This window comes from Amia ocellicauda, chromosome 1, assembly GCF_036373705.1.
Source record: "Amia ocellicauda isolate fAmiCal2 chromosome 1, fAmiCal2.hap1, whole genome shotgun sequence".
Classification (NCBI taxonomy): Eukaryota; Metazoa; Chordata; class Actinopteri; order Amiiformes; family Amiidae; genus Amia; species Amia ocellicauda.
Window position 1 is genome coordinate 26765893 of NC_089850.1, and position 64729 is coordinate 26830621.

The 64729-nt window shown below is 36.6% G+C and overlaps 1 protein-coding gene across 1 annotated transcript; it reads left to right on the forward strand.

Annotated features, from left to right (window-relative positions):
- The first annotated feature begins 12076 nt into the window (after positions 1-12076).
- sgk1 (serum/glucocorticoid regulated kinase 1) lies at positions 12077-58096 on the forward strand. Its single transcript, XM_066700160.1, has 14 exons — positions 12077-12261; positions 17388-17603; positions 32429-32644; positions 42918-42984; positions 53576-53651; positions 54056-54131; positions 54225-54413; positions 54524-54655; positions 54959-55071; positions 55442-55565; positions 55722-55817; positions 56022-56177; positions 56310-56399; positions 56787-58096. Exons 1-14 carry the CDS (start codon positions 12187-12189, stop codon positions 56952-56954), a joined length of 1794 nt encoding a protein of 597 aa, XP_066556257.1. The 5' UTR covers positions 12077-12186; the 3' UTR covers positions 56955-58096.
- Positions 58097-64729: the final 6633 nt, after the last annotated feature.

Sequence of the window (64729 nt, forward strand, 5' to 3'; positions counted from 1 at the left end):
CTGTTAACAAATTTCATGATATCTTTTATGTGCAGCATTACACAAACAAATACTTTTCTCAACTACTTTCGCTGTAGTTGTTGTTGTTGTTGTTGTTGTTGAACAGAACTAAAACAAGTTAAACATGTTGAGTTACAAAGGAATGGGCTTCTTTACCTATGTGTGAATCACATGATAATTTGTCTATCTTCTAGTATTTAAAAATGTACATTTCCACAATTGTGATATCTATAGTTTACCTTTCTCTCTCACTCTCATTTTCTCTCTCTCTCTCTCTCTCTCTCTCTCTCTCTCTCTCTCTCTCTCTCTCTCTCATGCAATAATAGCAAATTAACAAATCTGTACATCAAAGCTCTGACCAAGAGTCTGACTAAGGCAAAAGCACGCTATATATACAGCCTTGTTTACTAAATGAAAACAGGTATCCTATGACAAACTTTGTGGGTAGTTCTTGGTGACAATCTAAACAAAACTCAAGGTATTGGATGTGTAGCCCAGATACCCATGCTAAGGGTCACATCAGTGATAATAATTGATATTGTACATATATTTTACCACAATGTACAATTCAATTGTGAAAAGCTTGGTCTGTTTCCTTAATGAATCATGATATGTATATACTGTATATATATGAGATATTTTTTACTGAACTTAACAATGTGTTAATATTTCAAACATCCTTTATTCGACTTTGATAACAATGACAGAGGTGGATCCAACTTTGTAGACTGACTGCTTCACTCAGTTTTCACAGAGAAAATATCCCCTTTGACCAACTTTCATAAGGGAAACAAAGCACCAGTATAATATTGCATAAAAATACATTATACTCAGATTCTTAACTAAACAAGTAAATACAAATGTTCGCATTGACATTGACAAGTGTTTGTTTTTCACCAGGCTGGTTCACGTGAACCGTTCTCTAAATCCACACCTTCCAGTGGGTCCAAGCACTCCATATAACCGAGTATGAGTGAGTTTGTGGAAGAAGTCAATCCAGTGGAACCAAATGCGTGTAGCTCATGTGACATGGTAGTCCTGCCGATGCTGAGTTTGTTTAATATCCCCAATTGTTGCCCCAAATTGAGTTTGATTTATCATGCATATATTTGGATGCAACTGTAGAGGTAAGAAAATGGGATAAGATAGGGATGCAAATAACAATCTAGTGTTTGCAAATGAGATCAGTTAAAATCAGGATGTAATTTGATCCAGTTACTCTCTTAAAATAATTAAAATAAATACCTAGTTTAAATTATTGAAAAGATCCAGCCTGAATTGTTAATACAATAAAAGCAATAAGCTTCTCTCAGGTCTTGAGGGGCATATTTGTTCATCTGAATCAAACTCTAGTCGAACACCTGCCAAAAGACCATCTTGGACAAATCTGAAGAAGATCATGAATTATTTTATCTGTGCCTGTAGGTATTTCTGTGAAAAGGAATGAAATATGTTATCACTTTTTCTTTGCTCCAGATCATGTGTTTCTCTTTTGGAAGCTTTCATAAAGATACTTATATTTTACTAATCCCATTGTCGGGCTGTGGAGCCTGTGGATTTGTCAGTTTACTTACTATCACATAAAATTGCTCATCAGACTCCCTTTGTTTGGCTTGGATGTATGATGAAGAAATGCATGTAAAGTGTTTCATTATATCTGGATCTCCTTTCATTGCACTATTGTTCTGGGGTGAATGGCCAGTGCTTCATTCACTCTTTGCTGAATATCTGTCTTTTTGGAAAGCCCCAGCTGTGCTCAAACATCCCATGAATCCATTACCCTCTTTTTAGCGAACTTGCCAATTTCTGTGTCTGCTCCCACCTGCTGTTCCTGGCAAAGAGATTATCTGTGTCAAATCAGCAATTCGTTTATAAGGTTTCGGTCTTTAACGCAGAGCCAGACACAGCATGGCACCCTGATGATGCCTTGATGCCTGTTTCTCAGCGGTTGCAGGATGGAGACTCCAGAGTGTGGTGTCAGCAGTCCGCATGGGTCAGGTCTCCGAGCCTGCCAAGCGTACTCTCTGCTGGTGGAGCCAGTCATACACACGGCACGGTTCGGTAATATCTGTGCAGATCAGGCAGTCCAGATTTGTTGAAGGGGTGCATGATCACATACACAATTATTATTCAGTGCATAATCTGAATTCAAGCCTTTTTTTCAAAAAGTTTCATGGCTTATTCCACAGTGCATCAGTGAACACAATGAAAAAAAACATGGTTATGAGTTGTTGTTTTTTTAATGCAAAATACAGTACATAGCAGTTTCTCTCTCTATAAATTGAGTTTCCCATATACAGTTAAGTCCATAAATATTTGGACAGTGACACAAAGACATCACCAGATGTTGGGTTTCATCCCTGGGGATGCTCTGCCAGGCCTGCACTGCAGCTGTCTTTAGTTCCTGCTTGTTCTTGGGGTGTTTTGCCTTAGAAATCAAAACAAACCAATCAGAGACATAGCAAAAACATTAGGTGTGAACACATCATCTATTTGGTACATTCTTAAAAAGAAAGAATGCACTGGTGAGCACAGGAACACCAAAAGGCCTGGAAGACCACGGAAAACAACTGTGGTGGATGACAGAAGAATTCTTTCCCTGGTGAAGAAAAACCCCTTCACAACAGTTGGCCAGATCAAGAGCACCTTCCAGGAGGTAGGCGAATCTGTGTCAAAGTCAACAATCAAGAGAAGACTTCACCAGAGTAAATACAGAGCGTTTACCACAAGATGGAAACAGGAAACAGGAAGACCAGATTAGAGCCAAAAAACATCTAAAGAACTCTGTACGGTTCTGGAACAACATCCTATGGACAGATGAGACAAAGATCAACTTGTACCCGAATGATGGGAAGAGAAGAGTATGGAGAAGGGAAGGAACTGCTCATGATCCGAAGCATACCACCTAATCTTTGAAGCATGTTATGGCATGGGCATGTATGGCTGCCAAGGGAACTGGTTCCCTTGTATTTAATGATGATGTGACTGTTGACTAAAGCAGCAGGATGAATTATGACTATATTATCTGCTCAGATTCAGCCAAATGCTTCAAAACTCATTGGACGGTGCTTCACAGTGCAGATGGACAATGACCCGAAGCATACTTAACAACACAATACTTTTTTAAGGTGAAGAAGTGGAATGTTCTGCAATGGCCAAGTCAATCACCTGACCGGAATCCAATTGAGCAGCATTTCACTTCCTGAAGGCAAAACTGAAGGCAAAAGCCCCAAGAACAAGCAGGAACTAAAGACAGCTGCAGTGCAGGCCTGGCAGAGCATCACCGGGGAAGAAACCCAGCATCTGGTGATGTCTATGGGTTCCAGACTTCAGGCAGTCATTGACTGCAAAGGATTTGCAACCAAGTATTGAAACTCACAATTTAATTCATGATTATGTCCAATTACTTATGTCCAACCTCTCCAAATCAGATCTCCTCTTTTTCCCCCACTCTTCCTCACCTTCTGCTGATCTCTCCATCTCGATCCCCTTGGAATCCACCACACTCTCTCCTTCTTCTTCCGCTAAGAACCCAAGAGTCACCTTCGATCCTGTGCTCTCCTACACCCAGCACATCACCACGCTGACACGCACCTGTAGATTATTCCTGAGCAACATATGCCGAATCCGTCCCTTCCTCACCGACTACTCGACTCAGCTGCTCGTCCAGTCGCTGGTCCTCTCCCGCCTGGACTACTGCAACTCCCTACTGGCCGGCCTGCCTGCAACTAGTACCTGCCGCTCCAGCTCATCCAGAACTCTGCAGCTCGTCTGGTGTCTCTCTGCAATGATTCGCACACGCTACTCCACTGCGCCGCTCCCTCCACTGGCTCCCGATACCGGCACGCATTCAGTTCAAGACACTGACCCTCAACTACTGCTGTCTCGAACACACTGCACCAAGTTACCTTCAGACACTCGTTTCTCCATACATCCCCTCCAGACCACTGCGCTCCTCCAGTGCCAGAACTCTGCCTCCTCTCCACTCCCCTTCCTCCAGAGCCGTTCCTTCTCATCCCTGGCCCCTAAGTGGTGGAACTACCTGCCCACTGAAGTCAAAACAGCAGAGTCCTTGACCTCCTTCTGGTGCTTAATCAAGACTCATCTTTTCAGACTGTACTTGTAATATTAATCCTTTTAATCCCCGTTAGATAGCACTTCACAGAGTTTCATCATGCTTCTTGCATTTTTGATTGTTTTCCTCTTTGCTCCCTTTCCCGTAGCCCTTGACTGTGACCCTACATCTTAACAGCACTTAGCTTTCACCGTCCAGGATGGTTGACCTCACTTACTGTACTTGCCTGTGTAAATTGGAAGTTATAAAATGTATTATATTTTGAATTGCTATGTTTAATGTAAATTGAATTTGTAATGCAATGTAATTTGATGCCTTGTACTTAACTGTATTTTTGCACTTTGTATTGCACTTATGTTGTAAGTCACCCTGGATAAGGGCGTCTGCCAAGAAATAATAATAATAATAATAATAATAATAATAATAATAATAATAATTACTTTTGAGCCCCTAAACTTGGGGGGACCACATATAAAAAATGGTGTAATTCCTACACCGCTCACCCAATTTGGATGTAACTACCCTCAAATAAATGATGAGTCTACACTTGATTGTTTCCTTTCAAATCCATTGTGGTGCCGTACAGAGCCAAAATGATGACAGTTGTGTCACTGTCCAAATATTTATGAACCTAACTGTATGTGCTATTCTGCATGTTTATGTAGTACCCATCATCATAAAGTCATTTAATTCAAGGCATTTTCCAACCAACTGCAGTAACTTGCAGTGTGTACTTGTATTGAGATTTTGACAAAACATACAACTGAACAAATGTAACAGTAAAATCTCTAGCCATAGACCCAGATGTAGGAGAGGTACAATACCTGTAAAACCAGAAAGATGAAGATCATTGGCTGTCTTTTCATATGATAGTGCTGGATTTGCTATCACAAAATCATTCAAACTAAAGATTAATGAAGCATTAGAGGTTAACGGATGGAAACTGGCTGTTAAACCCACAGAAAATAAGCAGGCTTTAAGAGAAACTAAATTATATATAACAACTTGAAACGTGAATACATTTCCCCTCGCATGATATCAGTTATTGTATGGTATTGTATTGGTATTTAAATTGAATTCAATTTCATTTTAACTGTTATTAACACTTCATACATTTGCACAGTTTTTCAGGAAAGAAAATACTTTAGTCTTTGTAGCTCCTTCTAAGCAAAAACTGTTTTTATGACAGGCTAATATGGAGTTTATAGTTGTTGGGTTTTTTCTTTTTTCAGTGTAAAATCAATAGGAACTCATTAAAAAAGAGTAATTAAAGCAATTACCTTACATGGAAGCAGGGTGGTTTTCAATCATGTATTTCAACAAAATTAATTTATATTGATGTAATTTGAGTATTCCCTGCGAGTAAATCATAAACCTCGTACTGGCATTTCTGACATAAATATGGAATTTGTAATCTGTAATGGAATATACTGATATTTGATTACATAAAATGTGTGGATTTTCTTTTCAAATCTGCTTATCATGTAGAATACACATATGTGTGTTTGTGTGTGTGTGTGTGATAATGATATATAAACAGCTGTCAGGCAGTAAATATGCTAAAGCTGGCACTTAACTATTTCTTTCTATGTTAAATAGATAAATTAACTGCATTTGAATAAAGCTTCTGGCATCAATGAAACTGTCTAGCTTGCATGATTGGAGACATGATTATTGTTATTAGGCTATAAGTATGCCAGTCCTGGCGGATATGATTAACCTGAAGAATTGAAAATATGACAATGACTCAATAGAGAACAATGAACAATTGTCTGCAGCAGTAGTTGCACCAAGAAATTTTAAATCATTTAGAAAAATTAAAATGATAAAATGTCACCCACAGTGAGGGTTTATTTGTAAAGAAAATAATAAGAACTAAGCACTTGTAATAAAAAAATAAAAAAATGAAGTATTATATACACGTCTGACTTCCTGTTGGTAGAGAAGCACTGTTTGCTGTTAAAGTCAAACTTATTTTGTATGGCCTTGCAAAAAAATGCATTAACATAATAATTACAAAATGGCATACTCTATGAATAATTTTGCTACTTCTGTCAGTCAGTTTATTACAATTTTATGGTCTTAATTAGTTATAAATCAGTGTGTTTCATGACCCTGGGAATGCTTCAGAGCTTGATGTTTTATATTTGAACTTGTTCCTCTGGGTCTCAGCTGTGATACACACAGCTGCTTAGTCAGCAATTGCCTGTTAAAAAGCCTCCTGTAGAACATTTGGCATGGGGCTCTGCTATTTCACATCATACTTGTCCAAGCATCTAAAAAGAAATCTAAGCAGATGTATTTAGCAAAATCATTCTAAAGCAAATGCCAGAATCTGTGAAACAAATGTGACAGATAATGCCTAACCCATGTTTGTTTTATTGCAGACTGAGACATGGAATCCATCTCAATTGCTTTTTTATTGGTTTGAATTTTAAGCAGGGAGACAGTGTTGTGTCAGAGTAGTTCATGCCTAACCAAAACAGTATTAGGATAAAGGATAAAGTGTTAGTGTTGCTTAAATTGTTCAGTAACACTTTACTATGTCTCCCTAGTTACAGTGTATTAACATAGTAGGTACTTAGTAACTATATCTTAGTTACTCAGAAGAACAGTGTAATTGTGCATTTGTTAATGTAATTAATGTGTTAAAATGATTAATGGTATATGTAAGTACAGATTTGTCTGTTAAGGATGCCTTTGGAGCTATATAGGGCATCATGGGCATAGGTTTATAGGAGGACGGGGGGACACGTTCCCCCCAGTGTTGAGAGAACCAATATTGACAGTGTCCCCCCGAGTTCTGAAATGAAACCTAAGCCCCTATCAGACATGGCCCACTTTTTACTCATTAAGTACATGTTAGCAAATGCTTAATACACTGTTCTTATGAGTAACTAAGATGTAGTTACTGAGTACCTACTATGTTAATACACAGTAATTAGGAAGACCTATTGTAAAGTGTTACCAATTATTCTCCTGTTTCCCAAAACCAACTAACTCATAGATTCAGCACAAATATACCAATCTGATGTCTTCTGCTGACTGTGTATATTATGTAAATGTATCATAAAGATTCAGGTTTGTTTTTATTTTTTTCATGAAGGCCCAGGAATGGGATATCTGTTCACTGTTCAGTTTTCAAGGTTTGAGATGGTATTTCTTCCGATCAACTGTAATTACTAAAGATGTTTCTAAAGATGTTGATTATTTGTTGTTTTTGTTTTACATCCTAGTTGACAATTAATTGATAAACCAATGAGTCATATATCACATACCTCATATGACCACTCAGTGGCATCAGATATTGGTCCTATACTGTTAACCTGTGTACGTTTAATCACACTTTCAAAGAAACTGGAATCTGAATACAAGGAGAAGTCTATGTTTTAAATGTGTATTACATATTGTGTGGCTGAATTACATCAATTTGATTCAAATCCATTTGCTGTGATAATTAATAATTTGAATTTACTCCTTTTAAGAACATAAACAAGTTTACATACAAGAGGAGGCCATTCGACCCATCGTGTTCGTTTGGTGTCGATTAATAACTAAATGATTTATTTTGTTTAATCTTTCAAGATTATCATTCTCAGCAATTGTCACAACTTTGTTTTAGGAAAGGACATTTAGCTCATATCAAAGAAAAAAAAAAAGCATGACGCAATTCTCAATACAAAGAAGAAAAGAGCCCTGCTATTACTTCTATATCCTCATGTCTGCAAAATACCGTGTGCATGCTCATGGGCTAGGTTACGCTGCTGAAATTGCATCACATGCTTGTCTGATTCCTCCTTACACCTGACAGACACTGTTTTGCAAATTCAGTGAATGCAATGATCCCTAAAATCTTTATATTTCTTTTTTGAGGGGCAGGATGTAAAATTCAGATATATAGGATATTTCTGAACAACACACACAGGCTATGCTTTTTGTTTTGTTTTTCACAGTTTTAATGCTTATAGATTAGTCTTATTTCCAGTGAAGGTGAAGAAAAATGGGTCACACTTGAAAATAATAGGCATACATTTCTAATGAGTCTATGTATGACTGCTACAGGACAACACAAGAGGAGCAGTTCTTATTATTGTAAAGTGTTACCGTAAACGGTTATCTGCCCCCAAAATGACATACCATGGCAGATTAAAAAAGCAGCACTAATTCCTGGAGAAATAACAAGTTGGGAAACATTCTTGTGAGTGCAGCTGACCTGCTGTTAGAGACAAAGATAAGTGTCTGGACCCTCCCTGTAGGGTCCTGAGCCACTCACTGTGACATCACCACACTCAATTTAATGGATTTTCCCTGTTTATTTCGTTCTGCTTTTGTACTATCATTAAAACACTGCCCTATAACTTACTGCCAAATCAGTGTCCCTCTGCTGTGCTTTGTTTTAACACAGACAGTTCAATAACGTGCAGTTACGATGGTTTTTGTAGCTCTTTTTTGTTTGTTTTGTAATTAATTAAACACTTTAGCAATACCAGAGTTCTTGGTCTAAATATTTGGTGTAATTATAATTTTACCATACTTCATACCCAATATTTGAATCAGAGAATCTTCATTTAAATAATGCCTTTTGCTAATGTAGTGAAGCAAACTAATTAAATACATTTCTGTATAATCTGTTCCATTACCTAATAAGCTTTTGACATTGACTTAGCTGTGTACTGGGCAGAAAGTGCATTTCAGGGGAAATTACTTATAGCATAAAGTGACAGAAATAAAAACAAGTTAGAAGTACAGAATGTAGAGGACTAAAGAAGAACGTTGGCTACCTTCTCATTAACAACATAGCAATAGTGAGGTTGGGCCTATACCCCTACTCATATTGCTTAAATGTGATTTAAATAGAGTCAGTAGCTCTATGTCATTATGATGGAAATCTTGTACATTTAATAGTGGTTTATCTGCGAAGTGGTTTGCTCTTGTAATGCTAAAGCTTTTGCTTCATTGCCTCTTTTACTGTACCTGTGTGGAATGTTTTAAGATGCTCCAAGGCATAACCATCGCCACCATTGCCACAGAAATTAAATTAAGTATTTATCTCTCTTAGAACAGGAATCCCATGCCATGTCTTTACTGAGGACTTCCCCTGTACACAGTATATATAAAAATAAAATATACTGTATATGACATAAAATACAGTGTAATATGTAGCATAAACAAGTTTAAAAAATAATCATATGTTGTGGGTTTATGTATTATAATTAAAGAGCATATATAGGGCACTAATAAGAGGGAGAACACTGCTAAATGATTCTAGGTCAAACCTAAAATATTAATTATATGAATATTTTAGAAGCTGTAGAAGCCACCTCTGACATAAACACAAACTGATAGAAAAAAGAATACCTATAATACACTAATGCAGAAGTTGAGGGGTTATGGCAAACCAAAGGACCATTTGTAGATGTCTCAAATTGCAAAGTAATTTTCTGAAATCTCAAAATGTTTTTCTGGATAAAATCTGTAAACATTTAATTACCTAGAGAAATATCAAATGAATAAACCGATATCTTAAAATGAATTAAATCTACATCCTATTGAATGACCTATTTTTATATATCTCATAAATAATGATTAAGATATCTCCCATTTTTGTCATGATATCTTAAAATAACTTGCCCTGCCCATTTTGATGTATCAAATTAATTTAGATCTGGAAACAGCTTCCTATCCAATTTAAGATATCGAGATAACTTCCTGCATTTTTTGCAACCTCCTGTCAGGGTGAATTGCCTATTTCTTTATGTGAATTCATACCTCTTCTAATTATCACCATCATCAATTCCAGGATATCATGAATTGATTTGAAGATATATCATTTTATTTTGCGATATCCTAAATAATTTTGAGATATCGTAAAAAATGACGTCAGAATATCTTCATAATATTGTCACAATTTCTCATTATTTCAAAATATCTTGAAGTATTTTAAGATATCTTCAATTTATTTAATAATAATCGTTTTTAGATGTCCTTTAATGATAATCTGGCCTACCATAGATGTATCCCACTGTGAGATGTGAAGATTGTGAAGCAGAGACACAGTAATCCTGAATGCCAAGAAGCTTCTATTTTTGTAAAGGGCTTTGGGCCATTGGCTGCCACACTGTTACTCTGACTTGGGCTCTGATTTTCTGGATGAAAGTTTACTGTGGAATTCTAGAGGGGAAAATATAACTAAGCTAAATATAAGGTTAATGCTAGAGGAGTGGTACCTTTTAGAGTTTCACACATGTAGTGTTCTGTATGAATGGTCAGGAGTTCCACATAAAAGCATTCAGATCCACATTATTTCAGACAGTACTCAGTGATTCACAGTCTAAGTCAAATGTAAGGTCATGCCATTTCTGCAATGCAAAACAATATGATGCAATGCTCCAGTTCAAATATTCCCAGTCAGAAGTGTGTGTGTGTGTTCACTTAAATAATAATAATAGTATTTTTTTAAACACTACTAATGAAAAAGAGGAGGGGAGATATACAATGGAAAAGGGGGTAAAGGGTGAAAAATAAACTCGTTTTGTAAATCATTCCCTTTATTTCTGACAGCTGTAGAATTCAGGAAGGTTCTGATGTCTGTTGTTATCCCAAAATAACTGTTGAAACAGAATCCAGTTAGTCGAGCAGCAATCTGCATCTAAGTTAAAGAGGGTGGCAATCATTATTGGGGATTGAATGTGGCCAGATTTCTTGTTTCATTTGAAATGCTGCCCAGGCAATTGACATCAGCTGCTTGTCCTGCTGCTTATAGTTATTGCTAACCATGTATTAGTAGTACATACTGCAAGCTCTTTTATTCCTTTGTCTCTTTTTCATTGTGTTTTAATGTTTAGACAAGTGTTTCTCACCTTTGTATTTAACATCAGGAAAGTTTTGTTTAAAACAGGGGACCAGAACTGTGGAGCTGGACAGCTGCAATCCAGCAGTTTTTTTAAAGTCATTGTGACCCATCAGCAGATAAACACCTGGGAAATGTGGTGACATTAGCTAGGAGGATACTCAGAAGAGTATGAGTTATTTTTTAACATGGCAGCATCAAAGGCAGGAATCATAATGATAATTACCTTTTTTGTTTGTATGTTTTTCATGATATTACAGATAATGTATGACCACATTAGGCTTGTCTTTTATCTCAAACACAAACCAAATAGATCTAATTTGTTACAAGCAGTAATATGGTCGCCCGGGAGAGGCAAAAAAGACACAGGGTCAACTTTGTGAGACTCTCCTTTCTGTTCCCACTTCAATGGGGTCACTACTTTGAATATTATTTGCCCGTCAGCCAATTTATTGATATTAACTGTAACTGCACAATATTTACTCAAAATTTACAAAGGGTCCTTCAATATGGAAATGTCCTGTGGATTTTCTCTCGGAAGAAAGCAATTTCTAACACACTGTAATGAATAAAAAGTTAAATTGTTAAGGAATACAGTATGGCTGTTGATGTGACAGGCAGATTTCTCCCCAGTCATCCGTCACTAGTGACAGTATGGGTTACACTCCTTTTGTCGTTTTATTCTAAGATGCATCTCCCCTTGGAGCTTAATTGAAATGCTCATGAGAGAGTACCAATCCAGGCGAGCATCGGTTGTGCAGATACTCCAGCTGTGAGGGAGAGAGAGAGAGAGAGCAAGACAGAGAGAGGAGGTAGAGAGACAGAGAGAGAGAGAGAGAAAGAGAGAGGGAGAGATGTGTAATGCAAAAGACAGCAAGCATCACACAGCAGAGCTTTCATTGATAAACTGGTAGTATCTGCAGAACGCTTAGCAGCCCTGCTCTGTACTACAGTACGTGCTTTCTAGCGAAGGGGCCGCAGCCATTCACATCCAGGGAGATTGAACCTGACACACTGGTAGGCTGTTCTCACCTCCAGAGACTCCAGAAAAGGCAAAGACAGAACCTGGGTTATCAACGTATGTCAAAGGGAATAATCTGCCAGAGAGATTGTATGTGATTCAGTGCACCTCATTCCTCCTTCATAAATTATTGGGAGAGAGCAGAGAGCAAAGCGCTTTAACAAAGCAGCCACACAGCATCCTCACAAAGCAGCAGCAACACTGGGCTCCACGGACCACAGCGGCTCTCCGGCCAGGGCAATGAAGATGGTCAGCAGTGACAAGAACGGATTTTCCTTCAAGAAATGCTCAGCTTTCCAGTTTGTGAAGAAGAAGGTCAGTATTTATGTTGTCGTTGTTGTCATGTAGCACAGCCTGCCCCAGTGTAATTAGGGACAGGGTGTTGCGTTGGAGGAAAGGATTTTGGCTCAGTTTGATCGGAACGTTAAGACTTTTAATCGACGTGTGCCCATCTGAAAGGAGATGAATGGTCTCTTCCTGCAAACAGCATCATTCTTTTCATTCATAAAAGTGGCTTTCTGAAGGGGATTATGTGACTTCTGCAATTCCAGGACTATGAAATAGTGCTTTCAGCTCACACAATGAGACTTCAGTGTTATAGGGAATCTAGTATGATAAGTTCTTCAGTGTTTTAGTGATAAATGTAGGTCACTCATTTCCAGGTTTGTTTACAGGTACTGGTATATAAAGCATTCATTATGGAGAAAAAGGCAATTGACAATACATTCACAGCTGATTGTAGTTGCACTCAATAATCACTCAATCAAAGTTTTTTTTTTCCTCAGCACTAGGAAACAATACTTTTTTTTTCAGCTCCTGGTACAAAACCTTATTTGTAAGTAACTGCAGCATCACTCGATATTTAGAACCTGTGATTTTTAAATTCATTGCACAATACACAGCTGACTGGTACATGCAAAATACATTTAACTAAATGGAATTAATACATAACACTTATTTAGGTTTCTTGACAATAAAAAGGCATGAAAGAGTACAGGTAACTTATCAAGAACAAAGGATTCTCCAGATGAGATTAATGAAACAAACACAGATTACACAAACATAGAAAATTGATAACAATACATCAGATTGACAGCAGGACTGCATGCAACTAAATGAACTGTCACATTGCTATGGATTTTTCAAGTGTCAAGTGATATCATACTCAACAAAAAGCACAGGGCAGAAATTAATGGGGCAGCTCGTGCAAGTTCGTGTTAGATACTCGTGGCATTCCATGATAGATTTATTTCTCTCTTATGAACAGAGATAATACCATTATTTGGAAGCTTTAAATAAAAAACAGTCCACATATTTGGGACATATTCTTCTCTTTCTTGTGGCAGAACAGGATAAAAAATACCCAAATGCAAGGCTTTCAAGGCAAAATGTAAATAAGAAGTAATTGTACTCATGTTTTTCTTCTCCTTATGTTTTTTGACTTTCCACTTCATTAAGTCCAAGTCCTATAAGGAAAGTTGTAAAAAACGAAATAAATACATACAATTTCACAAATACATCAATTCATACATAACCAGCACTGAGGCTGAAGAAAAGCTAGAAGAAAGATTTATAATCATGCAAAACATTCGATTTGGAAATGAGCAAAAACAGAAAAAATCACATAGATACTAATTACAAAGGAAACCCTCTGACTTTGTCTAACGGATTGCAGCATTTAACTGCATATTAGCATAGTCGCAAAATGTGATTATTAAACCACCAGTGTAGGCTCTGACAGAAGGAGAACACTTTTGTGATGCTTTCTGCTTTAATTAAGTGCCCGTTCATTCTGGAATTGCAACAAAGGGGAGAATTAACATGGAGGAAAACAATCACAGTGAATGTGAGCCTTCAACTGTTTACTTTGCAAGGCACTTGATAAAAGAACTGCAGACGCTATTTTCCTTTACACTATTTCCAGGGATAGGATTAAATATGGCATAGAACAGTTCTGAATGAAATGTTAGTTCCACCAAAGGGCCATGAATGATTATTTTTCAGCTGAGACTTGGCCAATATGCAGGGAGAAAAGGAGGTATAATACTTGAAACAAAAGATAATATGCAGGTTGCCCAGTAAAGGTCATAAAGAGATGAAGATAAAGTGGGGATAGGTGTATTAGTTTTACATCAGAAATCCCTACGAATCAGTTATTTCATGTTTTATAAATAAATATCATTTTCTCTATTCTCTTTTTTACCAAGCTGCCTTCTTGTTTAAAGGAAGATGTCTGAAGCAGCAAGCTACACAGCTCACATTCAATTCATTCTGTAGTTTTTCTAAAGGATATATTTCATGATTTCCACAAACTTGGTATCCTTAAAAATGTGGTATCTTAAAAATGTTGTATAATACCTATGACATATGTGTCTAGAGTCACACATGTACAATCCCAGTGAATTTACATGTAATTGTATCAATGGTGAATGAAACACGACTTACTTTTAAGCCTTTGCACCCCTGCTCACAAAACTCCACAAGACACCAGGGTCTTTGCACATAACTTTGAATATTTCGGTGTAGGAACATCGTAAACCGACAGGACTTGTCTTGTTAGATCGATGAGGCTTTGTGTGATTTATTGAGCCGTATTGCGGTAGCCATTCAATCGCAGAAAGCATAACCTTGTAAGCGTCAAGGACCGCAGGTCGAGAGCAGAAGTGTGCAGATTGTGTAACTCTGATTGGAAAGATAACATTCTCTCATTAAAAAGACACACAATACCTTTGAAGCAGCTCTATTAGCAGTTCACTTAAACAAGTGGAAGAGATTATTTCAAGAACCTGCCCGAGCAGAGGATATTGTCATCACAGAAGCGCCTACCTGAGGAGCTGATCCGGAGTTGGATTCTTCAGTACATAATTACTCATTTAATTATAATATTTGTTGATCGTGGAAATATCGACAGGATGTACTATCTTTATAGAAACGAGGCTTTGCATTCGGAGTTTAAAGAGTTAATTGAACACTTCTCACTAAATCATTACAAATACTAGGAGACATGAAAAACATTTCAATGTTCAAATTACAATTAACGGTTTAATAACCACCCCCAACCCCCTCGCTCTCTGTTTTAATTAAAATACATTTGATTCAATTGAGGTTACAAGATTGCTTTTTCATATTTTGACTTGTAGCCTTTATTTTACAATGCTTAGTTAGTCTGGGGGCCAAAGCAATTGTATCTTGTCAATTATGGTACCTCTGCATGGGCCACATGTTATATGATTGCCATTTGTCACACTCACATTGACAATGAATAGTACTTGCACAACTATACCATGTACCGATTAATTGAAAGTATAATTAAAATATTGAGAAGGTAAACATTATTTAGCATAATTTGTTGTAGAAAGGCTATAAAACCCAAACTTTATTTCTATTGGTTTATAAATTTAAGATTATGTTATGCTTTTCCATTATATATATTAGAGATAGACTAGAATAATAATGCTTACACTTCAATTGAACATTGTATTCCCAGAAGAATCACTTGAAAGAGATTAGGGTATATAATATACATCAGCACAGCCACTTATCCACAATAGAGCCTGGCTCTTCACATATATTCTAAAGGAACAGATAATCTGGAGTGTACATCACTTGCTCATAAATGAGTAATTAACTGAATATTGAACAATCAACCTTCTGATTCCCACTGCTGTCAGACAATTAAATAATTTTCCTACAAAATCTACCTTTCCTAGAATTAAATCACTACGCAATTTTGCGAGCTGTTAATTGCGTCCCAAATTTTCACAAAGCAATCGATGGAAGGTTACTTTAAATGAGATGTAATCCACAGCAGCTTTTGTTGTCTGCAGGGAGGTTCTGGGTCTGGTCCAATATTCAGAGAAAAAGAAAACATGTTCCAGGAAATATTGATCTGTCCTGCATTTTAGTAACAGGAGTGCAGCTCTCATAGCAATGTCACGGAGAAGTGTCCTTAATTTATAAAGGGTATGTGTAAGTCAGAAGAAGTCTCTGTTCTGTATTATTTTGATTAAGGCTGAACATACCAACTCCAGATGCTTTCTGGGTAATGGTTTGTTTTCTTCCCCCAAGCCCTGGCATGCTTGTAGGTTTAACAGTCATGGTGAGTCACTGAGCACTGAATCATGTATATTTTCAAAACAAGTTTTGGGGTAGATGGTTGCTAGGCCCTTTGGAAAAGTGGTAATGGAGAATAGGACAGCATCATACTTCCTGTGGCTGGCCACAGAATTTTTTGGAAAAAATGGTTATCGTAAAACAAAAAGGAAATCTGCTGCAGTTTCTGTAGCTAGCTGGCTTAAATATCTTCCATGAACATAGTTTGGAATGCTGTGTTTTTGTGTGTTTAATTTGATGGCTTGGGCATCTCTCTCTATTGCTCATTCCTTCATAAGTAGCAAAGTCCACACAGTATTGCAAAATCATATAATGTGTTGTGTCTGTTTCAAAAACAATTGATACAGAGTATCAACTCTCTAGACAAAGAGGTAAATGATCTTGCATTATTATATTCTAATAACATTCACTTTCTCTTCCCAGACCTTTCCCACTTCCCTGTTATAATTAATTCCACTTGCAGTCCCTTGCTGCAACATCCTTAGATGTTGGCTTAGAAAAGAGGTAGTTGTTAGCATAAAGGGTCATCACTAACTAATAAAAAGCAAAATCCACTAGCTGTGAGATTGAATGATTTTACAAGCAGCCTTGTATCTGCATCAGACTCAATTAACTGTTATTTTTTGTTCAGATGATGTGTCCTTGAAAACTAAATTGCAGATTTTCTCTCCACCTCATTAGTGGCATTTTTGTTTAATATTAGTATAAAGAGACCTTTTTTTTCCTATGGGAGGTAACTGCCAACCCAGCCTACTTATTAAAGCTGTCAACATGAAGTAGAAGCCAATGTATTTATTAAAGCCATAACTTTGACAAAGGAGAGGTGCAGCCAACAAAATAACTAGTGATTCACCTCTCTGTGCACATTGAACTCCACAGATTGACAGTTAAACGCAATGTTATACAGTATGTATATATGTTTAATGAGTGCAACTGAAAATTTTGATTTGATTCCCCAAGCTTTCATCAACATGAATATAAACAACCTAAGCTATTTCATGCAAAATATATTTAAATTGATATATATATATATATATATATATATATATATATATATATATATATATAATGCTGCAATGCCAATCAGTACTATTTTATACTTTATTATATTGTTTTCAAAGCAGGATATCTTATTGCTGGACCTTCCAGTACAAGCCTTTCAATCTTAGCAATGTCATGCCCATGCACCTATTTCACTAGATCTCCTGAGGGGATTTATTGCATTAGATGGCAACACATTCTCAAGTATTCTGACAACAAAAGATTTTGGTCAATGTTCTTTGTAACTGTGTCACTATATAATGCCAGGCTTGAAACCTACTCTCCAGGTGCGACGCTGGATTAGGAATCCCAAGGTGAACATGGAGAAGTGTCAAAGCAAAACTTTCCTGTATCCTAATTCCACCTCCCTGCACACGTCTCAGATGGACCAAGACCTCTGGTATAAACAGTTCCCTGCTTACAGTTGCTGCCATCTCAACCAAACAAAGGACTTAATGCAGGATGAACAGCCATGTGTTGTGGACAAAGGAAAAAGCTGCAAAGTAAGTAAACATAATGCCATTACCATCTTCCTTGCCCTTAGAAACATGTGCGGTTGTATTCTAAGCTTGCTGTGGCTTTACATACTGAGAACCATTTGTCTCAAACTGGCAGTTGCATAGAATACGTAATGGCCCTGAGGAAATATTCTGGGAAGATTAATATTTCAGTATATCTAATTAGGATTTGAGTGTTTCTGGTTTGTTTTTTCATCATTAAATTAAGGGAAAACATTTGGCAGTGAGATGTTGCTGCAGATTCTAACAGCATTGTTACGGCGCTACAGAGCTGCACTGTGGGACTACCTCATTAACTGATTTACATGAGATGTTTAACTCTAGCACTTCAGGTACGGCTTGTTCTCAAAAGGCTTAAAACAATGTGTATTTGAATTGAGACTGCTATGCATTTTTTTTATTAATCCATTGTTTTTTATTAATCCATTAATCCATTGCTTTTGTACAAAGTCTATATCTTTCTCACATGCATAAATGTATTAAGTGGAATGTGTCCTGGTCAATACCAGTAAGTAAAGAGGTTTGAATCTTACAAGTAGTCAATCAAAAGAAAAAACGAAATCATTACTAATCTCCTTCTATGTATCCCATTCTTTCAGTGTATATAAGGTTGCATAGTGTAAAAACGTAAAAACCCAATATGAGATAAAAGTATAGACTGGACTGAATTCTCAGAAGTCTGTCAGTTTATACTATGATCAAGCTACATCTTTCATTAATCCTTCAAACCAACTGCTGCTGACTCAGCAAGTGTTGATTTTATTAGAATAATGACCTCATTGGAAAATGAATTGAATAGTACTGTTTAGTGTGAAATGTACTTGTTCAGCATGAAGAACAGTAACGTAAATGAGACATTACAAAAATGAAATGCAATAACTGCTACATTCATTTTGAATTCATATAAATATGCTGTGAAACTTCAGATTAATACATTGCTTTCTATTGAATAACCAACAATGAAAATATGAAATATGATATAATGCATTCGAAAAGAATCACTAATAGAATATTATAATATGAATGTAAATTGGTCAGGTGAAATGCAGTAGTCCATATACAGAGCATATAGTAAACCATGAAATTGTAAGCCATTTTTGTATATTCTAGATGTGTTATTGTAATTAATAGGACTAATAAACTTTAACAATAAAAGCAAGTAACATTAGTCTAATAAAGATAATCCACAGTTATAATTTTTCATAGGAAATATTGTAAAAGCTCTATGCAACCTTTTAATGATATGCCTCAAAGTGAGTTCAAAACCAAAGGAAATATCAGGTTTTATTTCAGTGAATTCCTGACAGCTCGACAGCTTTGTCGAATTGTCAAAGTTTGGACTTCATACTGAGAGGAATCGCTTCAGCTCAGATCTCATGGAGAGCGCAAATGACATGGCACAAATGGCAAGTCTTACTCCTTTTCAATCAGGAATGCAGAGGAAAGAAAAAAAAACTATATATATATATATATATATATATATATATATATATATATATATACAAGTATCTTCATAGACAAGACACATTCAACTGTGATATTGAATTAATAATGACAATTTAACACATAGACATAAGAGTATTGAAAGAACTATGTTTTAGCTTCTGAATAATCTCAGTAATTGAACAGCATAATGGTTCAGGCACAGAACTCAGTTAAACCTACTAGAAACCACATATATGTCACAAACAATTACCAGGATTGACACAAATGTATGTTCCCAGTTTGCAAGGCCTCTGTATGTCACACAGATGTCACGCTGGCTTTCTAAGGGTTATAACTGCGATAGACAAAAACACTTCCTGTACATTTATTACAGCTTAGAAACAGAACTGTTTAATGAATGTCCATGAAGGGATATTTCATATGACCTCACCTAGGAGTTGTTTCGGTGTTGAACCTCCTCCCTAGCATCCGCCTGTATTTTTAGCTCATCTGACTTCAGCTACTTAATTGGAGGGCAGGGGTACTTTTTAATCGATTAATTGATTAACATGGAATTTGGGAAATATTGAGAGAGTGAAGAATGGGGGAGATATGTAACTTAGTTCACTGTTTAAAATAGGCAGAATTGCAGCACAGGTATCAGTATGACGCTACTGCAAAAGGATAAGAAGAAAGTTTGTGTCCCTAGTTCATTTCCAAGTACTAAGTTCAGCAAGAAAAGGACATTTATTTTCCATTTACTACTTTATGACCTTGAAGAAACTCTTGGGCAAAGCAGTAAGTAAGAAGAGGGTATTCCAACTACTTAAAAGGGATGCTAAAAGTGATTCAAATGAATTCTATGGCTGTTTCCCGTCTGTTACTGTGGCTGTGTGCTGTGTGCTCCTATCCAGTCACATCCCATCAACCAATGATATTCAGAAAACACCCCGCAGTCACGGAAGGCTTCATGGAGGTCTGCCAAACAAGGACTTCTTGACTGGTAGCCAAGACTGAAAGGTTTTCAGTCTGGAAAAGTACTATGAAAGATAATCCTCTTGGACAGGTTAGACTTGCTTCTACGCCTTCCTGTATAACATTAGGAAACTGAAAGGATTTTCCGGTCCAACTGAAATTTCTGAAGGAACAGTAAAAGTTTAATTAGGACAAAATGTCTTTACTCATTGCTAATGTGGTCTGAAAGGAAAGCAAAAGAAAGTTTTATCAGAGACATTGGAACTGGGCTGACTTTGGATCCTAAAACAATTTGAATGCTGGAGATGTATGGCTTTATCCTTTGTCTGTCTGCTCAATGAGGAGTTGTAACCCTCTTCCGCAGGTCTTGAGATGTGGTTGATTTATTGTGAGTCTTTTTCATTCATCTTAACCAAAGTGTTTTGAATTGAGTGGTGACAAGACAGCAGACCACAAGAGACTGGGCTGAGACCACTAATTGTGTTTCACGCTGAGCTAGACTACTAGCTCTGGAGTTGAGGTCTGATTGATGAGGCATAATTGGAGTGCCCACCTGCTCACAACATACCTACCTACATGCAACATTCATATCCACATAAAGCACACATGTACGATTCTGTCTTACTCACTTGTGCAAGTCAACCAACCTCAAATTATATACCAATCCCTTTTTTCCTTCTCACACATAATAGGTCATATACATGTCTAATTGGGCTCCTCATGTGAACCTGTGATGGTTATGTCACTGTCAACAGTGCCTAGAATTTTGGCATACATATTTTGTTGTGCCTAAGCTGGTTCTTATTAGTATACACGCAACATGTGCGAACAGAAATACTGCTGATCAAAATTGCCACTGTATGATGAATGCCTTTTCTTAAGACTTTAGTTTAGTTTATAGGTTGAGCTATAACAGTTGAATTTTTGTATATTTATTTTTAGGGAAATAAGGTCTGCTTTATTTTTATCGTTTACCACTGTTCACGTCACCTCATGTAGTCTGTGATCACTGGCAAGTAATCTTAATATAATTAACTGTTGTAAATCGAGGATAATTAAACTGACTCAAGTAGCAGTTAGACAAGAAAATCAGAAAAGCACAGCTGTATTCTGCAATTGCTTATATACAAGTCACTCTAGATGTCCTGAGTCATTATTTCTACCACAGTATTTTGAAATTACATTGCTGTTTCATATAGGATTGATCTCTATTTGTCCAAATTCCCACTTTTCATCAACTCTTTATCTTGAGTCCTTGAGGTTTAAGTATAAGATAACTCTGGCTGTTTAAGTTAAGGTGAGAGGGAAAACTACTTGAATCGAATTAAAAAATACTTTGTGAATCTGAATAAACATATGGCAAAGCAACTGAGTACATACTGTTTAAAACCGTGTCACTGCTTCTTTAGTTCACTAAATGAACGTGGGTATAATTCATTGCTTTTTTTGTGAGTTAAACTAAAAATACAACTCCATGTAATTTAAATTGTTACCTTGAGGTGACACATAATTTAAAAAGCATTAAGAAGGAAAATGAAGGAGGCTATTACAGCCAAACACTGTTATTACTCACCTAAGAAACAACAACAACAGTTTAATATACTTGGAAAATGAGTTCCCAGAAAGTTTTTTAACACATCTGATTTAACAAACATCAGCCAATGCAGCTCCTTTGATATGTGTGACCTCGTCTTTACATTCACTGCTGTCATCACTACAATACAGGTCTCTGTATTGCTTGATAATTGCATCTTGGTTTGTGAATATAAATATATATATTATCAGATATCAGATCAGCAGACCTCAGTTCATTATTTGTGCTTATCACGACTTTTTGAAAATAAGAAAGAAGGTCAGTTTAAATCCTCCCATTTCACTTTCTGCAGCCATCCTTATTTCACTCAAGCAACCTAATCAGTAAATGGTACCTGATAGGACAACAACAAAGCTCAGCCAGGCCAATCTCTGCCTATGCCTATCTATCAGCTTCCCTGTGATTTTGGATAGTGGCACAGAGAGGCTTATCAACCCCAGCCACAGTGGTGATTACCAGCCAGAGCCAAGACGCCATTAGGAGTCTCAGTGGCACACAGCTCCTCCATTCAGCAGGGTGTTTCATTGCAGACCCCTTCATCTTCTCAACCAAGCAATCAGAGTTTTCCACTGATGTAACTGGAAGGTGCCTTTTCCTGCACAATTGACAAATTCTGTTGCATTAAAAAATGGCAGGCTTATTTTACCCGTCTGACAAAGTGCAGGGCCTTCTGAGAAAGATGCTGTTAAAATGGTCAGTGTAATACAAGAGCACAGTGGCGTGAAGCAGAAATGATGGATACCAGTAATTAGTCTAAAGGAGCCATTTAACCTTTTCTCTGATTCCACATCGGACCAGCTGCAAATTGGAATTGATATGGACCAGGATTCAAGCACCACATGCACAATTAATGGTTTTATACTATGATTTTTATTTTATTTTCCATATCGAAAGTAGTGCTTATCAGTTTATGCCATGCTTATCCTATCCATTTTTATTTGGCAACTACGTTAGTCTCACCTGGTTCATAATAGCTTTTATTTATAGCTCTAGCTTGTCACGATACATTAACAGGCCACAGGAAGAAAGTAAACTCAGTAGGAAGAGTTTCATTGAGAACCTTTGTACCAGTATTCTTGGTAAGGTCTGTTACCCCGGCTCATTTATTACATGTAGCAAATAAATAACAGGCTAGTGCCTTTACCAGCCTCAACCAGTTCCCAACAAAGGGAAGGCTGTGGTTAATTCAAGTTAAAGTTATTTTTCTACTGACACTTAACAATGTGACATTTTAAGATGGAAACGCTATCCGGCTTGTATGTTTTGTTTTCCTATTAACACATCTTTTAAAATGAGCAGTTTCTCTCATCTCTTAATTATGTTATTTTATCTGATATGTGTTTTCTTTGAGACTCTTCTCCATTATTTTAACATGTTTTACAGCTCCAAATCTGAAAGCTTTATTTGAGAAATTGTAATTGAAATTATTCAAGTGCAATCATGCATTTGTAACAGTTCTTTATTTGCAATTGTTTTATTGCCATTGGCAATGTCCTCCCAATCAGTTTTGAGAATTATTTCAAATGTTGTTTAAACTATTATCTTATTTTTCTGGAAGTCAATCAGTATGCACAATCTAAACCCATACACCAGAAAATTATACACAACACATCGGGGTGAATAAAAATATTAAAAAAAAAGTAATTCAATTCCTCTTAGTCATCCCAACTTGAAAGATTTTGTGCACTGCTTTATGCAAGACTGAAAGATATGCAATTATGTAGAACCCATATGTGTGTGTGAGTTTGTGTGTATGTGTATGTGTGAGAAAATGTTAAATTCCTTGTACTGAAAGCTGAAACACTTAAGAGCACTTTCTATTTGCCCTTTCAAAATGAAATGATTACAGGTTATTTTAATGTCATTTTGGTGGTCCCTGTGAAAACCCTCACACAAAAAAACTCTCAGTCCAAGTGCTCTCAAATACTTAATACAAGCAAATGTTTATCCTTTAAGTGTTTGATGTTCACTGGTGAAAAATGCCAACAACCCTGCCTAATACTTTTTACTTTTAAGATGTATTATTAACAAAGTTGAGGACTTTAACCCATTTGATATTTTTAGCTGCTAAACATTTAAAGGTGACTTTCATTACATTAAGATATATAATCTATAATGCCAATAGTGTTATTCAGAACATTTTAAATATGTATGTTTGTCCCATTGGTCAATGATTAAATTAGATCTTTAATAATATCTTATTTCTCACCTTTTTCACTTGTTTTTTAAATATACAAAGTTTCTCAGTAAAGATAATGTGTTATTGAAGAAAGTATTATGTTCAAGCTGCAGATTTTTTTTTTTAATTAACAGATTGTGGAAAATGGAATAGATAGATAATGCCACAAATAATAATAATAATAATAATAATAATAATAATAATAATAATAATAATAATAATAATAATAATAATATCATGATTGAGATATCTAAGAAATTCTACATTAATGATTTAGTGATGAAACATTCACATACATTTGTATCTATTCTCAGAAAGAGAGAGAACAAGGTTTTACAAAAAATACTAATATAAAATATGTAGGTTATCTGATAACACTACAAACACATGTATTATATACAATGCCTTTCTTGCTTCTTTTTCCTATTATGTCACATTGTCAGATTAAATTTAGAAGGTATTTAAATACTATTCCCAGTCCAATTACAATTCATGAAACATGTCTACATTGTTATTTTTACAGATTGTTTTATGAGTCATCCGATAATGTTCAAGTGACGATTCTTACCAAAAATTTTGTGCAATTGACCAAACCAAGGAAAGTTAGCTCACCGAAATAATCAAACCTAGCTTTCATTTGAACACTGATATTGTCCAGAATGTTATAAAACATTATTTTCATCTCATCTCTGATCGGCTGTTTACTTCGGGCATTGTCTGTCAGGCCAAGTGTGATGCATTTCTGCTCGAATCGATGATAGAAACGGTCAAACTCTTGTCTCTGGTGTTCCACAACTCCCATTGTGACATGGATTCATGGACAGCAGAATCCAATGTCCATTACTTTATTCTGCAGCACATGAAAGAGTGCATCGGTTTCATTGAAAATGCCCTCATATGCCATTATGAAAAAGCAGGTTGATGCTTTGACAGAGATCATCAGGTTCAGAAAAGTTGTGGTTGAAGGTTGGCTTTGGGAGGCCGAAACATCCTCGAAGGGCCGCATTTGGCCCCTGGGCAGCACTTTGGGAACCCCTGCTGTAGAGCTTTCAATATATTCTGTTATTTCATAGTATTTCATAAAAACCTAATAAAAACTAACAATTTGTACACTGGTTCTTATTTTAATCATGATTTTTGTTAGCTCTGATGTCAATTTCACCAGTGTACACCAGAGCATTATTAATAAATGACATTTTGTCAATGTCAAAAACAAAAACGTAACTATCTGATATGTAAAACAAACCGATAAGTGGTAATGAATCAAAATGAATCTGTAACAAAAGTAGTCAATACATTATTATTGGCAGATTTTGTTCCCCTTAGTACGGTACTATCCATAGTTAGTCCATAGCTGGAGTAGGTCTAAGTTAATCCTGTACTTAGTCTCCTCTAGAGGCAGCAGCGTGATTTTGGAGTGATTTTGCAGAGGCAGTGATTTTGGGGTTTGTTGCAATGGAGACCTTGTTTAGTCCGCAGCTGGGGACTAACTTCAGCCGCAGAGTTCATTGCAATGGGTATTAAACTTGCGGACTAATTTAGTACGGAGCTGCATACTAACCACGGGATCATCTCCCGTTAGTACGCAGCTTTCAGTTCATTGCAATTGACCTCAGGGTCATTGATGTTTTACTGTCACATTTATATAAGTTTTACGTTTTTCCTCATGTACACAATTTGGTTAATATTTCTCCAGGATTAAATTGTTATACTGTCATTATATGCCAATTATACCAATCAATACAGAAAAGAAACACACAATATAGTGTATTTATATATTTTATTCAGGGCAAAGTCACACAATATAGTCTTCCACAAGGGTAACTATATATATATATATATATATATATATATATATATATATATATATATGTAAATAATACATAAATAATGTATTACATTCGTACTATATGTACTATACGTACAAAATGTGGGAAACAAAATAAATTGCATGCCTAGACAAAATTAAGAAACACATCAAAGACTTTTATTCTACGTCAAGATTGTAATTATTAAAATAAAAACTGTTTAAAAAGGATGGCTGGCAGAAATAGTGCAACACGAGCAATACAATATAAATTATTTTGCAAAATAGCTACATTTCATGTGCAGAACTAGCAAGATATACTTTGCATACTGACAAATTACAGTACATATGAAGCCCAAATGGTAGGGTTTCAATAGTTCTATTCCCAATTCCCACAGAAGTACATAAAATTAATAAATGAATAAATCAAGGACATTTGCAGGAATCAAGTCCAAGAACAACAGTGTTAACAGGATCTAAATTACAAAGAAAATTAATAAATCAAATGTGCAAAATCAACAATCAAATAATACCCATAATAAACATTAGCATTAGAGGCACATAAGTATACATTATGTTTATCTATCAATCTATCTATCTATCTATCTATCTATCTATCTATCTATACATCTATGATCTATTTGCCATATATATTTCACTATTCATATCTATGTAAATCTACTATAATAAGCACAGATAAAACAATATAAGTAAAATATATTGTATAAGACTCCTGTATAACAATATTGCACTCTATTAATAGTATTATAATGTCTACATTTAGACTAAACAAGTCCCTCAGCATTATTTTACAACCACAAACAATAATTAATTATTGGTAAAAAATATAATTGCTTGTGTTTGCACATGTAAATGAAAAATTATAAAATAATACACAATTTTTACAAATAATTACCTACATACAGACAAAGAGTTCTTACCAAGTGTGGCAGTGCATTGTCTCATATCATTGCTCGATAAACACAGCACTTCAACGTAACATCTTATAAGATTAAACAATCTGCAGCAAACTCCACAACATCGAAGTTACTGTGTAGAAGAATGACCAATAATAGTATATGTGCCACATTATACATTGAGCTCACTGGTTTTCATGTTAAATAGCGAGTTTACTTGTTTACACACTCACTGGGGCAAAGCACATGCAAAAACTGAAAAGTGTGACACTTGTATTTTGTATTACACATTCATTAAACCATTCCGGAAGGAAACAAAAACAGGTATTATTTTGGACATTGTCTCTTGAAAACTGCTAATTTCAATGACCTGTAGCATAGACAAACATGTTATGAAATAACAGACCTTTTGCAATTTAATGATAGTATCTTTCACTACAATGATACAAAATAAACTCAACAATGTCAAATATGACTATCAAAAGTACTAGAATAAAACACATCCCATTCACTTCCTGAAATTATAATTTCAAGAGTCAGTTTAAGATGTGTTACAAATTACAGAGGAAATGACACAGTCCAAAAAGAGGACAGATTGATTTGTATAGTATGATGGGAAAAGGCAAATCTAACGCTGCAAGAACAAGACAACTTTGAAAGAGAGTGTTCTTTATATTGGGAAAGTCAGGGACAGGCTGGGACTAAAAAACATTCCTGGTCTTTGACCCAGTCCACCACAACTGGCCCGCAGATACTCCACCACCCTGCCCTGACAAAGCGCACATGTTCTCACACCAGCCCCTAACACCACCATCTAGCTGCATCACACTTATCACACTTATGGCATGATGGTAACTCAGTCTGTTTCTTGTGACTGGTTGTTCTAAAAAGTAAAGGATCAGAAACTGCCTTGGATTCTATGGAGTTTTAAACTGAGGAGATTGCAACCCAAAGCAAAGCCTCCCAAAGCATAAGCATCTGTCAACAAATGCACTTTCCCAGCATCTATTGCTTTGCCTCCCTCCTCCATCCCAAACAGTGCCTTTACTGTTGCTCCTTGGCTCATCCTGCCTATTGTGGAGGGAAGTGTCGGGTTTCCAATGGCCTCCTCCTAACGGCCAGGTCATTGTTCCCTCAGTAAAGTGTGTCTAGGCCAGAATAAACTCTATTTACCTTCCACTGTATATGTCTATTGTGGTATAGAGTTATTGGGATATCAAAACTGTTTGTCCTACACTTATTTTCATACTCCTGGCAACAAGCAGGACAGGAAAATAGCAGTATCAAATAAACAGTTGATGTTTGACCACCCAAGAACATTACACCATGTAAACCAGGACCTCAAAACCTAATTACACGTTCTTTTTGTCCCACCTTACTTCTGTAAATAACTATCTTTGTGTTATGATACTTGCAGAGCAATAAACAAATAATAGAAACAAAACCCATGTAATGTACATGTTCTTAGCTTTCATTATGAAGAGCTATTGAATCTATACAACCTGCTCACAGTAATTTAATAAAGAATAACAAAGCCACAGGGAAAACCACCTGGTTGCTGCTCACTCCTGTGTTAAAAATGTAATGAACATGCATTATTAATGCCTTGTGAATAGAGAATTAGTATTAATGTAATCTAGACCAAACAGAACGTTTTTCATATTTGGTTTCCTCTCAACACAATCCTGTTGTTTGCAGGTATTGGTTGCGTGCATCCTGATTTGAACTTTACTACCTAAAGCAAGAGAAAAGAGATAATATGACATTTATAGAAACGCCCTTGAAGATAATGTGTTAATTACTTTTAAATAACAAATGGTATTTTTACTGACACACCTGTGAAGAGATACCATTATTACATGTATTTAGATGTCGGTTGAAGCTTTGCTTATCTCAAAAACGTTTATAAGTACTGTTTTTCAGTTAACTTGCCTGGGCATGTTTGAACATCTAAAAAAGTACTCTGCAATCACATTATACTATTTCAGGCCTTCAGTGTAAAAAAAATAAAGACAGTAGGCTATAGAAATTAAATACATAAGTACAATTTTAATACAACATTTAATTATTATATTAAGGTAAAAACAAATATATATTTGAATTAAAACCAAACCTCTCTCTCTCTCTGAATGTATATATATTTATTGGTGGTGTTGTGGTGGTGGTGGTGGTGGTGGTTGTTTTTGCGCAGTGAAGAGAATGTATTTGTAGTTTAAATATCTACTCCGCCATGTTTTCATATTATGTGGACGAGCTCCTTTTAAGCTGTTTGTAAAAGCCAAAACAGCTACATTTCTGAAAGGTCAAGTCAATAAACAAGGTTAACATGTTACTGTGGAAAATATATTTTTGATTTTGTTTTTGTTTTGTTTTTATTTACTCTATTATAAAGTGAAACCAATATGGAGCTTTATTTAGCTAAAGAACCAGTAAGTACATATTGTAAACAATGAAACCCAGTCTCATTCGACCTATACTCAAAAAGTCTAGATTAAATTGACTGTATTCTCAAATCAGAGGCTATAACTATAAATATCATGTATATATTTTTTTTAAACAATCTAACATAATCTAGGAGCAATTCAAATTTAAATTGGAAGTTTTATGCATAATGGAATTACCCACATATTCATAAAAATGATTATTTACCTACATTCAGAAGGACGTATACTGTTAATTTTCATGAGATGGGAAAAGTCCCATCCAACAATAGCAGTTTACCAGGAATTCAACTACATTTCATACGTAAGTCCAACCATTATCAATAAATACTGTAACTATTTATTACAGCTGTGGTAGATACATTAACCTGCAATGAAATCTAAATGCATAATGTATTGTTCTCTTTGAAATCTCAGCTAACTACTGTAATTTGCAAATTGGAAAATTCTATTACAGGCCAGTGATAAGCACAAGCCCTGTCCCACGTCATAAAAAGCCTTATCTTCTCAGAAAGCTTTAGTAATCATAGCTTCTTTCAGTGGTATGATATGCTAAAGTCTACTCTGTCTCCTTGGCAGGAGTTTAAATAGGTAAGCTACAAAGTAGGTTCACGCTCTGTGCCAGTTTAGCTCGTCTGTCGTATGTGTGTCAGCTCCTCAGAAGCAATGCCGGATCAGGTCAATGACACAACAAAGTGCAAATTAAAGTGTATAGGCAAATTCTGTGCCACATAGGATTAAACCCCTTATTGTATAATTGGATTTAGCACTCCAAAGACATGGACTTCTATTTTCCAAGGAAATGGCAATCCCAAGATGTAATGACCTCTTTAAGGTCAGAATTGAGGCTCCCTTATTCAGGCAGCTTAACGAGATCCATTGAAACTGGGCAGCACATGCGAGCCTTTTAGATTTAACCCAAATTCTGTGTGTTTCCTCTGAGAAAATAAGGGTCTTTTTGAAGATTATGGAAAGAAATTGGAACCCCACATTATGTTGCCACAAAGAATTCAGAGCACTTGACTCTCAGTAGTCAAAATGACATTTATATGTATATAAAAAGAAAATCTCCACTGGCTAGGAAATAATTGTATTATATATACTACATTCAATAATTTACCAGTGTAATTTTGTCAAGATTGGATCATAATAGTAATTTTCTGGCAGATAACTATAGTAAACATATTATTTTCATTTTGCATTTTATAGTTATATTTTAAGTAGACAGACCAACATAACAGACTCAGTTTGTCCCAGGGAAGTAGTGAAGTATAAGAAATAAAAAGATGCTTGTACAAAGACAGCTTATGGATGAATCTCTGCAGATAATTGACAAAAACTAATGTTAGAAGACTGGCCTTTAACTTCCTCTACATACAGTATTCCAACACAATGTATCATACTTTCACAGACAGATTGCTGTTTTATAGATAAATTTAATCTTAAACCATTCAATGGCTGTTCTTCAAAGCACACATCTCTGTGCTGATACCTTGCAAAAACATATAGTTTGGCCTCTATGGCCTGAAAATATTCATTCAACAGACAGCTCTCTCGTGTCACTCCTGGACAGCTTAGATTAAACCCTAATTCAACACATATCAAAGGAAGACACAAAGAAAACACACAGTGCAAACACAGAAAGAAGGCTTTGTCAGCATTGTCAATCAACATTTGACACCATGGAAATGCCTGGTGTCATTCTGTTCATAATGATAGAAACCAGATTATTTTAAGTATCCCATTTAGGAAGTGAAGCTCCACAGAAAAGATAGATAGGATCCTGCAATAGCTGCATCACAGATGTACCAGCAGGTAAGGATCCAGATCAATGGGACAAGAACTCGAGAGCCATCAAATGTTTAGAGGACAGCATATTGCTGGTCAAAACAATACATAAATAAAATGCTTAGGTTATGTAAGGGTATTGTGACTAGCGTGCTTCAATGTTTTAACCAAAATATTTTTATCTGAATCTCGGCTTCTAGAGGAAGTTATTGCAAGGACGGTTACTCTTGTCATAACTATTTTAAGTGAGTGTTGAAATCACAGAATACACGTGAAATTTCCTTCCCTGATTCCAGCAAAAGACTGTCGCAGGCAATACCATAATACCAGTCTAAAGCATTCAAGTACCTTTACATGTTTAATGCATGGAAAATGGTTTAATGATTTCATTTTAAGTTCTTTACTGCATCAAGGAAGTTTAAGAGACAAATGTAATCCAGAGGTATAGGGCTACCACAAACCATTAAACAGCATAACTACCATGGTGATAACTTTAGCTTTATTATAGGTCTAAATTTACTTCATACCACATACAGCTGCTAATTGTGTGCCAAGGACACAATTACCTATATAACCTGGACAAGGCCCTCTTTAGTACAGCTCAACCTTTAACCTAGTTTTCCAAGGCATATTACATGAAGCAAGTCCAGATTGTTGTTGATAACAAAGCCCTTTTTTCTATGCAGAATGAGTGACTATGCACAAAGCTACATATATCAAACAAGTTGTTTGTTGTATTGCTTTGCTTTGTTGTTTATTTATTTTAGAGAGTTTTCCATCTCTGTAACACTTTACAAATGTGATCCTAGGCCCCCAAAAGAAAACTAGATTATCAAGGTCTTATTCATGTATAAACCCTTAATTATATTCTGTGATTTTATGAAGTGTGTGTTTGCGTTTTTTAATTTGTGGAGATTTGTGATTTTTTTTTGGGGGGGGGTGCAAATATCACTTGTTGCCAATGGCATTGCACATGATTTTGTATTTATAAAGTTTGAACACATGGGACAACATATATGTTAATTACATGCAGTTAATAATGTATGCTTGTCAATTAGTACCAGTTAATAACACTCTATTACAGCTTTATTTATATGTTCCAAAAAAAAGCAATTCACCAGGAAACTCCTTCCCGAGAAGTGTCAGAACCTTTCAGAAGACTACAGGAGGCATCTTTTCATTGTCATCAAAAAAGGATTAAGACATTTCTGATACATGTTGGAAGAGGCAGAAACTGACTGCATGACCTGCAGTGATGCAGGATTTGGAGACTCGAGTGTTGAAGAATTACATTCAGAACTTGTTGATCATTTAAGTGAACTAGAACTAAAATAAAATAAATAAACTCAAGACTAGCCCAACATGGAGATGATCCAGATATACTGTTGCATGCTTTGGAAAAATGTTTTTTTTTATCACCAAAATAAATTGGACCTGACAAGCTTGACAAATTCAAAACAAATTAACTGCGAAGTGTTCAAATATACGTCACAAAACAACTCCTACAGGTGGAAGACTGAAATTTAAATCAGTACATTTAAAAAATAGCATTCCTATTGAAATGAATACAAACTCTGAAGTGTGCACAGTAACATTTTAATACGCCAGGGAAACACGCTCACAGGATAATATACTTTGTAGTAATAAGTAATCATGCTTTTTTCCTGTTACTTTTTATACATAGGTAAGAAAATGGAAGGTAAAGAATAAGCATCATGCAGAAAATAAACAGAAAACGTCTTCAGGAGACCCCGATCTGGAGGTACATTTGGGCTGTCCTTGGTCAGTGAGAAGCACGCCGCTCCTGGCTCACCCGGTCATGGTGGAATGCTGTGTCTGCAGTGCCCCCGTTATCACCTACAGGACACAGGAGATATGGGAACCCAGGGAACGAACCCAGGTGAATAAACATTCAGAGACCTTAAAGTTGATTTTGTTTCAGATTTCAGCACTGGACACAAATTCTATAAATATCCATTTTGAATATCCTTTCCCTTTAAAGAGATGAAAGAAACGTATCTTTGTTTATACATCTTACATAGTAAGGTTTAGATGCCACCATTATTTAAATTAAATGGCACTGTATTTTATTACACTTCCAGAAAATCCCTCCTACTGACCTCCAAAACAGATCATTTTGGATTACTTGTTTTTCACAGTAGTTTACCAAGTTACTAATATACTTTTATATTCCTGCAGCCCACCTTGTATTTTTCAGTCATCCAGACTGGGGCACTTTGGATAATTTTGAGAGCTCTTAGGTCTCGAAGAATAGCTTGCTCACCTTCTATCTAATTCCCCCCGAATATTGATGCACATAGGGGTCTTTCCAGGCGAGAGCAACACATTTCTGTGTAGAGAGTCATGCAGAAAATGTTTTGCCTCCAGGGACTAATGAGGACAACAGAAAATATTTCAATCTGTTTTTCATTTATAGAGTGCCATTTCAAGGTGAATCTCAAAATATATATTTGTTGTTAGAAACTGCAGTTCAACTGTACCCACCTACTGCATGGCACATTTATTGAAAATACTTTGATGTGACACAGTAATAGGAGATGTTATTGATTGCAGGTAGTTAGGTAGGGAGATCTGTTTGTTTTGTATACCATGCCAGGTACTGGTATATTAGGGCACTGTACAGGACTGGAAAATGTATTTGGTTACTCTATTGCAGCCAAAGATGATCAGATGATTGAAAATAGTTGTAATATTACAGGCTCTGAAACACAAATAAACAACTAGCAAATGCAGCAGCTCCTATAATATATTTCCATAGTGATAGAAAGTTATTTATTCATGTGTCTAATCATTTAACTCACCTCATAGCACTTTTTTTTAACATCATTCATGCTGCCTTATTCCCCACTGCTCATTTTTCAGTCTTCTGCAAGACAACCCACAGGGCACTAGGGAATAAGGAAGTAAACATGGCCATTACAGGGAAAATGGGAACGATGCAGAATGGAGCAAAATAACTGAATAATTGAAGGAACATGAATTAAATGCCTAGCTTGGGAATTTTATTTTGATTCCCAAGACTGTTAAATCAGAAAACGTTCACCTGCTTCACTGTAAATTAGTTCAAAGAAAGGCGTGGGATGTGGGATGCTGGAACCAAACTGACCTGCATACATAGTTTTTTTAATGAAAGGTTTTGGATATTCATTCTGCCTTATAGCACATGTTGAGGCATGAGAACAGAGCAAAACAAGAATCCAGGAAGAACAGATTTGTTCTACTGGATAAATTGCTAGCTTCCATTTTACTGCAAACTCAAATTTAAATGCAAGGGTCAGCAAAAGATTGCAGGCCCACTAAGTGTTACTTCATGTGTGTGTGTGTGTGTGTGTGTGTGTGGGTGTATGTAGACACTGTGAGAAATATATATTTGTTTATTTTGCTTTGTTCTATCAGTACTGGTTGTAAGTTAATGTGTCTTCCAGTTGCATAATGTTTCTGTGCCCATGCCCTAGATTATCAATTTTGTGCTCTTCTCAGCAGTTAAAATCCGAAAATGCAGACATGAAATGCTGGCAGCAGTGGCTGCCAAGATAAGCTGGCATTAAAGCAGAGTGAAATGCACTATAAACAAATTGCAACTTAAGTGAAGTCTAAAATAAACATGCCAAAGTAAAAAGGATATTTTTTTACACTGGATATGTTTTGTCCCTGATTACTTGGCTTAGCAATTTTTAATACTATAGTTTTTTTCATGGCTTTTTCAACGGAGTACTTCAAGTTTACATTGTTGAAGAGTGTACATCTGACAGGTGGTGTAACAGATGTGCTGACATGCTATTTTTAAGCACTGAATAACTGTACATGTGACTAGTATACAAGCTTAAGTGTGAGAGGGCTTTTTCAGTCCTCTGAGAGCTGTCAAATAGTAGGTCAATTAATACATTTATTTTCTACAGACTTTTTGAAGCCTTTATGCATTAATGAAGACTGCACATCAACTAGTTTTCACCAGTAAGAGCTGTAACTCAGTCTCAAAATCTGTTCTTATTTGGTCTATTTTTATGTTATGGTATAACACAATATTGGATGCATTGACAGTAATTTATTACCTTTTCACTGTAAGTACATGATTTGAAATAATGTCAGACTCATATCATAAGTACTTTTCTGAATTAAATTTAATTGATTATACTTTACACAAATACACTTAATGTTTCTCTTTTACTTGTGTGTGCTGAAAGTGTGATGTTATAAACAACCCTTGTGATTTTTATAGTAGGCTATCAAAAAGCTATTTGTAATGTACAGGTTTCTTTATGCAAGTGTATATTGAATTATATTAAGAATAACAGTTCTTTAAACAAAATACATATATATATATATATATATATATATATATATATATATATATATATATATATCTATGTATCTATGTATCTATGTAAATGTATTTGTGCTAAACAACTACCTTTTGATACACAGTCTATTAAAACATTACATTGATATACTACACACAAATACACATATTATGCTTCGGCTTTTGGAATTTTTCTCAGTAAAGGCTATACGCTACTATGATATGAATTGGATGGCAATGTTCTGCCTTACTTTTTCGATGTTTTTAATATAAAATTACATCAAATAAGAATTCATTCACAAGAAATAGGTAATCTTGTTTTGAAACGCAAGCCTAAGAAGCTTTTAAGCATGAGAGAGCATGTTTGGAAAAAAGCCATCTGCCTCATTAATAAAGGAGGCAAACAGTACATCAAAGCTCTCTACAATACCCAAAAGCAATGTAACAACTTTAAATGAGGTGCAATTTGCAGTAGCCATGACAAGAGATATTATGAAAAGAGTACAGCTTGGCTAGGGGGTGGGGGGGTATTGTGGAGACTGGGAAACAGTCAGACATTCATAGTAAAGTTGGTGCTTGAGGAGGAAAGGACAGATGTAAGTAAGGGGGCCCCAGTGTGACGGGACAACACCAGTCCCCATGTCTTTTTTGACTCTGACCCCAGATCCTTTGCCATTCAACCCATCAGCTGAAAAGATGAAATGTCTAGAGCTCATAATTGAATTGTGGAGCTTCTAATTAACACAATATGGTTGCATAATCAAATACTGAATTGCCTTGTATATTCAATCCTATTGTGATTTGTCATGTAAAATGTATTTTCATAGACAAATATACTAAGGCATTAACCAACAACCTTAAAATACCACTTTCTGATTTTGTATTGTTCAGGTATGATTAACCGACATGCACCAATCATTTTCTTATGAAATTATCTTATGAAAACAGTTCTTTCTCAAAAAAACATGACCTGCTTCAGTTGTATTGAACATACTCTGTTTCCAGTTGAATGAAGCAAATATATGGATTTTTTGTTTGTTAAATCAATATTTGAATACTGTAAACTTCCCTTCGCCCCCGTGGGCTATGACCTTTGAAGTCCTGGAAGAATTTTTTAATTTTTTTTCCCATTCATGCAAGTTCCCTTTTGGGTTTCTTAGACGTATCAGAACTTGTCAGCTGAGAATTCCAGACAGTGGTGATGATTCAGACGTTAATAAAAAGAGAGCTATTCAAAAAGGAAGACTGAATTCTTATCTCTAACATGCAGGTGTTTTATAATCACCGGCATTTGCACCACAGCTGAAAACAGTGGGCTTTAAATGTTCTGTCATTTCTAACAGTCTGCTAGGAATTGTGTCATCTAGTTCACCAGTTTTTCCAAAAATACAAAATCTGCACCATACATGTATGTATACAGTATATGTACAGGTAGTGCTTAAATTCACTGCATACATCTAAATATATTTGAATAATATGTTTTATGACTCAAATAACTGATTCAATCCCCTAATGGTTGGATGTTGATTTATAGGCAGATAATATTGTTACTTTCGAACTGATTCTTGCTGTTAGTGTTGCTCTGTTTTCTCCTGTGTTTTTCATTATGGTTTTGGTGACACTGTGCAATTTAAATTTTCAAAACACTTTAGTCAATAACAATAAACTGTGACAACTGGGATGCCCTGAATGTTGTTTAATAATAATCTGATAAAGACCTTCAAGCTTGGTAGTTTTTTTTAGTAGTGTTATTTGTAATATTAACAATGAAGCTCAGGTATAGCCAGTTAAGAATCCTTTGATGAAGGATGAATAAAAATACAATAACTCTCCAGAATTTGCAGCTTGTAAAGTTGAACTCACACTTTTATTTTATTTTTAAAGACAAGTATTGCACATATGCTGAAGTAGATTGTGGCTGATGCCACAAACAAGGTTCAACTTATAACTGAATGATCACTCCCCTTCACATGAATGGAGATGAGATGTGTAAGATACATTAGTTAAAAGTTCAAAAAGAAAAGTCATAGCTTTCATCTTTTTCAGCGGAGATCCATTTTTTAAAATTTGGTAATCATGAATTATAAATGCATGCTCCATAGAAACTACAAAAACACCCACACTTTAAAATAAACATTCTGAAAGAGTCAGCTTGGTTTTAAATATTAAATTAAAATTTAAAATTCCCTGGACTAAAGGGGAAAAGAAGAATGTTTATTGGCCTGGTTCTGCCTGTAGAGATGAATACATTTTTTATTCATTTCGCCTCTCTGGAGAAACACCCAGGGACCATCTTCTTCTAACTCTATTCAGACTATATTTTCTACACGCATATTATGAAGTTCTTCATCTGATTGTTTACATAGCAACAGTGGTGTTTGTGGTCAAGCACAAAGGAGAAGTAATCATTCTGATAAAGTCCTTCAGGAAAATAGGGCAAATGTAGGGCTAGCTTGAACACACCCCAAGAACAAGCAGGAACTAAAGACAGCTGCAGTGCAGGCCTGGCAGAGCATCACCAGGGAAGAAACCCAGCATCTGGTGATGTCTATGGGTTCCAGACTTCAGGCAGTCATTGACTGCAAAGGATTTGCAATCAAGTATTGAAACTCACAATTTAATTTACGATTATGTTAGCTTGTTCAAATACTTTTGAGCCCCTAAAATTGAGGGGACCACATAAAAAAATGGGTGTAATTCCTATACCGTTCACCCAATTTGGATGTAACTACCCAAAAATTAAGATGAAAGTCTACACTTAAAACACATATTGATTTTCTTTCAAATCCATTGTGGTGGCGTACAGAGCCAAAATGATGACAATTGTGTCACTGTCCAAATATTTATGGACCTAACTGAATTTAATGGGCACAGATTCTAAATTAATTGATTTATGAATACCACATGAATATCCACTTCAGCTGAGTTCTGCTGTCAATCACATGTGAAACAAGGTGCGGGTCAGGGTTAGGGATAGGGTTGCAGACTGGGTTTGGGGTTAAGCCCTATATATGAGATAAACATCACAACTCAGTGGAATTGCATAAAGCCTTCATACATTATTCCTGTGGGATTCATACTTTAATTTGTATTAAGAATTGGTGCCCATTATTGTAAAATGTCACCATAGATTCTTGTTCTTCTACACTGGAATGTTGCTGGAATGTCTCTTTCTCAAAAGAAAACACCTTTTAGTAAGCAGCATTAAAAACAGGTTTGTTGTTGTTAGTGTTGTTTGAATGATGCCAGAACGAAAGAAGTTAAGGTCTTTTGGTTCTTGGAGAGTTTGTAAGTAGAGGTACTGCAATGCTGGCACTGGTATAGGTGTTGAGTAATGGAAAACTTGATAAGTATGCTCGAGACAGATGCAGGACTGGGCATAGAGCACAGAGGCTAGACTGTCGAGGCTGGGGTAAAAGGTCTAAACAATAGTCTGTGTTGTTTTTAGTATGAGCTCTGAAGCTAACTTCACATGTGGAGAACTATAAACTGTTCTGCAATAGAGCTTTTGGAAAGCATATTAACAAGCACATTAACATGCCACTGTAACTCAACCTGTATTCAGGTTGTTTTAAAATGTAATATCATTATTACACATATCTGTACAAAAAGCCTCTAAAAGTAATACTGTTAACTGTTACTGTTTAACACTATTAGAAGAAACTTTCTTTAATAAAGTTTTTCTGATTTGTGAAGACCTGACTGAGAATAGAAGAGAAATTACATTGCAAATGTGACATCTAAACAGGTTATTTAGCACTTAAATGCTTTGTGAGTGCTCAGTGTCAATATATGTCAGACATTTTGTAGTATTTAGCTGTCAAAAATGCAAAATAAAAGAGAAGTTAAACACTACAAAAATGCATTACTGCTATCAGGAGTTACAATCTTTTTGGGGTTTTTTAATGAGTTTGGTTTCTACATGCAGCCTAAGCTGCCAAATACTGTATATTATTGGCAAGTTTCTGGTGTTGTTTATTTGAGGCCTGTGTAGGTAAAAGACTGTACTTTTAAGACTGGCTTCAATTAAAGAACTTGGAGAAATGTGTATATATCTTATTTTAAAGTTGCCTGGACTTGAAAATCAGCTACAGAATACACAATGGAAGTTCAATTTACATTCGATATTAGTTGAGCATGGCAAACTCAAGCAATTATTTCCATCGTCAGCTGGATCCTTATTAACCACTATAGAGTTACTGAAACACATGGATTATAGATGGGTCAGATTATAAATGCAAAATGCATCCTTTATATCTATGTAAACATGTAGTATTTAAACCAGGCAGTATAAAATACAAATGCTGTAGCTGTATAGTAAAGTTTCCCAACACTGACAAGGCTGTTGTGAAATATAGTTTTTAAAACACAGGGTAAACTCTAGTCTCACACTCCTGATTTTGAGTATTGCATTGCTTTTCACACAATCTGATGTTTTCAGACCAGGCATCTACAGACCCTTTAGATCAGCTTCTTACAACCTTCCCCTTTCCCTCTACTGTCATGCAGTAAAGTCAGCTGTCATGCGGTCATGGTCTGAGGAATTACTTTCAAGAAGCAATTTTTTCAAATAAATACTGTGTAGGCATGTACATTGTATTTTATGGTGGGAGAGTTTTTTTACATTCAGATAATTATAAATACCATTTGAATACCTTTCAGAATGTATTAGAAACACACCAAGAAGATTTGTAAAATGTTGTTCTGTTCTGTTCATCCTCTCTTTGACCCCAGTTATTTTAAAGCCATTTAATTAAGTTAGTATTTTCTTATACTCAGCATTACTAAAGCCACATACGTAACTTACAGTGTAGCACTCATAATATATACATTAATTTCGTTTAAATGAACATCCTGACTTAAAATACTGGTTATTATTTTGGCTACAATCATCTCATTATATTTTGTAATATACATATATTTGTTGTTGCAGGATGTCCAAAATTGATTTTAATAAAACAAACTACTGAGATTATATTATGCATGGAGCAGTTAATTATTCCATGATGTGCTGGGTGTGAAATCTGATTAGGGGTAACAGGTTGGTTTTCATTAGCTGGTTTTACATTTCCTCCTGCCTTCCCTGGGACTGAGCTGGGGCTGGTGTCAGGCAGAGTGTGCACAGCTTAGAGCAGGTTCCAGGGAAGGGGGAAGAGCTGAAACAACTCCTCCTGGTCAGGGAGTTCAGTCTAGCCGAGCTGAGTGTAATACAATCAACACAAGGACATTTTATAATTATTGTTTTGCCTTTCTGTTGTGAATTGTTTTGTATGCATTGTTACTACCAAGGAAAAAGCCATGAATGCCATTCAGAAGTAAATAATATTTGTTCTTGCATTTCATACATAGAAGAGAAGGTGCTTTCTGATTCTGTTAGAAAATATTCTTGTCACTTCTTTTATTTTTATTTTTTGGTTTGTTTGGTTCTGTTCCATGGAATTCCAATTGAACACCAGTCATTGATGGTTAAGCAAATGTGACTTGTATTGGAATGTATACTGTCAGCATGCGTCATGTGATCATTCCACAGTGGGAATAATGGGTTCCCATAGAAATTAGAGTGGTGGGGGGTAACCCATAGCAACGGACAGCCCCCTACAAAAAACCTAGAGAAAAAAAGGAACAAATAAACATATGCAGTACATTTCAAATGCAGTTAACAGATGTTGTGAAGTCTAACGCCCAGGAACCAACTTCCTCAGCCAAATCAATTATTTTATTATTATTATTTATAGTTAACATTTTCGATATTTATCTTAATTTAATTATATTATTCTTAAACTGAAAAACTGTCCTTTATTTTACATTGCTTGTGTCATGAATATATAAGTTCCCTCCCTTAGTGTTCTTTTGGTTGTTTCGTCATGGAAATTGCCATTTGAACACAAAGTATTTATTTACCATGTGGTGGGGGGGTGGGGGAGTATACATTTTTCACCTTATTTCTAAGCTTGATATATTCAGTTCAAAGCTCCGGAGGAAAGATTAAATTAGCTGGAGTCTCTCCACAAGTATTTGATAAGAGCAGCTACTTTTCTCCTCTTTATTTGACAGTTAATAAGAATCTACTTGGAACTTGTGTGTGCCTCAAAGCATTACTGCTTTCATCAAAAGACAAATTCCTCCTGTTTTCAAATACGATGTCAACTCAGCCTTGCACCGTATGTGCATGAAGGACATAAGGGCTGATAGATTGTGTCATCTCTTTGTCAAACTAGACCCATTTTACATCCATGGAGATGACAAATGACAAAAAGTGACCATCCTCAAACTGGTGTAGCCTGGCAGATGGAGCAAAACATATTTGTTTTCTTCTTGAGCTTTCTCACATGGAGTTGCTGTTATGTGATCTTTTGAGGTCAAGAAGAGGCAATTTGATTGGTCTTCCCCAACCGGCATCACTGTGGTGCTCCCCATGGGAACTGACCCATGACCAGGAACTCAGCATTGCTGGGACTTGAATACACAGCAGTGACAACCAAAACCCACAGCTCTGGATATACACCATGCAGTTACTCCTGTTGAAAGTGCTCATTAGTGAATCATACTCCCTGCACTCGATCTGTATCTACAACTGAAATGTTTTGTTCAGTGCTTTATTGTTCATTGATGTATATTCTTGAAAGTGCTTTGAATTGAGAATGCTGTTTTGTTAGCATCATGTCATTTAAACAATCTAACCTCTAAAACCCCTAAAATATAATAATTTCAAATTAAGGTATAAGTTTTGTGTTGTATTTTTCCTGTGCAGAATTGTTTTGTGGAGTGCTTTTAAAATGTGCTTATTATGAATTGGCCTGCTATATTATAATACAAGAACATAAAATAGATGTATACTTTCTTTTAAGCAAAACTATTGCAACCACTAGGCAAGCTACAATAGTCGTGTTTGTTTGTCCAGACCTTTCCATCTCCAATAATGTGGTGAGCCCCTACAACATGGCCTGCCTGTTTAGTCTGAAGGTATGCCAGTCTGGTGACAGATTCATCCTGTGCAACTGTTTGAAACACCTCTGGCCGAGTGTAAGCGATGACAACTGAGTAATCACAAGTCTGAACAGAGAATGATTTGCTGTCTATCAGGACATGATGTCAAGTGTATCTAACTCTTCACTACATTTCTGTAATGTTCTGTCTAAATACTTTCACTGTTATTATGAGTTTACTGTCATGACCCGACTTCCAGTAAGTTTGAATTGGTTAAAATGATGCATTCCAACAGGTAGTTTTGTATTTTATCCAAGTGTACTTTCAGATTGTTTAATCATGTTTCAGTTAAAGGTTGATAATACAGCCCACATAAATCAGTTTATGGCTCAGATACAGATTACGCAATCAACAGGCAATAACCCAATGGTCAATGCCATCATGTGTGGCCCTTGAGCCATTTCCTAAATTTTAACATAATTGGAAATTAATTTTTAATCGAGTATACAGCCTAAGCTCTCAAATTACCTGAGCAATAATGTATCCATGCTTTTCATAACATATGACACCTACTACAATATTACAGATATATAAATAATATCAATATCATCAGCATTTGTTAATGCACTGCATGCACTGCAATTTATGCGCCCAATTTTTCCACTTGTTCAATCTTCAGGGTCTCTTTTGAGGATTACTCCAGGAAAGCTTTTGATCTCATCCTCTCATCTTGTATTTGGTCTTCTTGGTTGTTTTTAATCTTTTAAGGTCCCTGCCATAAGGTCTTTAGTCCATCTCTGATCTGTTCTTGTTGCGTTGTGACATCTTCATTTGTTAAACATCTTTGTTTGTTTGAGTGCATTTTTATTTTTAATTAAAAATATTAAATAACTGCAAAAATTAAAATGTCTTGTGTCTTTTGTAGGCTATGGACCTGTACTATCCCATTCTTCCAGCCCGCCAGAGGACTTACTGTTGTGCTAATGATCCAGGTAAACTTTTAATCCTCCTTTTACAAATTCTAGTTCAAGGTGTTTAATACTGATGTTAAATTGCAGGGTAAAAGATAATCACAGTTTTGGTTACATTTGTAATTAATGTTGTTTTCTTCTCTTGGTTCATGTCTCACACTAAATGACAAAATTAGTCACAAACACAGTCAGAACATGAAAACAGTATTTATAAAGTTAATCCTTCTCCTGCCATCGGCATTTCTGTACCCAAAAGTGTTTATTTTCATTATCTTAAAAAAGAACTGTCTTGATATTTTGGAAAGCTTGGTGACTCATGTTGAATTTCTGCAACCTACAAAGATGAATGCTTTATTTCCTAACACTGTTGGATAAAGAGTCAAGACCTCATGATTTCCAAAGCAGTGGGCTCAGTTCAGCTCTTTCTTTCTTTTTTGTTGAAAACTTTACAAATGGGAGTTCTGTTTAGACAAATTGATGAGTGAACTTGGAAGGGCTTGTCATATAAAGGTTAAGCCTGTCTTACCAAAGAAACTTACCAAAAGAAACCTGCTCCTCCCAAGGCTTCATCTTTCATTTCCTATAATTATATTTCTAACAGAGCCAAAGGATTTCTGGTAATCCAATAGAGGATATATTAATTATCTCTTGTATTTATTTTGAACAGTACAGATAAAGCTTCAGGAAAGGCACATCTTTGCATACAATGATGATTTATTTAGACAATTCTTGGCATGGACAAGTAAAGTGTATTTTTCATCCACTATTTATGATAAATATTAATTAGGAAGTGACTATGAAAATGGTTCGGCTGAAGTTAAAACATAATGCCATATATGTCTTCACAAGGGTGTTTCAGAAGTGTGTTTCAGTGTTCAGCTTCAGCCAAATTTGTTAATCCTGCTAAAGGCATCTATAAATATCAAACTCCTGCAAGTTTAAATGGCATCAGTGAGAAACTGAATTTTGTACCCTGTTTTATTATATTTAATTAACCACAATGAAAACCTAATGTTCCTTGGATCAATGTGCAAATACCTTAAATAAATATGGGGTGGTGATGATTATGCTGTTTTCAATCATAATAGAATATCATCATGTTCGGTACTGTCTTACTAACAGCATACTTTAATTTAAGCTTGGGTTAAGCTCACTGGTATGGAAGAGCATTAGGCCCACTTAAGAGAGAGAAGAAAAAAATATATATATTGAGATATAAAGTCGAAAGTTTTGAGATTTAAAGTCGAAACAAACTTTTGAGAAAAAAAGTCAAACGTTTTGAGATTTAAAGTCGAAATAAAATAAAAAATGAATATATATATTTTTTCTCTCTCTTAAGTGGCCCTAATGCTCTTCCATACACTGGCTTATCAACTCAAACAATATATATTAATCAAGAAAACCATGACAGTAAGTCTAACTATACCTAATTGATTACATTTTAAACTGTATTTTTGTGCTCAAAATTCCTTTATTAGTGGTATAGAATGAGCCCCCTCTAAACCCAACTACAATTAGTAAAAGGGCAGTGAAGGGGCTTATTGAATGTGTTTAATTCGAATAACTCAAATATTGTCAATTTGTATTTTTAGAGTCCATTGAAAATGTTTTTGACTGGATAAAGATTCTGAGTTTCAGAGAAATAATCAACTGCCTAAAAAGGGGGAATAATTAAGTAGATCTCAATAATGTATTGAGGCATATATATATATATATATATATATATATATATATATATATATACATATATATATACCTTCTGCAAGGTACGTCACTTAGATTGCTCCAGTAAAATGCCCAGGTGTATAAATGGGTACAAATGTAAGTCGCCCTGGATAAGAGCATCTGCAAAATGACAAATAATGTAATGTAATGTAATGTAAAATATACACATATGCCCACTGTTAGGAAATAAAATTCATATACCACTGTTTTTCAAAACCACAGTGTATACTGCATAGACAATCCCTACAATCATGGAACAGTGGATACTTGTTTGGCAGGGAGTTCATTGTGTGTGTTGCTGCCAGTCTCCTTCCTGTTGGGAGAGTTCCTCCCTCACCCATTCACACTGGAGCGCCACAAAACCTTTAACTCACCCCACTGTTTCCAATGGTCTGTGTCAAGATCAGACAAGTCTTAGCAAATCATGACACACAGGAATTGCACAACACAGACTCTATAGATAGCTTATATTAGAATGTGACTAGTTCAGTTCAGTGCTGCATGTCTGATGAAACAAACAATTACTTACATAGCACTAAGTCTGAAGTAGCCACACTTACTTCAGAAACAAGTCCCTGCCTAATATGGAATTTATTTTTATAACTTTTTCACAAACACATGTACATCCAGACAGAAGAAACATAATACAATAAAATTTTGTGGTCGTTGTTTTTAAGATACACATATTTAAAACTTGTTTATTCTTTTAGAAGTCTATATATGTTGTTGTTAATTCTTAATAGTGTTAGAGAAATCTTTTTTTAATACATTACATAAAAAGAAAAACAGCCGTTCTTTCTTACAGAATCGTGATTTGTTTCAGCTTGACATCATCATATAAAAGTCTTGATTGTGACCTAGTTATAACAAACAAACCTCCTCCATTAAGGAAGATGAAACAAGCGTAACCAACCAACCACTGTATAGGTAACCTAAAAGTGCATACAATTTCCTGATTCTCAGTTACTATACAACTACATTCACATAAAATATATACACTCACCTAAAGGATTATTAGGAACACCATACTAATACTGTGTTTGACCCCCTTTCGCCTTCAGAACTGCCTTAATTCTATGTGGCATTGATTCAACAAGGTGCTGAAAGCATTCTTTAGAAATGTTGGCCCATATTGATAGGATAGCATCTTGCAGTTGATGGAGATTTGTGGGGTGCACATCCAGGGCACGAAGCTCCCGTTCCACCACATCCCAAAGATGCTCTATTGGGTTGAGATCTGGTGACTGTGGGGGCCAGTTTAGTACAGTGAACTCATTGTCATGTTCAAGAAACCAATTTGAAATGATTCGACCTTTGTGACATTGTGTGCATTATCCTGCTGGAAGTAGCCATCAGAGGATGGGTACATGGTGGTCATAAAGGGATGGACATGGTCAGAAACAATGCTCAGGTAGGCCGTGGCATTTAAACGATGCCCAATTGGCACTAAGGGGCCTAAAGTGTGCCAAGAAAACATCCCCCACACCATTACACCACCACCACCAGCCTGCACAGTGGTAACAAGGCATGATGGATCCATGTTCTCATTCTGTTTACGCCAAATTCTGACTCTACCATCTGAATGTCTCAACAGAAATTGAGACTCATCAGACCAGGCAACATTTTTCCAGTCTTCAACTGTCCAATTTTGGTGAGCTTGTGCAAATTGTAGCCTCTTTTTCCTATTTGTAGTGGAGATGAGTGGTACCCGGTGGGGTCTTCTGCTGTTGTAGCCCATCCGCCTCAAGGTTGTACGTGTTGTGGCTTCACAAATGCTTTGCTGCATACCTCGGTTGTAACGAGTGGTTATTTCAGTCAAAGTTGCTCTTCTATCAGCTTGAATCAGTCGGCCCATTCTCCTCTGACCTCTAGCATCAACAAGGCATTTTCGCCCACAGGACTGCCACATACTGGATGTTTTTCCCTTTTCACACCATTCTTTGTAAACCCTAGAAATGGTTGTGTGTGAAAATCCCAGTAACTGAGCAGATTGTGAAATACTCAGACCGGCCCGTCTGGCACCAACAACCATGCCACCATGTTACTAAATGACAAAAATACATATATATATAGTACACCCTTTATTCTGAAAGAAAATATTTTACAATCTTGTCCTTTCTTGTGGAATTACATTTTTTTCTTAAACAAGCGTGAACCACAAACGGTATTCAGAAATGTTCTCGGATTATATTTTGAAACTGAATTATATGGTACTTACTTATGATCAGACCATTGCATTATTGGAATTGGAGAGCTGAAGGTGTGCAAGCAATTCAGGAAGATAAAAACAGACGCCATTGAACACCGCATTTTCACAAAGTATAGTAATGCCTTTAAAAGAACAGCAGTGGAAAGGGCTTCCAATTAAAAGACAACTATATTACAAGACATTGATCTTAGTCGCCCTGGTGAACATTTTTTTATCTTTATATTTTGTATCTCATCTAAAGGAGACCATTGTGTATTGTATTTGTATTATTGTTATTATATATTTGTTATGATTTAATATGCAATAGTACCACAATACCACAATAGTATTAGTATTTCTCATAGTATTAACATGCATTCAGCTTTGAAAATCGAATTTTGTGATAAATTAATGATTTAAATATAGTTACCTAACCTATAAATATAAAATACACACTCACTTTAAAATACATTTCAGATTTAATTATCTTGATACTTGACATAGTCATCAGTAATACAATTTAAATAATTAATAATATTAAAACATACATTCATGGTGTTTTCTCCAGTTAGACTGTATAATCTACAGTAGTAGATTAGTATGTTTTATTTTTGTATTGTTTTTCCATGCACAGTGGACAATGATTAAAACATTCTGTCTACCTAAGAGTGTACAACGTGTTCATGCTTTTTTTTTAAGTTAGAGATTCATTCTTTATATAACATTGTGTTCCCTCTAAGATCCTCATACATTTGACAATAATGTTGGTAATGGAACTGGACACAAATCATTAGGGAAAATGCTGGTATTGTTCAAAACAAGGAAGGGAGTTTCAAACTGACAAGAACCAAATATTCAAATCTGGCCCTGAATTCTTACATTTGTTTGCAGATATGTTTCCCTCCTTAGAAAAAGAGGCAGTAAGCTCCTGTAAGAGTTTTGGCACCCCCATTGTAGTTTCATGTTATGTAATGTCCTTTTTCTTTTTTCTTTTTTTTTTTTTCTTTTTAAAGTCCATAGCATTTTCCCACCATTCATTGCATAGTGAACGAGTTCTTCGGGGACTGCAAGACTATATGACAGGACAGTTTCTTAGAATGTCTTCATCTGCAGAAAGTGGAGCTGTTTTAAGTACATTCACAGGTACATGATTATGAACTATCTGCAGTCTGATTATCTTTGCTAACAAATTTATATAGTTATTTAGGTTTAAGGTTGTTATTTGGTGATGATTTTAGGAAGTTTTTAACACTGAAGTGCAAATAACAAGTCTTGTTAAAACTTTTATATTTCTATAATATCCTGGTAGGCATGTATTACATAGTTATTAGAAATACAATGAAACTTATATAAGGATATAATGGACAGTTGCAATTTACTTCTTGTGCTTAAACACATTACAGATAAATGGGCAATATGTAGCTGAACTGGTGATGTTTAATATAAAGGAGCAACTTTCTTTTATTGAAGGATTAGTATGATCTCTTTTGTGAATGACAGTAAGAACGTGTGCAAACAAATTCTTTATGCATGTGTGTACATAGCAGAGCATGATCTGTTTGCTAACCAGGTACACACAGATGACTTCCACATGTCTAACAGGTAATGCCTGAAATAAACGGATTTGTTTTTTTTCCAACTAAATTGTTCCATGTTTTTAACACTGTTTCATGTTTGCTTAAATAATGTATTTTACCAGCGGAGTGTTAGGTGGACTAAATGTTCAATATGAGATAAGCAGAATAAACACTGAAGATTTCACTGTAGGGATAGCAGACCTATGAGAACAATGTGCCTTTCTAAGGTCATTATTCTGCATGAAACTGTTACTATTCTTTTGAAGGTGAGTTCATTATTTTTTAATATTAGTATAAGAACAAACAATGTGACTTCCCATTTCAAATATTAAATATACTATTGGTCATTGTGGGAAAAAAAAAAAATCAACATATTAGCTTTATACTGATACTGACTGTTGTATCAGGGTGTTTATGATGGCAGAATATATGTTTATTTATTTTATATATTTGGATGCTTAAGGTGTGTGCATGTAGATAGAGTGATTGAAGTGTACTGAATCCCATTTGTGTATTGGTTTAGTGGACATCAACAATAGACTGCGTTGTGTGGCAAATCCCCAAACTGGGGGATGAAATAGGCAAGTGAGAATAAAGGAAGAGAGTTGTTTGGGAAGAGCTAATTAAGGAGAGTAAAAGGCAATCCTTTTCATGCACTAGGGAGAGTGTAAAATAGTGAAAAACCTGCAGACACAGAAAGACTTGCATTATCCTGCTTTGCCATTATTGTTTAGTTTTTTTTTTAATGTTTGTTACCTTTTGTATTGTTCAGCAAATGTTCATATTGCAGTGCTTGTAGGAAGCAAGTCTAGGCTCCTTGTGAATCCATGCAGCAGACATACGGGAAATAAACTTGTTCTTGTTTTTTATTGCCTCTGACTGCTGGAGAATGCTGGAAGGTAGGAAGGGGCCAATTGTGACCTTTGCTAATTCCTACCCAGACCAGTCATGATGAGTTCCCATCAGGCCACAGTAAATGCTGACAGGGATCTGTGTTGGGAACTGTCCTGGGACCTGCTGGATCTAGCCTCTACCTGAGGAGATGGAGGAAGCATGGATTTGTACTGGGCACACATTCAGTATACTTGTGGAAGATGCAGGTCCATCTGAAAGTTGACAGAAAGTGTTTTGAGATGGAAGCTTTTCTGTATTTCGTGAAGTTGAGGAAATGCTGGAATGTCTCTGTCACTGGATTGGAATGCATTACAAATTAATCCTTCCAGAATGAATTGGCAATTTAAAATGACTTAAAGTAGATCAAGTGGAGAGATGCATTAAAAAAATAAGATGGGCAAGATTCTGTGATTCTAACATGCTAATGAATTGCTGTTCTGTTGGTCTTTATGATGTCAGAGAAGCCAGATACAAGATGAGCTTAGCATAGGTACTTCATAGAACATTTCAAAATGGCAGTAAAAAGCATCCTTGCCATTTTATCATCTTAACATATTTAAAGCCTTCTACTAACTTCAGAATCTGTGTGCATGGCACTTGAGCATATTATCCAGAAATCTGTGTTTCCATGTTTATTCCATGTAAAGTGGTGACATATCCAGAAGGATTCATGATCCTCAACAATATTTCTCCAAAAAGAGTATGCTGATAGTTAGGCTGCTGGTAATTAAAATGTTTAAATTTCACATGCATAATAGGTGTGGTTTAATAAATGATTTACAAATTGTAGCAGAACTACGTCACAGTGTTTTACAGGACAAGGTAATGTATTACATTATTTCTAATTATTTTTCCATGCAGCAGATTTTGTAGAGAAACACATTAGTATACATCAGTATTTTTAGATAAAGGCTGCACAATCACTAACAGAAATCTGTTAATGCGTCTATTCATTTCGCCTTGCGTATGTGCTGCAGGGTAAATGTGTTTATATATAGCTTAAATTTCTGTTCAGATGAATTCCTACTGGTGTCACAAGTCAATATAGATGTTTCACTGTAGCAAAAGTCGTGACTGTAGGAGTTCTAGGAAGTCCACAATTCGTATTTAGTCATAAAGTCCTGTCACAAATAAATCTATATAAAGAATTTTGGCATTATTGCAACCTCAGTGGCATAAACACCGTGTATAAAACGATTAAAGAGAAAAGATAATCAAAAACAAGAGTTCCAAGTGAATAGGAATGAGGAAGTAAGAAGGGATGCTGTATTATCACGGTACCCCCAGAAAAATCTGGTACAAGCAGAACAAAGTACAGGGAGGAGCTTTCCTAAAGTAGTCTGTAAGGAATGCGTCTCTGTAAGCAAATGATTTAAAGAAAAAAGAAAGTTCCTGTTCCAGACAGACATCAAGTAGGTCGGTCTGCTTCTCGTCAGGTGAAAAAAAAAATCTACACTGAAACTTACATGTAAGTTACATTTTCTTCTGTATTATTACATTACATTAAAGTCACAGATAGGAAACACTTTACTTTCCTGGCTTGGCTCTCATTTATTTCCGTCCACATGAAGGTCACAGTGAGTACAAATATTTCTTGGCTGGATATCCACTGGACTCATTTGCGTGGCTGAGATCCTTACACAGTGCTGTGGAAACAAATCGCACTGCACTTATCACTGTTCTTATCGGGGCAGATATGGTTTGATTATGGGTCCAGTCTGATATATTTAGTCGCACTTCTAAGTAAAAGTCTCTTTGTTAACCTGCCTGTTAGCCTGGGAGGAGGGCTGCTGTTACAGTGTGAAAAAACGTATCATTAAAACAAAACAAAATGAGGACTACTGCAGAATTAAAAGGTTAGTTGGTATTCATTTGTTTATTTAGACGAGGTGTTTGTAAATAAAATACTGAATCGTTATGCTTATGATCAGTTTTCAATTATTTGTGCATTACGCTGGCATTTATACGGTTTAACAGGAGTGTACTTACTGTTACGTTTTTCATTTTAAATTAGTTATCTTAAGTAAATTAGTCATCTTTTAAAGCATATGATGTGGTATGGACTAGCTGGTGGTGCCAGGTCTTTGCTGCAGTCGGTGCTGTTGTGTACATGAAGTTATGCTTTCAAGTTCATCATATTGTTTAACAGAACAAAATAAGGGAGACACGATATCGTAAAAGGATGCATAGTGGCTTTTTGCATTTTATTTTCAAAAGCTGGCAGTTTTCTTGTTCCTGCAAGACCATACGTTGTTTCTTTTACAACAACTACATGTTACGTAACAAAAAGTTATGCATCAGTGCATTCAATATGACATGCTGGCTACCATACAAATAAGCACTTTTGTGTTTGAATGATGTCAGAATGGAGGTTTTACATCTTGATAAATGAATCATAATAAATTCCAGTGAGGGGAATATGGATATGAAGATGTCTGTAGCATATTTCATAAAGTAACTGATATTGAATGAAACGTATGTAGTGGTATGTGTCCTGCCTAGTTACTTATGCGGAGGACTTCCTAAAGCTTTAAATCTATTTTATGCAATCATCACATACTGATACTCCTAGAGAGATAACAAAGAAGTTGGAGAGAGTGTCTGCTAAAGAATAAGACAATAGAAAAAAATATGGAACAAAAATGTGGATTACTTTTCTCCTGGTGTACACATTATCTGCTAATATACACAGCATGTTAGATAATGCATATTATTTTGTCGTGCAGACCCCCTTAGTGGTCATTGTATTTATTGCAGTGAGGAATTTCCTCATTGCAAAAATATGATGCAAAAATGGGGAACAACTCTTTATCCCAAAGCAAAGTCAAGTCAATTTGAAAGCATTATAAATTCAGCAACATTTTCTGTAGCTAATATTTTAACAAAAGTGTTATAGACCGGCTCGGTCTAAAGCAGTTTTGTGCAGAAGCGGTTTTCACTGCATCCATTGCACATATGGTAAAGATACAACCTTTTAAAGTTCAATGACATGTACCCAACGAATGACACTATAGTATAGCTGTTTTCCCTCATTCAGTTTGGGTTTTGCAATGCCATACTAGTTGAAATGTTTTATGTGATCGCTGCCCCAGGCTTTTTCAGAACAGACGTCATTCAGTATATTATCTCAAACAAAGGTCATTAAACCAGTTACAGTACACTAGACCCAGTCGCTTATTTATTATTAATTATATTTATAATATTTAATCCGATTCGTGGAAATGTTTTTTTTTTTTGGTTTGTTTGTTGTTTTTGTTGTTGTTTTTGTTAGTTTTTTTAGAAATTTGGTAAATCCATTATAACAATACTTCTATGGGTAACAGCCTACTGTACTATAGTTTTAATTTCACTAGCAATGTGTATTTAAATCAGTGGGATATCCATAGGCCTATAACCATACAGTTTGTACTTGTTTGCGTTTGTATTATGGCTGTTATTACTACTATTAAATTGACTTCTGCAGTTACAGAGTAGCCTACTGTAATAGACCACAAAGTGAGGTATTCCGAAATAAACGAAATGTTTGTACAATCTTTTTCGGGAATATCACTGTAATGTGTGGTATGATATGTTCTTGTTTCGCAAGATCTACTCCAAACCAGTACAAAATGTATTGACGTAGTTCACACGAAGTTCATTGTACTGTTACTTGTTGCTGTACTGTATGTTTAGTGTCCTCCGTGACGTCAGTGAACTGCGGGGGGGGGGGGAGCTGTGTCGTGATTGGTCGCGTTCGTGTAGCGCACACGCCCGCAGTTCTGCGCGGATCTGCGCGGCTCCACCAATGGGATCGGTGGGATTCTGCAGACCTGCGCAGAACTGCGGAAATTGCGCCGCACTTCAATCTGAAGTCACAGTATGTCCGAAGGTGTCGACACGCCCCAGGAAACTCTCAACCACCAGATCATGTTTCTTAGCGGTGCTCCCCTCCCAAACGGAGCATAAATACCCCGAGCCGTTCAGTCAGTCCTTCAGTTCAGACGCTGTGCATCTGGTGACGAGTCAAGGTCTCTGTGTTGGATTATAAAGGAAAACAATGACCATCAAAACGGAGACGGCCAGTCCAGCTTTAACATACTCCAAAATGCGAGGTGTAGTTGCAATACTTATAGGTGTGTGTTGAGTTACAAAGAAAACTCTTTGAAACGCGTCCTGTATTTATTTATTTTTTAATTACACCTCTTTATTGCTATGCTCCGATTTTAAAACATTTTTGTTTTTATTGCAGCATTTATGAAACAAAGAAGAATGGGACTTAATGACTTCATCCAGAAGCTGGCCACCAACTCCTACGCCTGCAAGCAGTGAGTGTCCTTTGAATTTGCTGGAGCAACTATAAAAGTGTATATACTGCTGAGTTACTGTTTCTAGAACGATCTACTACTGTGTTTGCTTTTAAACGGGAAATTATGTAAACGGTGTGTGTTATTCTGTACATAAGTTGTTATTAAGTTGGCATTTAAGACGTTTGTTTATTTTGAAAACTAGAAAAGCAAAGTCAGACTAGAACAAATGTACTGATGTAGTGATCTGTCTCTGTTTAAGTGAGTGTATGTAAACCAGCTCTAGTCATATTGTTGCAGTTGTGATTGTAATTCTATATCATTTTTGAAGTAAAATACTTGTAGTGGTGTCCCTTTTTGGTAACTTTTCTCTTGGGGTGGCAGTGAAGAGACTCAAACTTATTTTGTGTTTTTGTTTGTTTTAGCCCTGAGGTCCAGTCAATCTTGAATCTGAACCAACCTCAAGAAACTGAACTCATGAATTCCAACCCCTCTCCTCCTGTAAGTTCTTGAGCTGTTCCTTGAACTGTTTATTTACATTGATAAGAAAACGACATCCATCTCATTCTTCACTCCTCTCTTTTGAATATGCAGCCCAGTCCATCGCAGCAGATTAACCTTGGGCCGTCATCCAACCCTCATGCCAAACCCTGTGACTTCAACTTCTTGAAGGTCATTGGAAAGGGCAGCTTTGGGAAAGTCCTCCTTGCACGACACCGGAGCGATGAGAACTTCTATGCAGTCAAAGTTTTACAGAAGAAAGCAATCCTGAAGAAGAAAGAGGTAATGCCACACATCTACACATGCATACTCTGAAAAACTGGGGGATCATTCTTGGTGGTGCCGAAGCCTTTTTTGTCATTGCCTTAATAAGTGTCTTCCGTTTCTTTCAGGAGAAGCACATTATGTCTGAGCGCAATGTCCTCCTAAAGAATGTGAAACACCCTTTCCTGGTTGGGCTCCACTATTCCTTCCAGACGGCAGACAAGCTTTACTTTGTCCTGGATTATATCAATGGAGGAGAGGTAAGAAATGGCAGAGCACATAAGGGGAAATCCTGTCATGTCAAGCTATAATATAGCAGTGCTTTTTTCTGTTCTTAAAAAGGAAATTCACCCCCGGAAATTGTGGGAAGTGAGAAGGGGGGGGAAACAGATACTACAATTAGTATCTCTAAATTGGCCACTGAATGGGGAAGGGGGGGGGGGGGAATGGACCACTGGGTTATTTCCTGTGATTGTTTCAGCAGTTTAGATTTGATATGCTCATTAATTACACTGTTATCCTGGACTTTGTGCAGAGTCTATAACCAGCTTCTCTCCTTGCAGCTGTTTTATCACCTCCAAAGAGAACGCTGCTTTCTGGAGCCCCGAGCACGCTTCTATGCTGCTGAGATTGCCAGTGCACTTGGCTACTTGCATTCGTTGAACATTGTTTACAGGTGAGAGTGGACGTTAATTGTGTTCAGAGTTGTTGTCGTGTAAATTGCCAGAAAATGCACTTGTAGTGGTTCTAAGACTCTAGCCACTTCCATGTGGGTATTTAACTGTAAATAGAGCAATAAAATTCTCTTGGTGCAAAGCCCAAAGACTTTTCCTGCTCTTTTTAATGCAACATGCCTCAAAGGCTTTCTTTATGCAGTTTCTGGCATTTTGTTTCCCTGTATAAGCAAATGTGGTTGGATTTGGGAGAGACTTGATTGCTTTATAGTAGGCTTTTCTGTCTCCTAGTAATTTGGAAATAATTCTCAGATTGCAAAACTGCGAGATTAGAAATCTTTATCTGACTGAATTTGTGACTTCATATTACAGAGATCTGAAGCCAGAAAACATCTTGCTGGATTCTCAGGGACACATCGTGCTGACCGACTTTGGTCTGTGCAAGGAGAACATAGAACCAAACGGCACCACTTCCACTTTCTGTGGCACACCCGAGGTAAGTCGATCATTCTGGTAGATGCAGGGATTGCTTCATTGTAATGTCTTGCATGTATTTGGCTTTCAAGCAGTGCATGTGGGATTCATAGAATGTGTGCAACACTATTTATTCATTTTTATCCCAAATTTAATGCATTCCTACCTTTGTTTGCAGTACCTGGCTCCTGAGGTTTTGCACAAACAGCCCTATGACAGAACTGTTGACTGGTGGTGCCTGGGAGCCGTGCTGTACGAGATGCTGTATGGACTGGTAAGTGAACTTTTAATGCACAAGACTGTTCATGTATCTCCTGTAAATCATGATATTCTCAACTTCGCTAGTGGCACACATCTTAATAATTTCTTAAGAGTTTGTGAAAAGTTAAATAGAAATAATTGCATGCACTACAGATGCTGCTCAAATGTGTAAATAAATAAATCCATTCATTATAATGTGTTTTTATTTCATTCTCAGCCACCGTTCTACAGTCGGAATACTGCTGAAATGTACGACAACATTCTGAACAAGCCTCTGCAGCTGAAACCCAACATCTCTAACTCAGCCAGACACCTCCTCGAGGGCCTGCTGCAGAAGGACAGAACAAAGAGACTTGGCTGTAAAGATGACTTTGTAAGTAGCAGCCTCCTAGCTTAATAAGTTTCCTTGGTTTCTCTGTGTTCAGAAAAGTTTATGAAAAGTTTATGAAATGCTTAGATGCATGTAGCAGCCCTGGTTCATTTATTTTTCCCTTTTATTTCTCAGGTTGAAATCAAGAACCATGTGTTCTTCTCTCCAATCATCTGGGATGACCTGAATGCCAAAAAACTCACCCCTCCTTTCAACCCAAATGTGGTAAGTATTAATAATCTCATTGAGAACCAGGACTTGGTGCATAAAATAAGAATACATCTTTTAAATATGGTTTGCTGTGCTGATTTGGCATTAATCAAGTGCTACTCGAATATAGGCAAACTGTAAAGCTATTCATAAGACTTTAATACCAAGGTAACCAGTAGTCATTAACTTCATTAAGAACTTCAAATGTATGTTTTAGCCATTAATCACTTTTTGCAATGTTTTTTTTTTCCATAAGACTTGTATACAGGATTGGTGTAAACAAATATGTGTCAATACAGCAGTGTCTCTTTGGGCCCTATATAACATCCTAAAAGTGTACTGGACTAAGTGATCCAGTTTTGTTCATGGCTTGACCGCTTACTTTTCTTTGCTTTGTTTCAGACTGGCCCCAATGATCTGCGGCACTTCGATCCAGAGTTTACAGACGAGCCCGTTCCAAACTCCATTGGCTGTTCCCCAGACAGCGCCCTGATTACAGCAAGCATCAAGGAAGCAGCTGAAGCTTTTCTGGGATTCTCCTACGCCCCATCCATGGACTCTTACTTGTAATTTAAAATAACTTATGGACTTGCCCGACACTGACAGATTGGTCTTGCACGAGACCCTCCTGGAAGGTGAAATATTTGCACATCGATTGAGGCAGCTTTGTGGCCTTAACTTAAAGAAGTGGTCTGAGTTGATGAGAAGAATTCAACAAGCACAGTTCTCTTTGTGTCCCCAAGATCTGGATGCCGTTTTCCTTTGGGTGAATTTCCTGCAGAGTCTGCTAGCAGAGGAACCGTAACGGTGTCAACAACTACTAATAATTTGTTGGGATCATGAATGTTACACAAGGACTTTTTGCAAGGTGCCTTTTTCCTCTCAAGATCTTTTCTTGATCTGGAGGTCTCATTCTTCAGTGGTTGGCTTTAGAATTATTTTTTTGTTGTTGAACTTCTCAATGTGAACAAACAGTTTTGGTGTGGCATGTGGACGTTCTGTGTTCACGGGCCTTGGCATCAAAATGACTTCATGTGGGCTGACACTGCAATATGGGGCATTGATTGCTGCTTCCAATTTTGGAAGATGACAAATTTGCTGTAGATTTCTAATTTCAATAACTTTAGGATGGGATCTAGGATGGGATTAAATCATAACTTTGACCCACCAGCTAATTGCAAATTTTGAAAATCTGTACTTGGTGATGAATTATATATCTCACCAGAGACCTATATAAATAATAATTGTCAGGTACTAGTTGTAATTTGCAATTTAGGGGATGGGCAAAAGATCAGTTTTAATCTGGCCCTTACATGTGTTTTGTTTTTGTTTTTTTCTTGCTAATCTATGAATGCTTGGAAAAGCATTGCTGCTATGAATAATGTAAATGTGTTCCTGGACCAAATAATTCTTAAAAAATGCCCCATCTGCAGAATCAGTCTTATCTTGTCTTCCATTGCCTTTATGTATAAATATTGTAAAGGTGGGCATTATGGTTTGTCTGAACTTGGCATTCCATGTAACACTTACTAGTGTGTACCTGTATTTAAGTTCCTTTGTACATTTGAATCACTGTACTAGTTTTAACATGTATTTAAAATGAAAAGGTATGCTTACAAGTAACTGTTTATATTAAATGTACTGTAATTTTATTTTTTTTAATGTATCATTTGTGACCATGTTTGGTTTGCAATAAATGTTGTCTTATTTTATTCTTTGAGTTTTTGTTTATTGGGTAAAGAATGAAGCTGCTTTTTACCAGTTCTCTCAGTAGAACATTCAAGTTTAAATTGGTGAAAGCGGTTAATTTGGGATGGGTTTAAAAAGTATATACTTTATTAATCCTTTTTACTGTACTTCTGATTAGTTCAACTCTTTACAAAACTACCCATAATGTTATTAACTCATTTAGCAGATGTAAGTCAAGACAAATTACTTTTCTTCATACAGAAACCTAAAATGTATTGCATATAATGTTATTGGCAATGAAAGCTGCTGAAATTTAGCTTCGAAATTTAATTGTTTGGTCCAAAAAGACGAAGGCAATCAAACGTTGGCAGTCCATAATGGTGACTAAAATAATCCATATGAGTACAGTTGTATGTCAATAAGTAACAACTGTGTTGTCCTGGATTAAAAGAAAATGTATCTAGGTGCAGGGTGTTTGAATTCTTTCTGTACTTCTCTGTGTCAGACTGTTTATCTAAACATTAAATGTGACCTAGGCAAAGAGAGCTACTTAAATTGCATATGGTTCCATTTGAATCATACAATACTTAAAAATGAATTGATTTGGAAGCTGGTTGCTCTGAATTTGTTTTAAAAGTTGTGTATGCCTTGCTTTTATTGAAAACCATTAGGGTAGCCTGATAATATTTGCTTTAATTAATGAATCTGAGTGTGCTCTCAGTGTGTGAAAGGGGTTAACCAGAGTGGTTGGGTTCCTTCGAGCTCTTCTCATGTTTCTGTTATGTATTTGATATTTTGGGAACACTCTTCCGGATGCATTTGCATGCTGTTAAAGAATACAAACTAGGACAGCAGTGTCTATGGATGGCAATGTAAACAAACCTAGACTTCACTCCAATCCATGTGTTTTTTATATTTTTTATTAGAATGTCCAAGTGGCTTCAGTGGCTCTGGAGTTTAGAATCACCCTGAGCTCATCTGCCTCCTCCACCACGCCTGCTGTCCCCGCAACATGCCAGAGACGCGGCAGCGATGGTGGCGACCCCCCGCCTCAGTAGTGCCCATAGACCAAGCTCTCTCTCAGGTACATGACCTGCTCCTCGCCCAGGCGGATCTTGTCTTCCAGTTGGCGCTGCTCCACTCTAAGTGCGACCTTCGTCGCCACAAAGTGGCAATAGTCCTGCAGCTGCTCTGGAGTGAGGCACCGTGCCAGCACCTGACGCAGCACCTCCTCGCTCCGGTCGATGTGCTCCTTCAGCTCCCGAGCTTCACCCAGCTTTCCCAGGAGCTGCTCTCTCTTCTCCGTCAGAGCGATCTGAGGGAGGAATTGCAACAGAGAAGGTTATGACCAGCACTGCAGCACGGAGGCTCTCCCAACGGACAGACATCCCCAGCAAAGTAGCAGATGATAGGGACAGATCAGACTGCTTTTCACTCTGAGCTTCAGTCATGTGAAATTACACTAATGAGAGGGACACGATTACAGGTCGAAAGAAAGATTAAAGCAAAAAGTATCGTAAAATAATTCAATACACGCAAGTAATTCTATCACCATGCATGAATAGAGGGCAGCTGTTCTAGGACAGATAAAATATACATTAAGTCAAACACTATACCTTCTATATCAAAGGAAGTGGAATCTGTTGGGCAGCAAAAACTTACATTTACCCTTAAATGCCTCTCTGAATAGTTTTACTCTAACTCTCATCTTTTAGTCATTCCGACGGTTTTTATTTAATAAGGGGGGGTGGACAAAAATTTACTTCTCAAAGTGTGTTTTTGCTTTTTCCTGCTACACAATTCAAGTTACACAAACTCTTTTCAGAGAAGTCAGCTGCTGACAGGTGACATTTTATGTTGTGAAAAGCTTCAACCACACATTCAGAAATAGGATTAAAACTTTTAAATGGAAAAATGGTTTTGACTTCATATACAACTCCAAAAACAACAACAAGATATGAATTGAAAGAGGGACAGAAAACACAATGATAAACTATGTCTTGTGTGCATAGACAAAATCTGTTTGGACAAAGGGTGTGTTGCAGGGACACGGGAGGGGCAATGAATGGTCCTCCTTACTCTCTCAGGTTTGCTGGCCTCAGGGCTCAAGCTGTCCAGAGCGCTCTCCACCCGGACCAAGCGGCTGGACAATAAGTACAGTAGAATGGCTACCATGTCCAGATCTCCAATAACTGTGTGGAATTTTTCCACCTCCTTGGGACGGCACACAGCCTGCACCAGCGACTCCACTTCTGCGCCCAGAGCCCAGTTGACAGAGATGCTCCTCTGCAGGTCATTCTGGGCATCTTGGAGCACAGAGAGCTTCCTGCACTCACTTTCAATCAGCTGTGTCTGTAAAGGGAGGGAGACAAATAAAGCACTTTCAACACTGATCGCTTGGTCTCGCCTCAGTGTCCAATGGCCCTTTGACTTGCTAGGTGGGTCATTGACACTATGATGACAAATGGTGCCAAGTGAATCAAGCAGAAATCCAGTTTACAAGGCAGAGAAAAAACAATAACAAAATTAACCAATGCTCTTTAATTATTTCCCTTCTTACTTGTTGCATGACTGTTACTTCAGCAAACCAAAAAAAGGACAACAGTGATCTTAAAGCATGCAAACGGGGACACTACCTTCTTCACTGACAGATCCTCCTCATCACTTATCCCTGGTAGCTCCTTCATCTTGCCATGCAGCCCGGTAGCAGGGGTGCTGTTGTAGGCCGAGTTGGACAAGCCTGGGCCTTGAGTGATGGAGGAGCCCTGTCTTGAGCGACTGTGGAGGCAAGAAGACACGAACCAGGGTCAGAAGGGAACCTGTGGAGCTCAAACTAAGTCCTTGAGATCTACCTGTTGATTTTCACAGCCAGAGCCAGGTGAAAATTTCGCACCTGCCTAGAAGAATTGATGCTGTTTTGAAGGGAAAGGGTGGTTACACTAAATATGGATTTGATTTAGATTTTTCTTCTGTTCACTCACTTTGCAATTAGTGCAAATTTAATATAATATATTAACGTCTATAATATATTACCTGCCTAAAACGTTTACACAGTATTGTATATCGAAGGGTCATGTATTTAAGATGCATGATTCCAGGTCTAAGTGTAAAAAAAGAAACAGGGATGTTTCCTGTCATTTCAGATTTGAAGCAAAGAAAAGCATCTCTGGATTTTGTTTTCCCAAATGACCAGTAATCATGTGATCGAATGACAATATGTCTGGACTTATGTGTGTGCTAAGAAGAGACAAAGAGGAAACGCCTTACCTTTCCACCAGACTGAGTTTCTTCTTAGGCTCTGTCTGTTGCAGCTCTCTCACAGGATGCGCCTGCAACAAATACCAAGTTAATCAAGAGAAAACACGGATGCCTTTTATCAATAACTAGACTAAAGCTAGACTGATATCATTCAGCAATTAAAAAAAAAAAAAAAATCTCTCAGTGAACCCTCACAGGTTTACCTTAGATTCAGTAGGTGTTTTGCGCCTGGAAGGCATGCTGGGCCGGCTCTTGCTGGCCTCCTCAAAGAACTTTCTCCGTTCTGCAAAGGAGGGGATGTCACAGTCCATGCTTTTTCCACACAGCGACTCGCACTCTGGACGCTCACTGGCCTCTTTCACCACTTCCTCCCCATACAGGAGTCTGGAGGAGCCATTGGTTTTCCTCAGCTGCTCCCTCTTGCGCTGGAACTCGTGGGGCAGGTTGGGGGCAAACTGCTCGCTAGGCCTCTTTGATTTGGATAAGCAGTGCTGCCAGGAAGAACCAGGCTTGGCAGTGGCCTGGGGCTTGTGTCTTTCATTCTCCCTCCTCTGCTGCAGCTGTGTGTCCATGATGGAGGCTAAAGTCATACCTGCCTCTTTCTGGTCCAGGACAGGCTGGGAGCAAGTCAGGCACACTAATTGACCTTCCCCAGGTATAGCCTTAAAGAACATTTAAATAAAGGCAAGTGAGATTCAATTCAGGTATTTTTAATGCACTAATTTGCAGTACTTTTGAAATTAGTGTTTGTGTTTAAATACCACACTGTATGTGAGCATTATTATTATTATTATTATTATTATTATTATTATTATTATTATTATTATTATTATTATTATTCCTCTTCATTTTTGTCAGCAGTAGATTAGATTAATTGGTGAGATATAAATGTCATATTGTCACTATTAACATCACACATCTACAGAGATACACTAATACACACTAATACAAATACGTTCCACAATAAAAAGTCTTGACTGCCTTCATATATATAGTTATATTACTAAATATAAACATGAAAAAATACTCACAATTGTGCACAAATAACACAATGCCATACACCTTAATGGACTGGAAAATGAAAAACAAGCCAAAGGCAGTCAATCTGGATCGCTAGATGGGTCATGGTGTCTCCAGCCCTACACATCATTTGGCCACAAAGTCAAGTTCATGAACAAAGTGAAATACTTACTGTTCTCTGAATGCAACACCACACTGCAACGGTCTCAGAAGATAGCCAGGCAAAGTATATATTGCACTAGTCAGCTCCCACGATTAGTAGAGCTTCAATTATGAATATCCACAATTTATATGAGTGGATTCCAAACACAAATGGCTTACCAGTACAGAAGCTAAGATACCTCAAGGAGAACAGTAGCCAATATGAGCCCGAATGGCACTCTGGTGCATAACGCTAGCTGTAGTTTCTAGGGCAACCTGAGATGAAAGGATGACTGTCCTGAAGGATGACCCTACACGTCACAAATATGTCACACGTCACAAAGGATCACAACTACAAGCCTATACATATGTTTTTCTTTCATCATGGCCATTACAGGATGTGGCGAATGTGTCGTGCAATAACGACATAAATACACACGTTGTTAAACAATGCCAGTCAAAATGAAATACCATGTAGGACGGAGATTGGATCCGATCAGAATCCTACTGGGAGTATAGGTGTGGCTGGAAGCATTAACATTATTTATCAATCGATCAATCTAACTGGATATTAAAAAAAAAAAAAACACAAACAATAATAGTTCAATGCATTTGTTACGTGCTTTTTTGAGTCATACAAACACACACATATATACACAGATTACGACGGACTGCTCACATGCCTGCGGGGTTCACATGCACGCCATCTAGGGCCATCTAGGACCTTGAGTTGCCTCCTCCATTCACGGACCCATAACTAGTAGTAACATGTCTTTAAACTGCCGGAATGAGAAGTACAGAACTGCTGGTCAATAGTATTCGCTTGTTCGCTGAACCCCCACTATTTTTTTAACTAATTCGCTTTATTTCCCATTATCGGGTGACACGGTCTCGTCGGCGATGCTGCTCCTCCCATCCGTTTCATTAGGGAACACGATGGGGACTGGCTAATGGCAATGCGTATTTGCAATGCTAATGTCTATTTTCAGTTCTCCTACTTGCCAATGCTAATGCTAAATGCTTAATTAATGTTGAAAGGTAGAGAAAGCAGACCAGCGGCGCTGCGTAGCGTGTTTATTACTATCGTTCTCAGCACGTCGTTCCATACGTTATACAACACTAACTTCCTCAGATGGAAACATCGCGGACATTTTGCACAAAAGAAACATTTTCTCCACGACACATGTCCAGCTGTATAAATAGGCACATATGTAAGTCGCCTTGAATAAGAACATAGACAATTACATGTGGAAATGTTATTACACCTTGTAAGTAAAGTAATATGAAATACCTATAAAACATTGAATCACATAATTATGGCAAAATTTATTTATCCAATATAAATTGTTCACATCATTTGTGTATAATGAAGACTTGTTCACAGAATTATAATTGTATAAACAATGTTTAAAAAGTGTGAATGAACAAGTTTATACCGTCCTGATTTAACCTGTGTGTGTGTATTTGAAATATACATTTCAGATCATGAGATAGATCAGTGGTTCTCAACACTGGTCTTGGAGGACCTCTTACCCTGCTGTTTTTTGTTCCAGCTGAGCTCTACATTACTTAATTTAACTAACCGTTTGCTAACATTTTACATTTTAAATTGTATAAAGGATCAAAAGTTGGTTCCTTTATATTATACGTTCCTTATACAATACTTAAACACCCTTCTTTTTAAAATAGTTAAAAGGCTCTGATTTAGGAAATTATTAGGGTTCAATAAAGTAACTGTAAGCTCAGTTGGAACAAAAACCAGCAGGGTAGAGTGTTCTCCAGGACCAGGGTTGACAACCACTGAGATAGATTAAAACTTTTCCAGAAAAGGTGATTGAAAATACATGATTCTGTCAACTACTAGTTGATTTACTAGTTATTAATGTATTGTAGCGCCCCTGCAAACTGTACTGTGAGGGGGGTGTAGGAGTGCAGGAGAGTCAGTGTAGTTGCGCATGCTTTGTTCTGTCTGTGCAGGTTATGACGCCTCTGGGCGCGAAAGAGCTGCCTGTCTGTCCCCGGGCGCCTGCCAATGGTGGGTGCGTATACAGTATGTGCTGGCAATGCTTGCTTACAGTTGGTTGGTGCTGGGGGGACAGGGCGGGCTGTAAAAGCAGCTGATAAATAAAGGTGTGTTGCTGGGAAGGTCAGAGCGATCCAGAACTGGGAACCGAGAGGTCTGCGGCTTTGATGCGGTGTGGAGACCTGTTTGCGTCTTTTCTCAAAGAAGAGTGTGT

Bases quoted from the DNA above. Each gene is read 5' to 3' on its own strand.
- sgk1 (XM_066700160.1), top strand. From the start codon at position 12,187: ATGAAGATGGTCAGCAGTGACAAGAACGGATTTTCCTTCAAGAAATGC. The intron at 55,072-55,441 runs GTGAGAGTGGAC...TTCATATTACAG, and splicing joins TCGTTGAACATTGTTTACAG to AGATCTGAAGCCAGAAAACA. The intron at 55,566-55,721 runs GTAAGTCGATCA...CTTTGTTTGCAG, and splicing joins CTTTCTGTGGCACACCCGAG to TACCTGGCTCCTGAGGTTTT.